The 68,222-nt window shown below is 50.9% G+C and overlaps 5 protein-coding genes and 1 pseudogene across 7 annotated transcripts; 2 read left to right on the top strand and 4 right to left on the bottom strand.

Moving 5' to 3' along the window:
• Positions 1–12,698: 12,698 nt before the first annotated feature.
• MAMSTR (MEF2 activating motif and SAP domain containing transcriptional regulator) lies at positions 12,699–17,362 on the bottom strand. The gene is made up of 9 exons (XM_045531246.1): positions 17,246–17,362; positions 16,059–16,097; positions 15,279–15,424; positions 14,941–15,128; positions 14,475–14,577; positions 14,043–14,237; positions 13,530–13,721; positions 13,384–13,438; positions 12,699–13,220 (listed from the first exon to the last, which is right to left on the bottom strand). Exons 1-9 carry the CDS (start codon positions 17,301–17,303, stop codon positions 12,937–12,939), a joined length of 1,260 nt encoding a protein of 419 aa, XP_045387202.1. The 5' UTR covers positions 17,304–17,362; the 3' UTR covers positions 12,699–12,936.
• A 1,398-nt stretch (positions 17,363–18,760) lies between these two features.
• RASIP1 (Ras interacting protein 1) lies at positions 18,761–30,677 on the bottom strand. Of its 2 annotated transcripts, none has more exons than XM_045531238.1 (12): positions 30,474–30,677; positions 30,107–30,247; positions 28,886–29,571; positions 26,935–27,290; positions 23,659–24,312; positions 23,303–23,340; positions 22,917–23,068; positions 22,695–22,810; positions 21,309–21,552; positions 20,995–21,167; positions 19,716–19,863; positions 18,761–19,174 (listed from the first exon to the last, which is right to left on the bottom strand). In XM_045531238.1, the coding sequence occupies exons 2-12, from the start codon at positions 30,241–30,243 to the stop codon at positions 18,975–18,977; spliced, it is 2,904 nt and encodes a 967-aa protein (XP_045387194.1). In that variant the 5' UTR covers positions 30,244–30,247; positions 30,474–30,677; the 3' UTR covers positions 18,761–18,974. The 2 variants fall into 2 exon arrangements, with proteins under 2 accessions (XP_045387194.1, XP_045387195.1); XM_045531239.1 differs by having other exon boundaries at positions 22,695–22,798.
• A 187-nt stretch (positions 30,678–30,864) lies between these two features.
• IZUMO1 (izumo sperm-egg fusion 1) lies at positions 30,865–34,709 on the bottom strand. The gene is made up of 9 exons (XM_045531237.1): positions 34,388–34,709; positions 33,865–33,939; positions 33,056–33,142; positions 32,775–32,795; positions 32,347–32,427; positions 32,068–32,168; positions 31,657–31,810; positions 31,225–31,387; positions 30,865–30,985 (listed from the first exon to the last, which is right to left on the bottom strand). Exons 1-9 carry the CDS (start codon positions 34,620–34,622, stop codon positions 30,865–30,867), a joined length of 1,038 nt encoding a protein of 345 aa, XP_045387193.1. The 5' UTR covers positions 34,623–34,709.
• A 2,633-nt stretch (positions 34,710–37,342) lies between these two features.
• FUT1 (fucosyltransferase 1 (H blood group)) lies at positions 37,343–40,067 on the bottom strand. Of its 2 annotated transcripts, none has more exons than XM_045531234.1 (2): positions 39,700–40,067; positions 37,343–39,362 (listed from the first exon to the last, which is right to left on the bottom strand). In XM_045531234.1, the coding sequence occupies exon 2, from the start codon at positions 39,358–39,360 to the stop codon at positions 38,260–38,262; it is 1,101 nt and encodes a 366-aa protein (XP_045387190.1). In that variant the 5' UTR covers positions 39,361–39,362; positions 39,700–40,067; the 3' UTR covers positions 37,343–38,259. The 2 variants fall into 2 exon arrangements, with proteins under 2 accessions (XP_045387190.1, XP_045387189.1); XM_045531233.1 differs by having other exon boundaries at positions 39,917–40,067.
• Positions 40,068–40,151: 84 nt separating this feature from the next.
• On the top strand, positions 40,152–43,437 carry FGF21 (fibroblast growth factor 21). The gene is made up of 3 exons (XM_045531235.1): positions 40,152–42,234; positions 42,352–42,455; positions 43,038–43,437. The coding sequence occupies exons 1-3, from the start codon at positions 41,994–41,996 to the stop codon at positions 43,326–43,328; spliced, it is 636 nt and encodes a 211-aa protein (XP_045387191.1). The 5' UTR covers positions 40,152–41,993; the 3' UTR covers positions 43,329–43,437.
• Positions 43,438–50,609: 7,172 nt separating this feature from the next.
• LOC123624211 lies at positions 50,610–51,270 on the top strand (annotated as a pseudogene).
• Positions 51,271–68,222: the final 16,952 nt, after the last annotated feature.

Raw genomic sequence — 68,222 nt, 5'->3', positions numbered from 1 at the left:
CATACCTCCTTGCAGGCTTCTGCAGTCTGTCTCCGTGGTTCTCTTGGGTCCCCATTATTTTGGCTTTGTACCCACGGAATGTGGTACCACTGTACTTCCTAGACTAACAGGTCTCTCTGCCTACATAACCCAATGCAAGGAATCCTCTTTCAAATTTCCAGTCTTATTTTATACAGCTTGAATTGGTAGTGGTGGATGAACCAGGTTTGGCTGTTAAAAAAAAATCTGACATTAATTTGTTTATTGTTATAATTTAGCATTCTGTGTCTTTTTAAGTGTACATTTTAAAATGCACTGGTCATGGTGGCTCATGCCTGTAGAGGGCCATGGTGGCTTCTCCTCTGTCCCCCTCCTCACCTGCCTTCTTTCTCCTTCCCCTTCGTCTTTCTAGGGAGCTGGTGGTTACACATTTACCAGCTCAATTCTTGGCATTTCAAAAATATTGTTAAAAGACAATGGAACTGACAGGATGGAGGACAGGACCCCCTTCTGAGTCTGGTCTCCCCACAGCAGCCCTAGATCCTGTTAAAACCTAGTGTCAGCCAGGTGGGGTCTTACGTGCCTGTGGTCCCAGCTAGTCACGAGGCCAAGGCAGGAGGATCGCTTGAGCCCAGGGCTTCAAAGCTGTAGTGCGCTGCGATTGCACCTGTGAACACTACACAGGCAGTAAAGCAACAAATCAGCGTGAAGGCCAGGTGTGGTGTGTTGTTCCCTGATCCCACCTGTGATTCTAGCACTCTGGGAGGCTGAGGTGGGAGGATCGCTTGAGCTTAGGAGTTTGAGGCTGCTGTGAGCTATGATGATGCCACTGCACTCTACCCAGGGTGACAGAGTAAGATTCCGTCTCAAAAAAAAAAAAAGCACAAGGACCTCAGCAGGACAGAAGGTAGGATGCTGTGACCTCTGCACTTGATCTTAGCCAAAAGACAGAGAAGCGATGATACTGTCACCTCTGAGAGGGGGGACAGTGTGATCAGGGAAAACACAAGGGCCATCAAGAGTTATGATTACAGGGATGTTTACTTTAGAATTATTTGTTAAATAGTCATGTATGCCTTATGCATTTCCCTCTAAATATATTCTATTTCACAATTTTTTAAAGGAAGGAGAAAGACCCTTTGGGACTGTAGTGTCGGAAGTCCGGCCGGGCAGCTAGGCCTCCCCGTGGGCCCAGCGGAGCTTCTAGTGAGGGTGGAGAGGCGCCCACCTGTGCTGTCCAAGGCTGGGGGCCACTGGCCACGTGTGGCTACTGAATACCTGAAGGGTGCCAAGAATGACTGAGGAACAGAATTGTTTGTTTTCTGTCATCTGATTGTATTTAAATTTAAGAGCTGCACGTGTCTAGTGGCTACCATCTTGGACAGACGTTTTAAAGAACGGGTCAACGAAATGATAGTAAATTCACAGGCTCTGAGCTGAAATAGCAGTTAAGGTGTGTGTGAATCACCACTATTGTTCCAAGGCTCTGTTAGTCGACATAATGCTAAAAAAAAACAGTGGAACCCCTTCTCCCATCAGACGCCCACCAGCACCCTCTCCGCTCCCACCAGAAGCCCCCAAAGTCCTCCCTCCAGTGTGCTCTAAGGGAGCAGGCTGCATTGCTTCCAGCCGATCTCAGCCAAGCTAAGCCAAAGGCCTTGTGAAAATGCAAGTGGTTCTTCCACATTCCCCGACCTCGAGAAAATGAGGCCAATTTGGCATTTCTTCCTAGCGAGTCCACAGCTGACTGCTGGTTCTTTCCTGCAAGCTCACAAGATATCAGGTGGATAATCTGGCCTAGAATTTTATTTGGCGTTCAACAAATGCAGTGGTCTCATCTGCTGCCTTCTGTTCTGCATCTTGTGTCTTCGGCAACATCTACACCATTCCTATTCTCCAGAATTTTCTTTTCCTTTCTCTTTTTCTTCTGATATCTTCAGTATAAACAAATTTTTCTTAATTAATTTCAGAGAAAAGAGAAAATCTTATCCAGATATTTATGATCTTAAACACACATTGTTATATACTATGAGATAACCCAGCAGAGACCTGAGCTAGGAGGGCGGTGATATTCCATGTAGCTTTTGAGCCTGGCTCGTCTGCATAGAATGCTGCCTGCTAGGGATTGGATGGTGGTGACCCTCTAAAAAGATGTGTTGAAATCCTAACTCCCAGCACTTGTGAATGTGACCTTATGTGAAAATAGAGGTCTTTACAGATGTAGTCAAGTTAAAATGAGGTCATTAAGGTGGGCCCTGATGCAGCAGGGCTGCTGTCCTTATAAAAAGGGGAAATTTGGAGACACACACACACACACACACACACACACACACACACACACACACGGGAGAAGGCCATGTGAAGACGCAGGCAGGATCCTGGGGCTGCATCTACAAGCCAAGGGACGCCAAAGCTCACCAGCAATGGCCAGGAACTGGGGAAAGGCCTGGAACAGATTCTCCCTTGGCCAGCAGAAGATGGTAACAAACCCACAAGCAGGGTTCCCTGGGGCTCACCACACAGAAAGCCAATTACTGAGACAACAGGGTTGTCAAGGAAGAAAGGATTTATTGCGGAGGAGGTGGGAGGAATGGATTGCCTCAAATCCGCCTGCCTGATCAGCGGGGTCAGGGGTTTCCCTGGAGGTGAGATGAATAATGCACGAGGGGCGTGAGCATCGTTACACGTCCGGGTGGAGGGCAGGGCACGCACGCACAGTGAGAGTCCTGTTATTTACACACATCCCATGACCAAAAAATGGTGGATAAATGCCTCCCAGGGCAAGGATTTTAGTAGTATAAGGAGCTGGGGGTTAACACTGGTCATTTTTTTCAGCCTTGTGGGCAGGTGGGATTCGGGAAGTAGGCTGCTCACTGGGTCCTTAGGCACGATCTGTGGTGGGGTGTTGCTTATCCTGTCTTCTCTGGGCAAACAGGTGGTGTAAGGCTTTGGAGTTACCTTGTGGCTGCAAGGAGGCTCTGCTGTTTCTGGGAAAGAAACTCAAAAGGGAATGCATGGGTGCAGCAGCACTGGTCAGCAAATCTCACTGGCCTGGGAACGTGAAACATAAGAGAACTCCCAAAAGAAAAAAAAAAACTATAAAGAAAGTTTTCTTGCTTATGGAGCCTGTTGATTACAAAGGGACCAGCCCTGCCACACCTTGATCTCAGACTTTCAGTCTCCAGCATGGTGAGACAATACAGCCCTAGCAGCAAACTAACACGGTTTCCAAGGAAGTCGGGGGAGCAAGAGGGAGGGGTTGTTTTAGGTGCTTTCATGGCGTTTCTTCAGTTACCCAGGCTTTAGTAGAATGTTCATTGTTGCCCTGTCTGTTCATTTGCATTTAATTCAATCAAGTTCACGTTCAAGGGTGGTTCCTTGCTCTGCCTGCCTTCCAGGTACTGTTGTTCTCTAGAATTCTCTCCATGGCCCCTTCCTCTCCCTTAGTGATGTCACCTTTTCACATACCATACAGAGAGGACTCACACTTTTATTTAGAGGTGAGAAATTTCTTTTCTTTTTTTTTTAAAGAGATGGGGGTGGCTCACTCTTGCTCAGGCTGGTCTCGAACTCATGAGCTCAAGTGATCCTCCCTAGGCCGGGTGAGGTGGTTCATGCCTGTAATCCTAGCACTCTGGGAGGCCGAGGCGGGCGGATCGTTTGAGCTTGGGAGTTCGAGACCAGCCTGAGCAAGAGCAAGACCCCCATCTCTACTAAAAATAGAAAGAAATTATCTGGACAACTAAAAATATATAGAAAAAATTAGCGGGGCATGGTGGCACATGCCTGTAGTCCCAGCTACTCGGGAGGCTGAGGCAGGGGGATCGCTTGAGCCCAGGAGCTCGAGGCTGCTGTGAGCTATAATGACACCACTGCACACTAGCCAGGGCAACAGAGTAAGACTCTGTCTCAAAATCAATCAATCAATAAATAATTTTTTAAAAACTATGAAGCAGTAAAGAGACATTTTTATAGTCAAGGACAAAAATGGGCAGCACATGTGAAGAGATAGTTTCCAGGAAACGGCTCCCAAACAACTCAGATGTTCAGACTTTACTTATGAAAGTCGACAATTTAACATTTTCCTCTGCCAAAGGGCGAACACGAAGACCTTTGAGAACACGGATGGCAAAGACGTAGAGAAGAGAAGTTCTGGCTTAGTGTTAGTTTGGCCGAATCTATCCCTTGTCCCATCCGATTCTCCTAAAAATGTATCGTCCTATAGATATTCTATTTAACACATGTGGTAGTTTAGGTATATATGTGCAAGGTTATTCATGGCAGTGTGGGTTGTAATCGCTCAGAATTGGAAAAACCTGTCCGTCAACAGGAAGCAGATAAGGTTTCACAGCACAGTGCACAGAAACATTGAGTGGACAAAATCAAGCTGCAGAACAGCGTCTATTACGTGTGGTGGGCTAGCAATTGGGGGCAGCCGTACACTACATGCATTTGCTTGTATGTGCGTAGATACTTCCGGAAGCATACACAGGAAACAGATTAAAATAGCAACTTTCTGGGTAGTGGGAAACAGAGTGGCTGAGGGACAGGATTATGTCCACTTTTGAATGCTGTACCATATGCCAGTCTTATATAACAACAAAACGAACATATCAGATACATTATAGCATAATGCACACTACAGCTTTTTATTTTTTTGAGACAGGGTCTCACTCTGTCACCCAGGCTGCATTGTAGTGCTGTGATCATAGCCCACTGCAGCCTCAAACTCCTGGGCTCGGGTAATCCTCTTGCCTTAGCCTGCCAAGTAGCACACCAGCACACCCAGCTAATTTTTCTATTTTATTTTATTTTATTTATTTATTTATTTTGTGGAGATGGGGTCTCACTGTTGCTCAGGCTGGTCTCAAACTTCTGGCCTCAAGAAATCCTCCCACTTCAGCCTCTAAAAGTGCTGGGATTCCAGGCAGGAACCACCACGCCTGGCCAACACACAACAAATTTAAATACAGTCTGTATCAAGTACACCCTGCCTTCCTCCCCTCCAGCCACTAATGTGTGGTGTTAGGATATATAGGCTGGTTTTGTCTGCGGTTCCAGCTCATAACTCCCAGGGTCCTTGTTATAGCACTGGGTGCTCCAGGCCCCAGGAGACAGAGTCTCTCTCTGAACTTCTCTTGCCCTCCTTTCAGGGAAGGGCTCTAATCTGATTGAGGGTCAATAGGCCTAGTTCAGAGAGGGTCCTGCCCATGCCCTGGAGGAAGGAACGCTGCACAGGGAGGCCAGGAAGAATCTGAGCAGACAGGCCTTGCTGGGTTTAGATCCTGAGCTTTTTGTCCAATCTCATTTCTATGCAGTTGTCAATCACACCTGTGTAATGAGGCCTCCGTGAAAACCCAAGAGGACAGGGTTCGGGGAGCTTCCGGATAGCCAGACACATGGAGTTTCCTGGAGGGTGGCGCCCAGGGAAGGCATGGAAACTCCGTGCCCCTTCCCCCATGCCTCACCCTACGCATCTCTTTATTTGTATCCTTTGTCATATCTGTCATAATAACTCGGTAAATGTAAGTAAGCGTTTCCCTGAGTTCTGTGAGCCGCTCCAGCAAATTAATTGAATCAAAAGAGGGAGGGGGTTGAAGTCAGTTGGTCAGAAACTCCAGAGGCCCAGACTTGCAACTGTCGGGGGCAGGGGTTACATCTTGGGGACTGAGCCCTCATCCTGTGGGATCTGGCACTGTCTCAGGTAGACCGTGTCAGAACTGAATCAGAGCACACAGCTGGTGTCCGCTGCATGGTGTGTGTGGAAAAAAATCCACATCTGGCCACAGAAGTCCTCCTCTGTGTTGATTGTTGTGGAGTTTGGGGGAGTGTTTTTCCCAAAGCAGGATGTAACCTTGTTAATCCTTTGGTGCATACCCTTATAATTTTACACACACACACACAGCATTTGGTTTGGATTTTTACAATAATGGAACACACAAACTTTGGTGACTTGTTTTATTATGATTATTATTTAATCTGCCATGTAGCGGACACTTCCAAATGACCACACACAGATCTGTTTCATCCTTTTGGTGCTTGCAAAAGATTCCATTGTGTTGATCAGCGCTGGAACATCCACACTCCAGCCGGAGGCTCTAAGCTGTCTGCCGTCTCCGTTACTGCAAATAACGCTGAGATTATCCTTGTCATTTTCCACTTTGGGCTGTAGTGTGGGAGATCTCCATGCACGCGTACTAATATTACTTTTTTAAAGGATATGTTACTAGAAGTAAGCTTGCTCGGTCATGGAATATGCGTTTAAAATCAATAGTGCTATAGGACTTGTGAAAAACTTATATTCTGTCCAACCATGTATAAATGCCCATTTCCCCGTGGTCTTGCCAGTGTTGGATATCACCACCCTTTTAAATTTATCCAACTTAGTGGGAGAAAAACGACATCTTGTTTCCAATTGCATTTCTCCTTTAGTGAGGATGAGTATGTTGTGATTGCTTTTCCTGAGCTTTGGGGTCAGTCTGCTAAGCGGAAGACACGGCCGTTGGGTTCCTCAAACTCAACAGGGCTAAGTGAACCCAGTATTTCTTTGTTTTACTCCCCTTGAATCTATTTTTTTTTTTTTGCATGTTTTCTCGCCTGCTGCACTAGTGTTTTCTGGGTCAGCCCAACCCAGAAACTTATTTTTGATTCTTCCACTTTATTTGCCACCTTCAGTTAATCATGAAGTCTTTTTTTTTTTAAATATTGCAACATCATATATATATGAAGCATTCACAAAATGCATACAATTTAAAGAATAACAGGGCAGTAAACCTCTTCAGTTCCCATCCAGGTTAAGACCTGGTGTGTCGGGAGTCCTGGAGATCACTTTCAGGTTCAATGATTTGCTATTAAAACTCATGGAACTCAGAAAAGCTGTTATGCTCATGATTGTGATTTACTGCAGTGAAGGGATACAGATTAAATTAACAAAGGCAAAAAGATACATAGCGCAGAGCCCAGGAAAGACCAAGCACAAATTTCCAGCTGTCTTCTCCCAGTGCTGTTGCATGGACAGCACTTAATTCTCCCAACAAAGACATGTGACAACACTAGGGAGTATTGTCAATCAAGGAAGCCCACCCAAGCCTTGGTATTCAGGGTATTCCACTGACATGGAACACCCACGTGACTGACTTTCGTAATTCAGTCTCTAGTCCCTCCAGAGCTCGAACTGATACAGTGTGGCCCAAGGCCCCCAAAATAAATCACATTTTTAGCATAGACTATCTGGCACTGCCCAGGAGTCCAGGTAAACCAAGACATTCTTATAAGGCAGGACATTCCAAGTACTTAGAGGTTACCTCCTGGGAGCCGGTCAAGGGCCAGATCTTTCTTTGGAATGTGCAGGGTTTGGACAACACGGGCCTGCTCAGTCAACCCCTCACACCTGGGACGCTGACAGGAACCAGAAATGCTCAGTGAGCCTCTCTCTCTCTGCACTGGAGTTGATGGTGACTTACTTTTGTTGGCATATTCCTGCCTTTCTTTCTCTGGATGTGTCTCTAAACAAAATAGCTTAGTTCTGCCTGGTATTTATTCCCCAGAGTTATTGAGCTATAATTTATACACAATCAAATTTGCCCACTTGTTTACAGCAGCATTGTGCATAGTAGCCAAAAAAATAGAAACAACCTAAATGTTCATCAACTGAGGATAAGTAAAATGTGGTCTGTCCACACAGTGGAGTATTATTAAGCCATTATAAGAAGTAGAGGTCTGATCCCTGCGACAAGGTGGAGGAACACTGAAAACATTACGTTGAGTGAAAGACGCCAGACACAAAGGCCACATATTGTGTGATTCCATTTATATGAAATCTCCAGAATAGGCAAGTCTAGAGATACAGGAAGTAGATCAGTGGCTGCCTAGGGCTGGGAGGGATTAGGAGTGACAGCTAAAGGGAATGGAGATTCTTTTTGGGGTAATGAAAATGTTCTAAAATAGATTATGGAGGCTGAGCACAGTGGCTCACATCTGTAATCCTATCACTTTGGGAGGCCAAGGCGGGAGGATCGTTTGAGGTCAGCAGTTTGAGACCAGCCTGAGCAAGAGCGAGACCCCATCTCTACTAAAAATAGAAAGAAATTGATTAATTTCTTTCTGGACAACTAAAAGTATATAGAAAACATTAGCTGAGCATGGTGGCTGATGCCTGTAGTCCCAGCTACTTGGGAGGCTGAGGCAGGAGGATCACTTGAGCCCAGGAGTTCAGGGCTGCCTCGAGCGAGCTGTGATCATGCCACTACACTCCAGCCTGAGTGACACAGTGAGACCTCGTCTCAAAAAAAAAAAAAGAAAGAAAGAAAGAAAGGAAGGAAGGAAGGAAGAAAGAAACCACTTAGTGTCACGAGTCTGAGAGTCACCCATGCTCATGCATGTATCAGTCATTTGCTCCCTTTCCATTGCTGAGTAGTATTCCACAATGTGGATGCACCGCACCATGTTTAATACATTCGGCATTTGATGGATATTTGTGATATCTCCAGTTTGGGGCTATAATGAATAATGCTATTAGCAACATTTGCATGCAAGTCTTCCTGTAGACATATGTTTTCATTTCTCTTGGAAATAATACCTAGGAGTAAGGTCTGCTATGATATCCAAGAGGGGAAGTGATTGGTCTGGAGTCCCCAGTGAGGAAGGGCTCGAGGTCTGAATGCAAGTCTGGCATGGAAGATGGTTTTCTGGCCCAAAAGGAGGAGACAGGCTTGCCATCTAGAGAACGAAGGTTCAAGATTCCCATTCCCCCTCTTTTCCTCCCAGGAGTTCAGCCACCTGTCCCCTCCCTGCCCTGGCTCTTGGGTCCTCATGGCCAGGCTGCCCAGTGTCTGGGAGTCCCCATTATCCACCAGGAGGGAGAAATGAGATTTGGGGAACAGCATAGGTAACAGCCCAACAGGCTGAGAAGAAGAAAGCTGCACAGCCCCAAGGGCGATGGGACCCTGGTGTGCTGATGGAGGGCACATGGGTGGGCACAGCCACTTGGCAAAGTAGTTGACGCCAAATCAATAGGGTCTGACCTCCAGGTGGTCTAGCCCTGGTTTTCCCAAGGGCAGGAAGGAGGGATGAAATCTTTGGAGAGGGGTTGGGCAATGGTGGGTAATGCGGGACGCACACCCTTCCCTGGGGCTCGGGGCTCCCGCGCGCACAGCCCCGGAGCCTGCAGCAGTCACACCGCGCCCTCCCCACCCTGACTCCCTGGGCCCCGGGTGCGCCCGCGGCTCAAGGCCGCCCTCTGCTGGGCGCCGGAGATGGGGGTGGAGGGCTGGCGCTGGGAGGTGCCGGCGGAGACTGGAGGGGCCGAGGGAGTGGGGAGGGAGCCAGCGGGGAGAGACCAGCCAGGGGCAAGTCGAAGAGAGACTAGGAAGAGATATGGACGGAATAAATGGAGGCAGAGTCAGATGGAAATGGGGACAGGGAGTGGTCTGAGTCAGGCAGAGATGGGGACAACCTCGCCACACCCTTCGTGATCTTTCCAGGGCTGGCTGTCCCCCGCCCCACCAGTTTTCAGCCCAACCCGGCAGCAGCCCCCGACCCCCGCCAGCCTGCGCGACCTTCCCAACTTCAGATCTTTGCAGGTTCTCTTCCCTCTGCAAGGACGCTGTCTTCCAGGAGGTCCCTGCAACCACCTCCTCCTCCTCCTTTAAGCTTCTGCAAAAATGCTTTCTCTGACCACCCTTCCCCATTCCTTCCGGCTTCTGGCCCTTTTCTGGAGTCAGTGGACCCACAATCCTTTGCACCACTGCCATTAAAATACTTATGACACTGCACTGGGACTCTCTCTTTGCAAATCTCTGAGCTTCGCCAGAGCAGAGAGTGAGGCTTTTGGTTTTCTCTTCTCTGAGGGCACAGGCCGGGGACTCTACTAAATCTGACTTCAATCCCCACTTATGACAACCCCGTACTGTGTGATGCTGGGCATATATATCACTCCCTTTCTCTAATCTCCAGTCATCTCATCTGGAAAGTGAAGGTGACACATCCCACCTGATTGGTTTGGAAGACACCAAAGATTGCCTTTGCCTCCTGGTAATAACATTCATTCCCTTCCCTTTTTGGTTGAGGATGTCTAAGGGCCACTAGAGTTCACACACATTGAGGCACTAGAATTGTTGATCAGCAGCTGATAATGGTGACTGACGTTTATCTGCACATCCCACGTGCCAGGGCCAGTTCATGGACAGTCTCAGTGAGCACTCTCACCCGCACTGGGCTGAGGTACAGATGAGGAAACTGAGGAGAAGTCACTGGCTCTAGCTCATATCCCACATGCATGCATTATCTGCTGTTCTTTTCCACCTACAGTGGACACTGTTGCACTGTTGGTGGCCCTCCCAGGTCCCCTCAGATTCCTCTTGCCAATTCTATGCAGCCAGGCCCCAATGCTTTCTCTGTGCTCGGTGTATTAATCTTGCCTTTTTATTTTTTGAATTTCTGCTGCTTTGACATCTCAGGGCCTTGCTGACACTGCAGGGACCGCCCTCCCCCCCACCCCAGGGCTAGCCAACTGCAAGAGAACTCACTGTGAGCACGCCTTTTGTGTGCAACCCAACCAATCCAGAGCCCACACCCTGTTAACTTAAAAATTATAAGATTTATAAATTTGGGGAGGAGAGTTTTATTTTTTATAAAGGGTGACAGCCTGAAAAATCAGTCTCGTGTCTAATTAAAGCTGTAGTTATGGCTTGTGGAAGAGGGGGTGGGGGTCAGTGTCTGGTAGTGAGCTGTGAATTATTCTAATATTGCTCATTTTGAGGCCAGTGTTTGTTTAGCTGTTAGAGAAAAAGGAAAACCTTGTAGCAGTTAGAACATAGTTTATTTTTTAAGTGTAGGGATGCATGATTTAGCCCTTGCCTGGCATGGCCTTAGGTCTTCTTTCGTTTGGTATCTTATTGCCACAGTCCATTCTGCTAGTCTTATGATCTCTATTTTAACATTAATGCTGTTCAATTGTTGGGTCTAAACTCCAAAAAGGAGGGGGTGTAATGAGGAATGCCTGACTTATCGCCACAGTCCATTCTGCTAGTCTTATGATCTCTATTTTAACATTAATGCTGTTCAATAGTTGGGTCTAAACTCCAAAAAGGAGGGGGTGTAATGAGGAATGCCTGACCTCCCATCCTGTCATGGCTGGGAACTCAGTTTTTCAGGTTTTCTGGGGTCCTCATGGCCAAGAGGGGGTTCCATTTAATGGTTGGGGGGCTTAGGATTTTATGTTTAGTTTATAACCCCAAACACCTCCTTTATTAGCTCTTACACTCTGAGCCACTATCCACCTGTGCTAATTACCCCAGGACAGGTACCAGAGTACTCAGGACAGCCTCTATGCCCAGGCATGCTGAAATTATTTAAACTAGCCAGTTCTAAACCTGCTTACCTTGCCTCATCTTTTCCTTCCCCAAGAAACTACAACAAAGTCTTTCACCCATGGGCCCCTCCTCTCCCTGTCTCTTGACCAACCAGTACTTCCCAGTGTGGCCCTGGATGACATAGAGTGTCCCCTACCTTTGGGATCTGTCAGTTTAACAAACTCTCTTTTCAGTGGAGACCATCTCCTGATCTGATGGCCTCACCTCACCTGAACAACAATAATAAAACCTACATTTTAGTACCCTATGACTTTCCCAGGGCTGCCCTGGGGCTGGAGGTACCTGGGAGTTTATGTCCTCCCTCCCAGCCTCCCTCCATGATCCGTGGCCCATGACTGACTAGAGGTGGGGTAGTGGGAAGTCTCCACATATGGCCCCTAGTGACCATATCCTTGATATTCACACAACCCTCCCACATTCAGCCTGGGCTGGCTTGACTTGCATTAACTAATAGGATGTAGTTAGTGGAAGTGAAATTGTGCCAGTTCCAAGCCTAGTCTTTAAGAAACAGGTAGCTTCTGCTTTCTCCTCTTGGAATGCTTGCTCTTGGGAGCCCTGAGCTGCCATGTAAGAAGTCTTCCATTGGAGAGATCACACAGATAGGGACAATGCTGCTGCTGCCTGAAGAATGAGACAGGTCCAGATGTCTCTGCTACCCAGCTGGGTCCAGCCTTCTAGCCATCCCCACCAAGTTGTCTGACACATCTGAGTGCACCATCTTGGATGTCCCTGCCCAGCTGGGCCCTGAGTTGACTGCAGCCCTAGCCAACATCATGTGGAGCTGAAGAACTGTCCTGCTGAGCTCAGTCAACCCATGCAATTGCGAGTGATCATAGATAGTTATTGTTTTATGACTGTAAGTTTTGGGGTAGTTTGTTGTTCAGCAATCATAAGCCCAAACAGGGAGACACAAAGGCCCAGTTCCATGTGCCTCATGGTGGGAAATACTCTGCAACTTAATTTATGCTCCAGAGCTCTCCACATGATCAGGCTGAGTTTGAGACTTCACCTGAAGTTGCTTCTTGCTCTTCTTCTTCCCCTTTGATGTCCCATTTCCCCAACTCCCTTAATGGTTTCTCCTAGGAGCACTTCTTTAATGAATCCCTAGCACATGAATCTCATCTCAGGTTCTGCTTCCAAGAGAAGCTAACCTCTGACACCAGGCTTCTGATTTTCTCACCTCCAACTAGAACGCAGGGGTCTGGCTCGCCTATCCTCCCTCCCCAGCCTTCCCTGCTCCTCTCCTGCATCTAAAAAGCATCACCACCTTCCAGAGTCCCCAGACAACAGGCAGCTATCTACTGGGTGGCAGGGCTGGGGGAGGCGGGGTTAAAAACATCCATGAAGTCTCTGAAAGAAGCAGCGAGCAGCTTGTTTGCCCTGGCCATACAACCATAAACAGGGATCATATGGTCAGGCAGGCAAAGTTCAGGCAGTTCAGGGGCCAGGTGGGAATGGGGCTTTTCTCTGATCCTCTGTCTGCAGGAGGGGCTCTGCTGGATGATCCATCCCCACCCTCAGGGAGTCTCTCTCTGTGACCTGTCTACCCCCGCCACTTCTTAGTCTCTGGAAGCCCTAGAATCCATCACCATGGATCCTCCAGCAGGTCCCAAAGCCGGGTGCTACTGGAGTCAGATAAGTCAGCAGAGAAGATGCTGGGGGCTGGGGGGCCAGAGCCCAGTGGGGGACCCCCACTCAGGGCCTCCAGCCAGTCCAAGGAGTCCGTGGGGCCTCTGGGAGAGGGAGATGAGGAATTCGAAGGGGACGGGAGCAAAGAGGAGAAGACAGATGAGAGGCCTTCAGAGTCCGGGGAGGGGGACAGCACGTTGAAGGAGCAGGGGAAGTCCAGGGGGATGGGGGGCAGCTTGTCTGCAGGGAAAGGAATGGGATGTGAGCGTAGGAAGTCAGGGATCCAGGCGCCAGCGTTCTATTCCTCATTTCCAGGAGTCCAGTTCCCCAGCCCACTCCTCCCTCGGAAGCAGGATCCCAAAACCGCTTCCTCCTCCCCTAGATCTAGGAGTTCGGCTCTTACCATCAGGCTCCACTTGATCCTCCAGGATGTCATCTATGCCCCGGTTCGGAAGCAACTGCGGACGGGCAAACTCGGCGTGAACCCGGGACTCCAGCTTGGAATCTGCCCCGAGACTCCTAGCCCGGCTTCGACCCGCACCCCCTCACCTGAGCCCTTCGGATCGCCTCCTGCAGCTCCTCCTCCAGAGTCAGGGCCGCTGAGGCCGGTGCTGAGGAAGGTGTCAGGGCTGGAGCAGCAGCTGGAGCCGGAGCCGGAGCCGGAGCCGGAGCTGGAGCAGTCACAAGGGTGTCCGCGGCACTTGGAAGAGGTGGCTTGAGAGAGGCTGGATTTGACTTGACCTAGAACCGCCAGGGATAGTATCTATAAGCCACCCCCACCGGACGCGACCCCACCTACTCGCAATCTTTGGCTCCACCCCCTGGTCCTGTTCCGGCCCTTTGCTTGAGGACCCCTCTTTTGGTCCCGCCCCCTGTTCTGTCATTGGCTTCCTCTCCCTAAAGATCCTCCCCTCCGTTGCTCTGAGCCACGCCCCTCGCGTTCACAGTTTCTTTCCGCTGGGCCACGCCCCCAGACTTCATTGGCTATTCTTTTCCGACTCTCCGCCCTGTCCCACTTTGCCTTCTCCCCATTGGTCCACACGCGCACAGCCCCGCCCTCACCAAGGCCTGCCGCCGGGCGGCTCCCAGAGTTTTAGGCCTGAGGCGCGGCCAGGGAGCCCCCGCGGGGCTGTCCTCTCTCCGGGGTTTCATCCGTTCGCGGGGCGGGGCGCCGCCGCGCATGCGCTCTAGGAGCATAGACTTGGTCCCAGACACCGGGAGGCCCCGCAGGCGCAGCTGCTGCCGGAGCTCTGAGACCTGGGGAGGGGGTAGGGAGAGGCGGTACTGGGCGGGCTCCGTGGAGCAGGCGGAGCTGGAGCAGGACATTTGGAAACCGAGAACAGAGGGACTGGGGATCTGCACTCCTGGGACCCCAAAAAGGATGGGACTGGGGATCCGATCTCCTGGATTTCCATGGGGCAGAGGCCAGGGGGTTAGACTTCTGGGCCCCACTGAAAGAAAGCACCAGCCCGGGAAGTTACACCCCAAACTCACCGTCAGCTCCTCCAGTTTAAGGGTCTGAAGTTCCAATTTGTGTGGAGGAGGCGAGGGGCTGGGGACTCCTGACGGGGAGGGAGTGAGGGGAGTGGGCTTCATCCTGGCGATAGTCGTGAGGAGGGAACAAAGGTTAGATGGGACAGGGGGAGAAAAGGCATTCTGGGGTCCTCAAAGACAGGGGCTGGAGAAGATGCAGGAAGGTGAGGGCCCAGAATTCTGGGTCTCCGAAGGAGCAAACAGACGGGGCTAGATTTCTGTGCCTGGGGTGGAGAGCGCGGGGAGGAAATGGGAGCTCAGACTCTTGGGTCTGCAGGGAGAGGGGCTGGGAGACTGGACTCTTGAGTCCCAGGGAGGGCAGGGGGTTTCAGGCCAGACTCTTCTGGTCTCGGACTCTGGGTTTGAGGGAGGAGAATGCTAGGACCTGAATTTCTGGGTCCTGGGAGAAGAGAAACAGGAGTCATACCTAGGATGTGGCTGCTGCGATTTTGTCCCTTCCCACAGAGGTGGCTTGGGAGGACCCAGGGCTGACCCCTCTTCGGCTTGGGGGTCTAACCTGGATCCTTGTCTCGGCTCTGGGGGCATGTACTGGTGGTTCGTCAAATTCCCCCTGGGCTTGGACTCCCTCCAACGCTGGGAGACCTTGAGAGACTCCTGAAAAAGCAGGTATGAGGTGCTGTGCCTCAGAGCTACAGGCAAGGTGTGGGGTCAGCTTGGCATCACCCAAGAGGAGCAAAAGGGGCAGCAGCAAGAAGGACCAAAGCTAGACTCTCAGAGGGACTTCTCACTCCAGTGGAAACTCACCTTCTTTGGAGACCTCCAAGGACAATATTCTGGCTCAGGGAGCAGGACCCCAGGGCTGAAGAGGAACGGGGCAGGGCCCGAGGCCGAGGCCGAGACTGGGGCAGGAGCCAGGCCTGAGGCTGTGATCCACGGGTCTGGATCTGAGACTGGAGAGGCGGTGAAGGACCCTGAGCGGCCTGCAGGCAGCAAGCCAGGCAGGGAGGAGCAAGGCTGTGCGGAAAGGAGGCCCCCGCGTGCAGGAGCGGGGCCCAGGGGGCAAAACCCGAGTGGTGGGAGCTGGTTGCTGGGACTCCTGTATCTGAGGGCGGAGGTGCCGGGGGCCTAGATTTTTACATTCTCAAGAAAAGCAGAAATGATGTTGTGGGTCACCAAGGGGGGTGTGGTAGCTGAGGATCGCAGATATCTGGGGTTTTGCTGGGACAGGGTGGGGCCTGCGCTCCTGGTTCCTGGGAGAGGGAAAAGCTGAAAGCCACATCCTGAGCTTCTTATCTGTGCCAAGAGTGGAGTCTGGGCGCCTGTCTTCCCCAAAGAAACAGGATCTAAATTCCGGCATCTCCTTGGGGTGGGAAAGCTTGAGGAGCAGGAAGCAGAGCTCCTAGGGGTGGGATGGCCGGGGACCTGGACTTTTGGGTCCTTGCGAAAGGACAGGATGGGATTTCAGCCTATCCTGGGCAAAGGGGCTGAGATGCAGGAACCAGTGAGGGAGATGTGGCAGCTGTACTGCAGGGTGTCCCGGGGGAGTGGGGCCACCATCCCCTCCCTTTCAGGGCCCACACTTACTCGGGTCCTGATTCCGTCTGTGGATCCGAAGCTGGAGGACTGTGGAGAGAGGAGGGAGGTGGAAGGAGGAAGGCGGGAAGGGAGTGTCCAGGAGCCTGGCCTGGAGCCTCAGTTGTTGGCGGGACACTAGTGCCCAGCCCCCTTACACACCCCGAGCAGGAGCAGGCGGGTGGGCGGGCAGCCTGCTCCCTTTCCTGGGCCTCCTGCCTGCTCCCTGACAGCGCCTCGGGCCTGAGCCATTCTGGGGCTAGGAGCCAGCGTGCAGGCAGGAGGCAGTCCTGCCCCTGGCTCCACCTGCCCCCTTCACAAGCATGTGCCCACCCCACCTCTGGCACAGTTGTCTTCTTGGCAGCCTGGCCCATTTGCACCTTGCCTCCTTTCCTCTGTGTACCCCGCTTTGCACCTGCCTGCTCCTTTCTGTGCTACCTCTCGGTCTTCCCACAGTTCCCCTTTCTGCACACCCATTCTTTCAGCACTCATCTCTCTGGGCTCCAGTTTTGCACACCTGCCACTTTTGTGCACTTGTGCATTTTTACACACACTCCATCCTTGGCTCATTCTGCCTCCGCACCCACCCAGCCATGTCAACACTTTTACTTGCACACTCAGGATCTGGCCCCCAGTTTGGAGCAAGGGTCTCCCTCTGCACACTTCTCTGCACATGTGTACCTTTTTGCACACCTCTTGCTCTTTGGTTACTGGTGACTTTGTACCCACCCCGTAAGCACACTCATTTGCACACTCAAGTACCCTTTACCTACTCAGGGATTCACCCCCAGTTCTATCCACTTACACACTTTCTGCTTGCCCTGGGACCTTAAACAGGACTTTTGACACTTTCAAGGCTTGATAGCTCCTTGTCCTCTCACCTGCACTCCCACCTGGTCCTCCAAAGTCCCCACTCTGCCCACTCCTCCACTTTGCACGTGTGTTCAGCTTAAGCCCTTGTTCCTTTGCAGTGCCAGATCCTCTTCACGCCCAGCTCTAGCCACCCACTCCCTGTTGCTCCTCTGAGCATTGTACTAGCCATTTACACACTCATTGATCCTCTGAGGCGTCCTTTATGCAAAGTGACCTTTTGCACAGAAAGCACATGCCTCCTGGGTCCCCTCCCTCCCCCACCCTAGACTAGAGCATTCTCAAGGATAGAACGCCCTTCCCCCCACACACAGAGAGAAGCCTCTCACCAGATCGGAACTTGGAGCGAATGATTTGGGAGCGCTGGGAGGAAGCCGCCAGGGTCATTGTCAAGGCTGGGATGGGACGTGGACTGGGGAGAGGGCACGGTCAGAGTGGAGGTCAAGAGGCTGCCCCTGCATGTGAACTCAGCAGGGAAAGAGCCAGGAGTTAGGGATAGGAGCAGCCTTGGGCCATAACTTCTGGATTCCAGGGGGGAACTGGATTCTTGGTCTGAGAAAGAAGGGCTGAGGGCCTCAACTCCGGGATCCTAGGAGAGGAGGGACCTGGGGTCCACGGCTCCTGGGTCCTGAGGAGGAGGCACTGGGGGTCTGGACTCTTGGGTCTATGAGAGGGAGAAAGGGGCGGCGCCTGGACTCCTGAATCTTGCAGGAGAAGGAGGTTAAGGGCGAACTCGGTACTCTGAGGAGACTAGATCCTGGATCGAGAAGGGAAAGGGGGCCTGACAGGTCTCTGGGGAATAGAAGGGTCCCTGCGACCTGCATCTGAGAAGGAAATTAGTGGGGTGTCAGCCACCAGGGTCTGTAGGAAAGGGGCTGGGACCAGAGAAGTGACAGAAGAGTTACGGAGGGTCCCCCCTCCACCCCAGGGGCTTCTCACCAGGTGGGCTCGGCGCAGCTGTGCTCTGGGACCGGTCGAGTCCCGTGGTCTAGGCTGGACGCTGCAGGCTCCGCCCCACCAGCGTGGGACCGCCTCGAACCCCCCTTCCCAGGGCGTGCCATGCCGGGAGCCCGTGGAGCGGGGTGGGGGAGACAGGAGCCCCGCCTGGGATCCTAAGAAGGGGCGGGAGCACGCGCCGGGGAGCGGGGGACTTGGGACGGGGCAGATGTCGGGGTTCCTGGCTCGCTCCTCGTGCGAGTCCTGGGACTGTGGGGTGGGGTGGGGAGGGGTGGAGCAGCGGACTGACAGAAGCAGGTGCCAGGAGAGGGGCGTCGGGTGAGCAGCAGCAGCAGGTGGTCGTGTCCCGGCCTTGCCGGCAGGTGCCACCTGTCGCCTACTTTTTCCCTGACGCAGCAACAGGAGTCAGGTTCAGTGGAGTGAAACGTTCAAATCGGGGGCCTGATCTCCTGGGTTTGAAAAAAAAGGCAGGGGCCAGGACTCCTGAGTCTGAGGGAAGAGGGGACTGGGAACAGGGACAGAGGTGTTCGGATTCAGCGGTGTGCCCGACAGGCAGACAGGTCCACAGGGGACCGGGGACTCAGACTCCTGGGTCTGAGGGAGAAGGGGCTGGAGTATGGACTTTTGGGGTGTAAGGGAGATGCTGGTTCCCACGAGCAGGACTGAGGGCCTGAAATTCGGCAGAGCAAGGTTAGGGCTGTGTTCTGAGGCGTATGGGAGGCTCCAGCGCTCCTGGGTTGGATTACATGCAAGAGGGCAAGCTGAGACCGTGGCTATAAATACCTCCTTGGACTCGGCATGGACCCAACGCTCCAGGCAAGGGCCCCGGTACCTTATTGCACAGAAAACCATCATCACTAGCGCACCGGAGTCTTAACAATGGAGGCGTTGCCAATACCACAGATATCTTTATTGCTCCTTGGCACTCACATTCCAAGCCTGTCTTCCCACCTTCCCTCCACTACACGAAAACTCAAACTCCCAGCATTGCATGCAGGGGGAAGAACTACAAATCCCAGAAAGCTCTGCGCTCAGGCGGGCTCCAGTGAGTAGGCGTCCCCATGAATTTTCAAGGTTCGCGCGCTCGTTTGCTATTGGTTCTCAAGGAGGCGTGACCACGGGAGGTCCGTGGCGGTGATTGGCCGGTAGCTCCTGCTGCTCAAGATCCCAGAGGAGGCGGCGGAGCCTGCGCAGTTCACGGTGCAGGGCGTCGTCTGTCACCGGACCCGTGAGGCGCAGGCGAGAACTGCCCAAGGGCAGGATGAGGGGAGGGTGCGATGAGAAGCTTTCGAAGATGTCCCCTGAGGCCAAAGAAGATGGGGTTAGATTCTGAAAGTGGGCGTGAGGTGGCTGTGTCGGGGAGAGCCGAGGCTGCATCATGCCCAAAGGAAGAAAAAACTGCAACCCCCAGCAATGCCTGGAGCAGGGTCCCCAGGCATGATGGGAGTAGTAGTTCAGACTCTGAAAAGCCACCGTTGCCTTGGAAACGGGCGACATAGTTGGGTCCCTAGGTCTGGGAGGAAGGGCTGGGAACTTAGTCTAAGGATTCCTGAAGGTGGAGGCTCCGGCGGAGCCCCGACTCCTAGGACAGGTGGGTGGGTGGTTGTGGAGGGAAGAGGCTGGGGGCGCGACCCCTGAGAAAAAAGAGGGAGCTGGAGACTTGAACTCCTGTATCTTGGGGGACAAGGGGGCTGAATCCAGCACTTAGGTCTAGGGGAGGGGAGGGCTAGGAGTCCAAAATCCCGGACCAGAAGGAAGAGGAGGGTGGAAATAGGGACTCCCGGGTACGGAGGAAAGAAGAAAGCTGGCAGCCCCAATGCTTGTCTCCCCACTTCTCCTCACCTGTGTCCACCGCATCTCGCTCTGCAGGGGGAGGGTCCCAGGCGGGTGGTGGCCCACGGCCGGGCCCCAGCTGGTAGTGGCTGAGCAGATGGTGGAGCTGAGCGGGGGTCAGTGTGGGGTGGTCAGTTCGTAGGCTGCTCCATGAGGCCTGGTGGGAGGAGCAGGCGAGAAGTGTATGGTCATGATGGGGCGGCTGAGAATCATGACTGAATGGACATCCATGAAGGCAGTGGACGTGGTGGGCACATACTGGGGTCTGTGCAGTGTCTTCTGGGCACTGTGAAGCCTGTTTGTCACCGAAGTGACGGTGGGGAAGGGTGTGTTCTCAGCAATTTTTAAAAATGTGGTTTGCCTCAGAATAAATGAAGCTATAGGAAGCAGGTGGGGGTGGAGAAGAAACAAGAGGGGCCAATAATTTATATTATTGACGCTGGTGGTGTGTACATGGGTATGTATTATTTTATGGCAGCCACCTTTTATATCTGTTTGACAATCCCTACAACTGACCTAGAGGGCATCAGAATCATCAGCAGAGACTCCATCCAGATTGCCTGGGCCCAAAAATCCCAGCTTGTCTACTTATTACCTTCGGGCAAGTCACTGTGCCTCAGTTTCCTCATCTGTAAATTGGGAAAATAGGAACTACCTAATAGGGCTGTTATGAGGATGCAATTATGGTAAGACTGTAAAGTGCTTGGACCACTGAGACTTATTAAATACACTGTAAATGTTTGATAAATAAAAATAAATAAGTGTAAGCACTTCCAGTTGGAAAAGAGATATCTGCCTGAGATCCAGAGGTAAAAGACAAAAAGAAAAAATAGATTGAAAAGAGAGGAAAAAAAGAAAACAAACAAAAAAATAAAGTAAAAATAAATAAATGAAATCAAGTGAATTATCCTACCTGATTCTCAGTTTCCTCATCTGAAAAACTGTCAATTAATAACCTACTAGAAGTGCTAAACACAGTGCTTGGCATATAATTTATGTTCAGTGAATGTTTTACCATCATGCTACTTGGTCTCACACCAGACTTCCTGACTCAGCATGTCTGAGGGAGGGACCCTGGAAACTTTTTAATAAGTTCCACTGGGATTCAGACATAGCCAAGTTTGGTCGTCGTTGGTGCTGGCTTCTTTCTAGCTGCCAATGCATCGCCCACAGTGTCTGAGCTGGGGCAGGGATGACATGGGGTCCAAGTGTGAGCTGAATACAAAGGGTGGCTGAGTGGCATTGAGGAGCCAGCAGTCAGGATTTGGTACAGCTGACTGAGGGTCACCTTGAGCAGGGAGGTGCGGGGCACACAGAGCAGGTTCACAGCCATGGAGAGTTTCCGGAAGAACTCAGTGGCAATGTCGCCCAGCCCAGCTCCCTGTAGCCAGTCCAAGACAAGGTCCAGGTTGGTTCGGATTTGGACAGCTCGGGACCATTGATAGAAAGGTCGACCTTGACCTGTGATAGAAGGATATTAAGGCTATGAGAGGCAATGGGTGCATGGACTCTGTCCTATCTCCCAGACCATTCCTATCCTTCAGCTTGGGCTCCTGTCTTGGCCTCCCTGACAGGCTCCCAGCCCCCCAGCCCAACCCTCACCTCGTTCCATCAGTGAGTTGAGAAGGGAGGCATTGGAGAAGAAGAACAAGTAGCCAAAAGTCTGAGACACAAGGTCTGGGTGCAGTTCACACTGGCTGGTCAGTTCCAGGGCTGCTTGGAACACGCCCAGGGTAGGTCTCAATCCCGGAGGCATGGCGCCCAGCTCTGCACCGGGCCCCGGCAGCTCTGCCCCAGCTGTGAAAGGGTTACTATCCAGGAGAGCCGGCAGTGTTGAATACAGAGTCTGAAGAGATACAGAGGTACAAACAAGTGTTTAGACAACTCCCTGAAACCCTCAGGGTGGTAGAGTGTGAAGATAATGGGGAGCTTCCCAAAGGCTTCTGGGAGTTGTAGTCCAACTACATTCAACATCCTAAGGTTCTCCATGAAGAAATCCCTACTTTGTACATGGATTTCTAGCATTTATTAGGCCTGGACCAAAAGCCTTTCTGTTAAGTTTCTTGGGTCTTTTAAGACCACCTCTCGTGCATTATTGGACTTGTAGTTCTCAGCAGAGACAGCTCAAGGAAGACAAAGGATACTGAACAAAGAGCCCCCTTCAGTCAAAGAATTATTATCCAGAGTTCCCAAAGGAAAGACAAAGAATGGAGAGTCAGGAAGTGAGAGTAGGGTGGCAGTTGGCCAGTGGAAAGTGAGATCAGGCCAAGGACAGGAAATGAGGTCAGAGACAGAGAAGACATAAAAGCACACTTGGCAGGGACGTAAAGGAAGTGAAGTCTTGGAGGACAGAGCTTCACAATCACAGCTGCTTGAGGAACTTAGGGACTATCTGTCCCCAAAGATCCCCTCTCATTTCACAGATAGGGCATCAGGCCCATCACAAGCCAGAAACTCTGAAATTCCAAGAATATTAAGGTCAAGGGTGGTGGCGGGGAAACTGGGGCAGAAAGCAGTCCCTGCAGGAAGGGCACTCAGGGAGCTCTGTGGCTCAGAAAAGGGAGAAAATTCAGAGCTCTAAGAAGTGAGCTCAACAAAAACAGGAAGTGAGGCCTGCAATTGACTGTTCCTGGCACTATCAGATGTATCTATATCTTTCTATCTATCCATAAAATGTATCAGCGACTAAAGAGTGGACTTAGAAAATGGGAGATTGAGAAAATGGTAACTGTGATATAACCTGATAACGAAGTCAGCCTATCAAGTGACGATGATTGCAAAGACAGGAGGTGAAGCCAGAATGACAGGAAGCAATGTAAGCTCAAACAGGAAGTGATGTCATAACAGCAAAGTGCTGGGGTGAGATGGGATGTCATGTCAGAGAAGCAAAAAAGTCTTGAGTCCAATAGGAAGTGATATCAGAGCCACACAATGTAGTTTAAACAGGAAGTGATACTATATCGAACAGAAGCAAAGGGCAAGGCCGACCTTGGTGAGGTAGTAGACAGACTGCTGGAAGGTACACATGATGACCTCATCCAGGAGGGCCATGGCCTCATCACATAATTCCAGGTCATTGCAGAGCTGTGGGTCTGAGGACAGGCCTAGGGGTGAGAGGGAGAACCGGAGGCTGGCAGCCAGAAGCCCAGGTCCCCAGGTTCAGAGAGTGACAGAGGGCTTGGGCAGGCCTGAGCCTGGGTCAGAGCTCACCCTCCTGGTCGGCCTCCTTCTCCATTTCCATGACCTTCTCCTGCACAAAGCTCAGCAGCTCCGTGGTGTTGGCCATCCACAGCATGAGTGGCCGCAGCTCAACAGACACAGCCTCAGGCGTCAGGGGTACCTCGGGGACCCCCTCAGGGTGGCTGAGGAAAGAGAAAGGAACTTGTGTTCCCTGCCCAACTCTCATCTAAGTGTCCAAACCCCATGATCTAAGTCTCAGTTGGGGACCAAGACCAACCCCCACTTCATAGCTGGAAAGGGTGAGTCCCAAGGAGGAGCAGAAACTCGCACTGAGACATGCATGGGGTGACCCGGAAATGGATGCACGTCCCAACCCCTGCATCCAGCCCGCCCTTTCTGAGCAGCATTTCTCTTACTTTTCTGGCTGACGGTCTCCAATCTCCTTAATCTTTTCCTGTGGAACAGTAAGATTAGAGTCAAGGGGAGAGGGATTCATTGAAAGACTTAGGAGTTAATACCCTGGTTTTTCTAGAAGCATCTTTTTGACAGAGCCTCTCCCCACTTTTCAGATGGACTCTGATCTCAAGCTTCAGAATAGTCTCTCCCTCGTCTTACCCTTTAAAACACACACCCCTGTGATCGCCACTAGTGTAGATCCTGGGAAAGGTAGTTTCATCCCACCCAGCTATGAAAGAGGGTTGAGGGTGGGGAGGGGAGGCTGGAGAAAGGACTTGGGGCGCAGGTGGGGCTGGAGGCAGTCGGGGGCGCTCACCCAGACGGCCTCCTTGATGAGCCGGGCCAGGCGGCCCAGCAGGCGCGGCAGGTGGCCCAACTCCAGCTCCCGCGCCGAATGCTGCACGCACAGCGCCAGCAGCGTAGCGGGTCCGAGCGGTGGCAGGTCTCCCGCGCCGGCGGCCGCGGCGCGCACGATCTCGCCCAGTAGAGCCTCCTCCTCGCGCGGCCGGAAGCGCAGGACCGGCTCGCGGCCGTCTAGATAGGCGGCCAGCGCCTCGCCGCGCTCCTGCAGGCCTCGGCCACACAGGCGACAGGAGAAGGCCCAGCCAGGGCCCGGTGGCGTGGCCCCAGGGCGCGCGGGAAGCCACGGTGGCCGCGCCGGCCCTGAGCCCCCAGTGCGGGGGTCCTTGTACATGAACAAGAAGTGCTCGCCCATCCCCAGGAGGTCGCCCGGGTGCAGCTCGGCCTCTCGAAGCAGGAGGCACCCGTTGTGCGTGACCGGAGCGCCCCGCGATGGGCGCACCATGGCGGGGGGCTCAGGACCCGCGCGCACTGTGCAGTGACGGGGCAGGATGTCTGGGGCGTTGAGGAAGGTGTCCACATACGGGGCCGGGGACCCGCCGCGGCCGGATGAGTTCCCGCCCCGGCCGAACACGTGCTGCTCCCTCGTCATCACATACACCACGAAGTCCTGGAGAGAAAGTGAAGGTGCACTAAGGATACCACTCCACCAGGAACGGACGCTTCCACATAGATCCCTTTCCTACAATCCACTCACGCGTGCCCTACCTCCTTTGAATGAACACCTCCAAGGAGACCTCCTGGGATCCCACAGGACTCTCTAAGTACCCCCATCTCCCATGAGTGGACTTTCTGTGGACTCTTCCAAGGCACTTTCTATGGTAGAATGTCCCATAACACCCATCCCGAAGTCTAGGTACTTACAGGGAGACCCCTTTCTTGACATGGACTCTACCATTTTATTCCCTCAAAGAATAGATGCTTCCAAGGGGATCTTTCTCCAATGGACTCTCCCATCTTCTCACCGCTTCTGATGGACTCTTCAAGGCAACCCCTTCCTACAGGGGACTCTCCCATAACACCTAGCCAAGGAATGGGTGCTCCCAAGGACATCCCCATTTCCAAAATAGACCGTCCAATTACCCTCGCCCTCAAAGAATGGACCTTTCCAAGAAAACTGTCTTTATCCAAGAAACTGCATCATTTCCCCACCCCTGGCCCACCCACTTGTCAGTTATTCTACCCCCCATGATGGAAGCTTCCAAATACATTTCCCTTTCCAATAATAGTTTTTCTCAATATTCCCAAAGCAGAGAATGGATGCCTTTAAAGAGATCTCCCTCTGAACAAAAGTTTCCTTCAATTTCTCTGTCTGTTTCCTATCAATTTCTCTCCCATGAATGTACACTTCCAAGAATACCCCCTTTCTACAATGGACTTGCTCGTGATTTCCCAGCCCATGATGAACTCATTTCCAAGGAGACATATGCCTACAGTAGACCCACCTATAACCTCCGCTCCCCTGATGGAGGATTCCAGAGACTCCCTTTCCATCAGTGGATGCTGTCAATATTCTCATCCTAAAAAAAGGCATCTCCAAAGAGATATCTACATAGTGGGCTCTTCTAGTAACTTTGCTTATAAATAGACACTTTCAAGGAGACCCTCTTATAATGGAGTGTCCCATTTCATCCACCAAATAAACACATGAATTCCAGAAGACCTCTTTTTAAAAATAGACTCCCTCATCTCCATTCTATAAAAAATGTAAGCATTCAGTCTGACCCCCGTCCTAAAATAAACCCTTCCGTTCTCCATCCATGTCTCTGAGAATAGACATCCTGATCTGTGTAAACTCCTTTTCTACACTGAACTTTCCCATTACCCCACCCCATGAATTGATGTTCCCAAAGAGACCCCTTCCTACAACAAATTCACTTATCTGCCCCTCTAGAAAAATGGGCCTTTCCAGTCTGACCATCTTCTAAAGGTAGAATCTTCTGTGTGTCATGCCTGTCTGAGGGAATGATATGATCCAAAATACATGAGCCTCTTTCAACAATGGGCTGTCCTGTCCCTTAACCCGGGAAGGGATGCTTCCACAGCACCTGCCATGAACTCTCACATTACAGCCTCTCCATGAATAGACAAATCCAAATAAATTCCTACAATAGATTCACCTATTATTTCTGTCCACAAGGAATCTACAATTCCAATGAAGCTTCTTTCTTACAAAGGAATTTCTCATGATCCCCACCAGAGGTATAGATGTTTCTAATGTTTCCCCCTCTTCTCACAAGAGACTTAACCTCTTACATGGTAGAATAGCTCCTTCCAATTTGACCACCTTCCCAAAAGAGAGCCTCTTGTTCTCCAACCTTGTCCAGAGGAATGGGCTGTTATGAAATATGCAAGCCCCTTGCTACAATGAGTTCTCCCCTGTCCCCTTGACCCCGCTAGCAGGAGTGAATTCTTCCATGTGAGCTGTTCTCTGAATAGTCTAAACCTCTCACCCATATCTACAGCCAAGATGCCTAACCCTATTGAATCTCTCTCTGACAGTAAAAATGGAACTGTCCAATAAGCTCCGCCACCTTCTAGAGTGGGGTTTGCCCGTGGTCCCCGTACTTGCTGAGCTTGTCTGCACCACTGTCACCCAAAGATGGGCAACACCATAAGGATGAATGCCCCAATCACCACAAATAAATGAATTTTACTTTCTAATAAAATATTACATTTCTATTAATGCAATAATTTTCCACAGATCCCACCACCAATCCTTTCTTCCTCTCTGCTATCTAACAAAGAAATTCCGGCATCACCCAAATATGTAAAGTAGATAGAAGTATCAGTACCACCTGCCTCCATCAATAATGGTCAAATCGTTCCAATGTAAACCATTATCTTTTAACAATGGATCAGTCCACTCCCCCTACCAAGAAAACATAGGTTTATCCAGAGCAAGATCCCAGGCACCAAATGATTTCCCTGCTCCACCTGATGGACTCTCCCATCACGCCCCCTCAAGAAATGGACGTTTCCAAGGGGGTCTTCTTTCTACAGTGAACTCTCCCTTGAGGAAGACAGTGCTTTCCTCCAACTATGAATGAAGTGAACCATTCCCTACGTGCCCCTCCAGGGCCTTCTCTGGTCTCCGACCTTATTGGCTACTCAGGAACCTTGCTGGACCACGCCTCCCAGAGTGCCCTGGGAATTCTGGGAGTTGTAGTTTTGCTGCCCTCCAACCGACGGGTGGGGTAGAGGGCTCTCTGGCAGGGGAGGTGGCGCTTACCTGGGCGTCCTGGTAGCCCTGGAGCAGCAGGAAGTAGGGGTGGTTGCTGGGGGCCTGGATGAGGCACTGAGTCAACTGATCGAAGTCCCCGGGGTCTGCAGATCCGATTTGGGCGTCGGCTGCCCCTGGGGCCATGCTAAGTGCCTGCTGCCTGCGTTCCTGCTGCCGCCGCCGCCGCCCCTGCAGGCTGAGCTCCGACACGCTACGCCTCAGGGACAAATTTTCCGAGCGTTCCTTGCCTCCGGTCCCAGCCGGGGGCCCTGATCCTGACCCCGGACCAGGACTGGCCAGCGCCGCTCCTCCCGACGCTGCCCGGGAGCGGTTCTTTTGTGGCCGCCACGAGGGGGCGCCAGTGCCTGCGGAGAGAGAAGGGGGACGTGAGGCTGAGCCTGGAAAGACAGAGATTTTAAGGACACAAAGAATTGGCTTCAGAGAGGTGAGGCTGTTTCCCACGTTTAGGCTTTTGCATATGCTGTTATCTGTGTCTGGAACACTTTTCCCAGATGACTCCTACCATCTGGCAGTTTTCAGCCTAGAAATTCCGTTTATTCTTTTAACAAGTATTTATTAAGCACCTACTGTGTGCCTGGGACTGGGTAACACAGAAGATTCTGCTCTGCCCTCGGGGAGATAGAAACCACCTCCTGAACACCCTTCCCTGACAGTCCACATTGATGCAGGTAACTGCACCACCGGGCCCTGGCACATAGTAGGTGCCTAGTGGAAATGAGCTGAATGAATGAACCAATTTTTACCACTAGACTTGTGATCTGAGAGAGTGAGACCCTCACCTGTCAATGTCCCCATTGTATTCCTCAGGGCCCTAAAAAACATGTGGCTCACAGTAGGTGTTCAATGAATGCTTTTTGTTTGTTTGTTTGTTTGTTTGTTAGGGGAAAAGACGATGATTATAATTGCCATTCTTTTTTTAGACAGTCTTGCTTTTTTGCCCCGGGTAGAGTGCCATGGCGTCAGCCTAGCTCACAGCAACCTCTAACTCCTGGGCTGCAGCGATCCTCCTGTCTCAGCTTCCCAAGTAGCTGGGACTACAGGCATGCAGCACCATGCCCGGCTAATTTTTCTGTATTTTGTAGAGACGGGGTTTCGCTGTTGTTCAGGCTGGTCTCCAACTCCTGGCCTCAAGCAATCCTCCCACGTTGGCGCCATTCTTTATTAAGCACCTATGGGCCATGCCCTGTGCTAGGTCATATATATATCTCTCCCATTGACTCTTCACCTAGGATTTTGCTGAGATTCACTGGCAGAGAACATATTGGAATCCAAGCCTGAGTTCCAAACCAGTCCGTTTAACTGCTAACAACACTCTATTTCCCAAATGGAGACTCAAACAGAAAAGCGGTTAGAGAGCTTTCCTGAGCAGCCTCTGGCCCTCAGTGCGCCAGGCCCCACCCCTGCCAGGCTCGTCGGACACTTGCCATTTCATCATTGACACCACCTCCTGTTCTAGGCCTGGTCTTTTTAGAGACCAGGCCCCCTTGTGGCATAACCTTCCTTGGCCTGTACAAATACTTCTTCCCCTAGCCCCTTCCTTTCCCATGTGCCCACACTTGGCAGGCAACCCAGCCTAAGGCCACCTGATCTAAGGCTGGCCCCCGTAAGGTTCCGCCCACTCTAGGCCCTCCAGACCCGACCTACGAGCCTATTCCCCCAGTCCCTCCCCTTTCTAGGCTCCACCCACATAGCCCCGCCCCTGTAAAGATCCCACTCTACCAACAAACAGGCCCCGCTCTACTCTCGGGCCCATCCAGGTGGCTGAGCCGGCCCCGCTCCAGCTCAGCGCTCCAATGACTGGGTCCTGCAGGTAAGGCCCCGCCCCTAGCCCGCCCCCAGCTGCAGAACCCCGCCCCAGTGCCCGCCCCCAAGTACCCGTCCCGCTGGCCCCACCTCCCTCGCCCCGCGGCCCCGCCCCCAGAGCAGCCCGCCACCTCACCTTCGCCGTCCGCGGCCCCGAAGGCCTCCTGCTCCAGGCGGCGCGCCTCCTCGCGGCCGCGCAGCTCGAAGCGCCGCGCCCAGCCGGGCCGCGCCCTCCACAGCTCCTGCACCAGCAGCGGGCGCTCGGAGTCGCCCAGCACACGCAGGTGCTCCGCCCGCCACTCGCCGTTGCCCGCGCCGGCCGCTGCCGGCCGTCCCAGCGCGTCGCACAGCGCGAAGGCGTCCACGCAGCTGCTGTCGCCGGGGCCGCTGCCCGGGCTGCCCGCCAGACCGTAGCGCTCCAGCGCCTCGGCCACGAGCTCGCGCGCCGTGGAGCGCGCCGTGGCCAGCACGCTCTTGTAGTTGGCGCCCGACGCCAGTCCGGCGCCGAAGATCTTGAGGACCCCGGGGGGCGCCGTGGCGCGGGCGGCCAGTGGGGGCTCAGGGGCCACACCCGCCGCCAGCTCAGGCAACTTCTTCTCACTGGCCCAGCGCTGCGCGGCCCCCGGAGTCCCAGGGCCTCCCGTGCTGCCGGACCCGGTAGTCCCGGTCCCCGAGCCCCGAAAGAGCTGAGAGATGCGCTTGGCGCGGCTACCGGAGGCTCCCCCGGCCGCCTTGACCGCGCCCACTCGCCGCAGCTCCACGTGCGGTGGAGGCGGGAGCAGTGGCTCACTGCTGCGGCTCCCCGTGTCCGAAGACGAAGACCTGGGAGCCCGCCGGGGAACACAGTCGCGGGAGAGACACAGAAGGACACCGACACGGGAGACAGATTAGGAGAAAGGTGGTCAGAGACCCAGGCAGAGAAGGGAGGAGAGACCAGGATGGATGGAGATGGGGGATGGGCAGCGACCGAAGGCAAAGAGGGAGAAATAAAATAAATAAATAAATGAATAAATAAAGGCAAGTCTCACAGAAGGAAATTCCAAGAGGTGAGCGGGGAGGGGAGGAAGGAAGGTGAATCAAAGCCCTGCGCCTCCCGTATTCCCATCCCCGTGCCCATCCGGCCTAACTCCATCTCCTGGGCCAGCTTGCCACCACCCCTCCCCCTCCGCCGTGCCCTGCTATCACTGTGTCCCACCATCTCCCCCTGCCCACCATCTCACTTGCCCATTGAGGACAAGAACCAGAGCCGACCCTTTCAGGGTCCCTGGCATGCCCCGGTGCAGGGCCCGGGCCATAAGCAGGGGCAGATGCGAGGCTCGAGGGCAGGGACGGGAGTCCTGTGGAGATGGGCACTCACTTGACAGAGGCAGCACTGGGCCAGCGTCGCCCCAGCTTGGCCAGCTGCTTCCTGGGGGAATTGATCCACAGGCCCACAGGGAGATGGAGCTTCCCAAAGCGGGGGCTTCCGCCCTCCTTCCGTTCACCAGACAGCATGGCCCTGAGGATGGGAAAAGTCCCAACTCCTAAGGCACCGAGTGTGACAATGGGGTGGAAGGGACCTGGAGCCCCAAGTGGGGGGGGGGCTTAGGGCTCAGACTCTTGAGTGCAGATGGAGGAGAGGGATGGGACCCTGGACTCCTGGGTCCTGGGATGGGACATGGCCAGGGACTGACTCTGGGGTCGGAGGGAGTAGGAGTCTGGACTCCTGGGCCCCTGGCTCTTACCCTGCTTCGGGTCCGGCAGCACCCGGAGGCCCTGGCTCCCTGGCCTGGGTAGTTCTACTGCTCCCGTTCAGCCTTTGCCTCTGCCCCAGCTCCCAGCGCTGGGTGGGGGACAGGAAAAGGCAAGAGGAAACCCGGCAGGAAGAGCGGGGAGGGGGCGTCCTGTGAGGAGACCAGGCCTGGGGGAGGAGATGTGTGTAGGGCAGGCCCTGCCCGATTCCTCGATCCTGGAATTACATGGCAGTTGGCCGGTCCCTCCAGGACCCAGGGGTCCCGGTTTCCGGCTCCTCTTCCCTCAGGCAGGAGCCCATCCCCAGACCTCTCGTTTTGGGAAACCAAAAATTAGGATCAAGCCGAAGGAGTGAGTCAGATGCTTAGACAACAAGATAAATCTTTATTGGCTCCTTCGGTTTTTGGCCTTTTCCTTTGGAACCCGGGGGTGTTCAGCAGCTCCACTGCCGAGGCTGACCACTGACGACTTTTTGAAACCTACCAGCTTCTTTCGACACAATATGCTAGGGGAGAATCCAGGTTAGGTACCAATCGAGTGAGGAACACCCCTCCCAGCCGCCCTCCATCTGAAATATTTTGCAATAATCTAACCCTCGCCCTCAGAGTCCCCCTCCTAAGCCCGCTCCACCCCGAGTGGAAGTCTGGCTCTCTGTCCCCAGCAGCTTCCAGACCTGCTTCTGCGCTGGGACCTGGGAATCCCCGCCCCACACTTCAAGTCCGCCTCCGCCAGTGGGGTGCTCACGCGAGGAGGACGCTGACTAAGAGTACTAGCGAGGCCCAGAACAGCAGCCCTACAAGGCGCCCTTTCAGCACGTTGTCGGGCTTTTGAGACGACTCTGAGTTCCCCTTGCCCTGGGTTACAGTGTTTGATGACGGTTTCTCCTCCTCGCCCCGTTTGGGCAACACTGATGGAGAAGGGACAAAGAGGTGAGCAGTCCTGGAAGGGCAAAGGCAAGCTCGCCGGGCACCCAGCTCTGCAGGAGATCTCATCTCCAATTGCGCGAAGCCCGGACACACCCAAGGGAACCCTGCGCGTGGGGCCAGAGACCACGCCCCAGGCAGGAAACCACACCCACCGGGAAGCCACGCCCCCATAGCTAAGGCCACGCCCCGGGAGCTGGCCCCAGACTCCTGGACCCAAATCCCACTCTTCTCTCAACCCCACAGCACTGACCTGTGACATTAAAATAGATGATGGTGGCTGGGCTGGAATTCACAGAGCCCAGCTCGCAGCGGTAACGGCCTGCATCCTCTGGACCCACCATGGGCTTGGTCAGGGTGGGCGCTGTCCTCATAGACACCATGGTCTCAGTATTGTTTCCCCAAACCTAGACCCAAGTTCAAGGGATCACAGAGGCCTGGGGAATTCAGGGGTAGGGGAGTACAGGGGTGAGAAGATCACGGGGCCCTGGTGCAGGAGATGGGAGTCCACAGTGTCACTGGTCAGGGCATGGGGTCCCCAGGGGCCAGTAGAGACCATGGGTCATGAGGGTGTGGGTGCAGGCCAGTGGATCTAGGGGCCAAGGAGCTCACAGAGACATGATAGACTAGGGAGTTCAAAGGTTGCAGGAGTCGAGGACCCCACCCTGTAAAATTTGTAATAGGAGAGGCCTTCTGAGGTGCGATGCCAGTTCAATTCACAGTCCAGGATCATGTCTTCCGTTTGATGGACCTCCACTGTGCGCTCTGGGGATGAGGGAAGACTGTGGGACACTCCATCGTGGTTCTCTGCCCTCCCTTAACTCCCTTACATTTGGTTGGAACCCCACCTTCTCTGATCTGCTATCTTCATGTCAGCTTTCTCAGTCTCTCATCTCATCCCACCCCTCTTGCACCACCCCCTCCTACTGGGTCCAGCTCTCACCCCCGCAATCGGGAGACTTCCGACAAGCATGAATCTCCTTTTGGCAGGTGCTGCACCAGATCAGAGTCTGAAACATCGTACCTGAAGGGGAAGGGTCAAGGCTGTATTTGCCCGAGAAGGGGCGGGGTTAAAAGGAGAGGGCAGGGCCTCGGGCTGGGGGCGGGTCACGTGACAAATCCTCAGGAGGGACAGGGCCAGAACGTACCTGGGTAGGAAGCAGGTTCAAACAAGGCTCAGTAAAGAGTGTAAGTAGAAGACGACCCACTCCCCCAGAAACCGAAGGTGGAAAAAGAGTATTGGAGGCCTGGGAACATCTCAGACGTGGAGAACGAAAAAAACACCAGGATCCAAAGAAGGGAAGGGGAAGATTGTGCATTCGTGGGGCAGCGATGAGGGGTAGAGAGCCAGCTTCCACGATCTGTACTCACCACATTTGTTGGGACAATAAGCTGCCTCCGAAGGGAAAAAGAGAGAGAGAGAGAGAGAGATGACAGTCAGATTTCCAAATTAAAGACGACGGAGGAGAGGGTTGGGGGAAGAGCTGGGATTTGGACTCTTGGATTTGAGGGGGAAGGACTTGGGTCTGAGGGAGGAGAAGTCTGGGGCAGCAGAGGAACTGAGCTCAGAGAAGTAAATAAGAGGCTGGGGATAGGGACTGTTGGGTTGTGGAAGGAGGGGGCTGGGGTCCCAGACTCCCACCTTCTCTCACCCTCTTTTTGGAATTGAGCAGCATAGGTGGCAAAGGTTTCCTTTTGCAGGCGCAACATCCAGAATAGTTCCTTCATAAAGAGCTCACCTGGGAAGAAACAGAATGGTGCAGTGGTCCTCCCACCCCCAATCCCAGATATAAGGTGCCAGAAGTTTGCCTCTGTCTGCAGAGACAGGCATTCTCAGGGAAGGGCACCAAAACTGACCACTTAACATAATGCCAGCCACTAGGCAAAGCAATACACATTTAATCTTCACAGCAACTGAGGAACCAAGGCACTGTATGCCTTCCATTTTAGAGTATCTTATTTTATTTATTTATTTTTTTTTTTAAGATAGAGTCTCGCTCTGTTGCCCAGGCTAGAGTGCCGCGGCATCTGCCTAGCTCACAGCAACCTCAAACTCCTGGGCTCAAGCGATCCTTCTGCCTCAGGCTCCCAAATAGCTGGGACTATAGGAATGCGCCACCATGCCTGGCTAAGTTTTTCTATATATTTTTAGTTGTCCAGCTAATTTCTTTCTATTTTTAGTAGAGACAGGGTCTCGCACTTGCTCAGGCTGGTCGTGAACTCCTGAGCTCAAATGATCCTCCCACCTCTGCCTCCCAGAGTGCTAGGATTACAGGTGTGAGCCACCGCGCCTGGCCCATCTTAGAGCTGAGGAAGCTTCAAAGTCCCTTGCTCAAGGCCACACAGCTAGGAAGTGGCAGAGCTGCAATTTGAAGCTAACAGTCCGACCAAGAGACCACACATCACCAGCAGTGGCTTTCCTAAGAGATTGTGGGGCCCCCTGCCCCCTGGGTCTATTTACCTTTTACATCACTGTCAGTGATGCGTTTTAGATCCTTTATCAAACTCCAGGATGCCTTGTTCAGTGTGGTCTCATCTGTGGGGGGAGAACCCCAGATTCCAGCATTACTGTCTTATTGGCCCACCTAGCCTTAGAAATATGCATGAGTCCACGGGGCAAGGGTAGGCCTGGTTAAGGATTAGCCTTCTGGGAGTTGTACAGAAAATTGTCAGATAAGGGGTAAGGTAATTATTACAGCCGGACGCGATGGCTCACTGTAATCCTAGCACTCTGGGAGGCCCAGGCGGGAGGATCGCTTGAGCTCAGGAGTCTGAGACTAATCTGAGCAAGAGTGAGACCTTGTCTCTGAAAATAAATAAATAAATGTATGGAAAACAGTATTTACTGGCCCTAGGGAACCCCAGAATCTCAGCCTCCTCCATTGGTGCACCCAAAAGACCTGCTTCCAGCCCCTTCCTCCCCCTGGCCCCAGCCCTCTCCATTCCCAGAACCCTGGAGTCTGCTCTCTGCCCTACCCTCTCACCAATGGCCCCCATAAAGGAATCCTCCTCAAGTGGCAAGTTCTTGAAATCGTGCATGGCCTGTTCCACCCTTTCCATCACATTTTTGTGATGCTGGACATCCAGGTGGTCAGGCAGGTAATCTTCTTTCAAGGATCTTAGTGCCGTCCTGACCAAGGGGCTACACATGACACAGCCCCTTGCAGGAAGCAGGTAGCTGGCCAGAGCTGCCAACAGGAGGGCAAAACTTGGCTTCATTGCAGTCAAGAGCCGCAGTCCTTGAAGACCGTCAAGAAGGGTCCTCTCACTCTAAACCAAGAGCAGGTGAACGCTAAGCAAAGAGAAGCCAAAGGTCATCTCAGAGAGCCGCACTAGACCCCCATCCACCAGGTCCCCAAACTACGAAACGAGGATCTTTAGGAAATCTCCAAATGAAGAGGACTGATATCCTTCATCAGATACCTCCAAAATGTGAAATTGAATCCAGGGGCCCCCAATTTAGAGTCCTCACTGCACTCCAACTGAGAGCTCAGCAAACTATTAAAGAGGAGGGACTCACCAGTCCCCAAATTCAGGACATAGAATTCCCCGCTCGGTTTACCCCTTCCCAAACTACAGGATTCTCAATTTCCCAAATTGATGTGATCCTAAACTCCAAACCTTAAGTGTATCAACACTGAGGCACTACCACTCAGACCTTGCACCTCAAGCTGAAAATTCAATGCCCAAACCAAATAAACCATTTAATACAGAACCAACGAGGATATCGTCAAACTCAGAACTCTCTCAAAATCAAAACACACTCCGAGTCCCTAAACTGGGGACGCTACACACTTAAGCAAGACTTCATGCCGCCCTCCATACTGGCCTTGTTCACCCTTTCCCAAGACTAACGGACCCCCAATTTGCAGGGCACACCCCTCTTAGGAAACAGACGAGACCTGATACACCCTGAACAGCGATGCATCCTCAACAGCCGCTCCCCGACCTTGATCCCTGACTTATGCGGTGCCTTCAAACACTAGGGTTCGCTAAGGAGCCCAGTCCAGGTTCTGAGGGCTTGTAAAGAGGAAGCCGGGGTCACGATCTTCTACTCTCATATTTTCCCATGGCTAAAATTAAGGATTTTGTTTGGGGCGAGAGTGAATCGGTCTCGTGGAATGGAGTTTTCCACTGGGGTCTGGGTCACGGAAGGTCTCCTGTCTACGAGAAACTTGCGGCCTTCCTCTTTGAGTTTTCCGCGTGGGGTCTCTAGTTTCCTGAGATAGTCCCTGGGGTTTCCCTTGGCCCCGCCCAGAAGCCCAACTCTGAGTCGGATTGGACTGCAACAAAGGGAGGCCCCGCCCATCGCTCCACGACGTCACAGTGGCTGCCACCTTTTCAGACTAGAATTTACTTCCCAATATCTACCGAAAGGGAAGTTAGCTGCGTGCTCCGGTTTCCAGAGCCAGGCACCGGGCTTCTGGCGTTTAGCTTCCACCCTCCCCATGGCCCCAGGACCCAGGCTTCCGGCTAACTGCCCCCGGCCCTTTGGAAACTGGCGTGGAGCCAGAGATGCGGGAAGCAGATATTTTAACCTTAGGACTACGACTCCCAGAAGGCCGTTGGGTCTCTTTCTTCATAGCAGATTAGCGCCGTTAATCCCTTAGCTTTATGGGAAATGTAGTTCAATGATTATACTCTTTGGTCACCCCCTTCTCCACCTTCTCAAATCCTCAGGCTATGGGGCTGAACACGGAGATCCCCCTGGGAAAAGAGGTCTGGGGGCTAATACTGACGGTCCCAGATCGTTGGGTCCTGGAAGGTCTCTCTGTCCTTACTTTTCTGTGTGATTGAAACGCGGAACCAGAAAAACAGGGACCACAGCTCACACAAGTCCAGCCACAAGGGATTTAAGTAGGGACAACACCCCAAGACATCACGAGTAATGAAAGCCCTTGGAAGCTGCCCAGCTTCCCCTCTTACAACACACACACGGCTCCAAAAATGCTGCAGAGACAGGGGTTGGTGATATGAACTTTTAATTCACACCTCCCACTCTGCTACCGGTGGCAGCTGAGTTGGGAATGGTGCCCTGAAATCCCTGAGAAGACTAGAAGCTTGGGGTTGATGTGTGGATGGGGGATGTGATCAGAGTTGACTGTACTAAAGGTATTTTCCTTCACCCTCCAAAAAGCAGCAAAGGGCTCCTGAAATCTGAGTCAAGTATCTTGTTCTCCTTGGCCAGATCCTGTGCTCCTGCCTGAGTTTGAGGCTGGATCCTTTTATCCCAGACCTGCCCAAAGCCAGATCTAGTGGTTCTGGGACTTCAGGACCTTGCCAGTGGTTGGCAAGGAGCACAATGCCTCCCAGCTTTGTGCAAGCCCATGAGGGCATGTTTATTGATGCCTGCTGGCTTCCAAGAGACAGATTTCAGACTCCCAGCAGCCCACCTGCACAGGAGGGTCAGCTTCCTTAATCCGGAGAGGCAATCTGAACTTGGATTCAACATACACAGTTCCTGTCTTTGGCAGTTTTTGAGCTTTTAAAAAAAAAGGCCGGGCACAGTGGCTCACACCTATAACCCTAGCACGTTGGGAGGCTGAGGCAGGAGGATCACTTGAGCCCAGGAGTTCAAGACCAGTCTGGTCAACATAGTGAGACCCTTCTCTAAAAAGCAAGATGATAAAATAAAATTGCCAATCCATCCACAATTCCTGTTACCCTTTCCTGCTGCATTTTGGCCGGGCGCGGTGGCTCACGCCTGTAATCCTAGCACTCTGGGAGGCCGAGGCGGGTGGATCGCTCCAGGTCAGGAGTTCGAGACCAGCCTGAGCGAGATTCTGTCTCTACTAAAAATAGAAAGAAATTAACCGGCCAACGAAAAATGTATATAGAAAAAAATTAGCCGGGCATGGTGGCGCATGCCTGTAGTCCCAGCTACTCGGGAGGCTGAGGCAGGAGGATCGCTTGAGCCCAGGAGTTTGAGGTTGCTGTGAGCTAGGCTGACGCCACGGCACTCACTCTAGCCAAGGCAACAAAGTGACACTCTGTCTCAAAAAAAAAAAGTGTCTCTTTATCTCTGGAGAGTTCTGTTCCAGAAGCTGCAGTACTTCAGCAGCTATCACTCTCCCCACTTCCACATCCTTGCCTGTCTACTACCCTGGAACCCCCACCAAAAAAAAATCTTTGACACTTTCTGGGCTGAAGCGTTGAAGAGAGTTCCACTCTGCTCACCATGCACCCAGCTTTTCCAGAGCCTGGAAGCAGAGCAGGATGTTGGCTGCAATAGTTTGTCTTCTCCCCTAATCTTTCTGGCAACCGTGGGGTGTTGAGCTTCTGGTTATACATTCATTATATTTTTTACCTAAGTTTTCTGGAATTCCAGAACCCCATTCCCTCTGGAAGGGTCCTTCAGGGTTCTTCACAAGCATTAGACCTGGCCTCTCTAAAACAAATCCTCCCCAGGAGCACTCCAGAGACACAGGGAGGAGCTGGCAGGGCTTGCTCTAGACCCACCATGAGCTCTTTCAGGCTTCTGAGGACCCAGGGGAGAACTAACATCTCTTCTAGAAAACACCTGGATGATCAACACTAGAGGAAGTGTTCCTTGTTCCTGGGCACTGCATCTAGAAGTACTTAGATATGGGCTGGAAAGAGCAGGTGGCCACTGCAGCTTCTAGAGCTGCCAAGAGCCTCTTCACACATTACCAAGGTATTCTGCTGCTTCTACAATGTTCAAGCAGTTCCAGAAAGCTTCCCCTTCTCTCCAAGTCTGCCCAACAAGAATGGCTCTGGAAATGGGTGCCCACCTGCTCCAGGACCACCATAAACTTCTCCTGAAGGTGCTAGGTCTCTGGAGACATGTACCACTGGTTCTGGAATGATCAGGCTATTCTATAAAGTTTCCCAGCTCTCAAGGTCCAAAAGCTGTCCTGAGTGGAGATAAGTCAGCATTAATGCCCACCCACTCAGGCAGGAAGGCGGCCTCTGGCTTAAAAATCTTCAGGAACTCAGAGTCTGGCAGGGTGAAGTTGGCCAGGTAGACAGTATCGCCACCAGCCAGGTAGGCAGCCCAGAAGCCGAAGGTCCCAATGGTCATGATGGTGTGGTTGCACTGCGTGAGCAGTGCAAAGTCTTTCCCGGGTGCACCCTCCTGCCCATTGCCAGCAAAGATCACATCACCCTGAGAGGTGTCAATGTTTTTCCGGCACCACTCCATGCCATTGCTAGTGACCACAAAAATAGGGGCTTCATGCCGTGCCCTGAACCAGTCCATGGCCTGCTGAAGGTAGGCTTGGTCACCCACCACACCCTTCCAGCGATGTGGCATAACCTCCAGATAGTCCCCACGGCGCACATGGACGCCCACGAAGGTCCGCGGGCGGTCCCCAGTGCTGCCCAAGCGGAGCTGACTCAGTAAACTCTGGGCCTCTTCTCGAAGGTGGTCGTGCAGGGTGAATTCACTGCGGATCTGTTCTCGGAGATGGTGGAAGAAAGTCCAAGAGCAGGGGAAGCCAGAGAGCTTGAGCAAAGGATCCTTCAAGTGGGCATACTCCTCTGACATCCAGTCATGTAGGTGCAGATTCTGCCAAGGCGTGTGACTGTCCACTTCGGGCGACAGCACAGGCAGGGTGATTCGGAACACGGGGGCCAGCGCGGCATGCATGGCTGGCAGAATGAAGGCCTGGCGGCCGTTTAGCTGCGCCAGGGCAAGCAGGGTGGCATACTGCCCCATCTGGTTACCAAACCGGCCGTCGGGGTAGATAGTCCAGGTTCCTGAGAGGGAGGCAGGGAGCTGGGGACAGGAAGAGGAGGTGTTGGGGTCCAGCGGTGTACCGGACAGGCAGAAAATGGCCACTGGAGGTGTCTCCAGGTGGCGGTTTGGACACAGAACAGACAGGTCTAGGCCGTGTCGAAAGATGTCTTGGTGGATATGGAAGAAGAAGGAGATAGCTGAGAGGACACAGACTAGCAGGAAGGCCAGACAGAGCCGCCGATGGCTGGATGTCCACATGGCTGCAGGGTGGAGGAAAGGCGCGTTAGCAGATACTCAGAGCCCGAGGAGGAAGGTCAGGGAGGAGAGGCCTGGGGTCCAGGACTACTCAGTTCCGGGGAATGAGGAAGCTACAGGTTTAGGCCCCTGGGGCTGAGGTCTGGGAGGCTGGGAGCCCGAATCCCAGCTTTGAGGGACAAAAGGCTTGGAATCTCGGGGGATGGGGACGGAAGAGGTGAACCCTAGTGGTTTCCAAAATAGCCGGCCTCCAGGTTCCAGCACCTTCCCCCCACCTCTGGGAATCTCGCCTCTCCCCATGCGTCAGGTGCACTGAAATTGGACTCTATTTATTCCACCAACCCGTTTCTCAGCAGGACCCGCTGTGAGGGGCAGAGCCCACCACCGAGGGGGTGGGAAGCGCCAGTCCGCTTGGAACATGAGAGGATGGAGGACGGGGCCGGATGTGGGATGACGGTGCCGGAGCAGCGAGAGCTGGGAGGTGGCAGAGGCTCCTGGGCCTTAGTGTGAAGAGGTCAGGGTGCACCCCCGGGTCTCAGCCATCCGCAGTTCCACTCACCTGAGGTCCTTGCGGATGGCAGACCCACAGGCGGCTTCGCGTGGCCGGAGCGCGCCGTCCTCAAAGGCAGCCCACATCCGGCCGTCTCCGGAACCCCGTACGCCGTTCCCCGGCCCCCCAGCCCTCCCCTGCGCGCCGCCTGCCCAGACTGGCTGCGAGGGCGCGGGGAGGGGCGGAGGTGGGCGGCCCCCGCCCTCCCGGGCCCGGCAGGTAGCAGCCCGGCGGAGCCCCGCCCCGTACCTGGCGCCAAGCCGCGCGCCCCGGGCTAGGGCGGTGGCCCCTGTCCCCTCCGCTGCCCGGCTGTCGTGGGGATCGCGCCCCCGCGCCCTCCTCGCCGCCGTCGGCTTCCCCCGGGGCAGCCTACCTAGCCTCCCAGCGGCGGCCGCATCCTCGCGTGGATCCGGACCCCGGGCGCCAGCTGCGGTGCTGAAGCCGTGAGTCCCGCTCCCCTCCATGCCGGGGCTGAGCGGACGCCACCCGTCCCTGGATGCCCTGACCCGGCCACGCCCCAGCCGCTGGGCCGGCCGCGACTCCGGGGCCCGCGGGGAGGGGACATCCTCCGCCCCCCGCCGCGTCCTCCGGGAGGAGGGTGAACCTGTTTGCCGGCTGCTCGGGAGCGGATGGGAAGCCTCCTCCACCTCCCGGGCAGCGGCGCGAAAACCCCAGCCTGCGGGTCCCGTGCGCCCACCGCGCCCCGATCTCCCATGCCCGGGCCGTCCACACTCGAATTCCGGGGTTCTGGCCCCCACGCCATGCCTTGTGGGAATTCTAGGGTCCCGCGCCCAACTGCTGCTTCCTAGACCACCCGGGCAACCTTAGCCGAGAACATGAACGCTGAAAACACTAGTGGAAGAGGGTTTGTCCCCGCTGCCTCCTGCAGAGACCGCGGCAGTTGGCGCCAGGAACAACAGCCTCTGCTCCGCCGCCGACCCGAAGCCTTTTCCCCAGTCGGGGGCCCAGCGCTGCGCCAACCCACCCCGCCCGGGCAGCCAGGCGGTTGCATTCAAGATAAGTCCTGGCGAAGACCCAGGAATTTCACTGGATTCACCGGAGATTTGACCATCGTTTCTCCAGACTCAGAACTCCTGGCGCCCAGCCCCTCCTCCCCCGGACCCAGGGGTCCAGGCCCTGCACCCTTAGGGGCTCGAACAAATTAACCAACCCCTCTTCCTTCTGGATCTAACTCCCCCCTCCAGAGCCTGGCTCCGCTGCCAACTCCAGTGAGAGAATCTCACCCGCCCCTCCCCCAGGCTATTTTGGGAGCACCTGTTTGGGCCTGAGCTAGCTTCTCTGGTGAAAGAAACACCAGGATTGCATCAGGGAGGAGGAGGCTGGGATGTCTGGGGTCTGAGCATCTGAACAGCGGTTGATGAGGTTGAGATTGGCCCATTGCCAGGTGGGAGGCTTCCAAGACAGGACACTTGTGTCCCTGCTGAGGACGCTTCGTTCACATGACAGTTGCTGTTTTCCTGAAAATCAATGAATCCAGTGTCAGACCACTGCCCTCCCCACCCCCACCCCTAAAAATTCAGACAGGTCACAGAAATTCCACTTCTGTCAAACAATCTGCATTAGTGAGCCAAAGAGATGATTTTTCAGGCTCCCAGCCCCCTCCTCCCTCAGACCCCACATCCTCTTCCCTGAGACCCAGGGGTCCCCACCCCAGCCCCTTCCACCTGGGTCCCAGTTAATCAGGTCCTCATCTCCCTCATCCCCTAGACCCAGGAGTCCAGGCCCCCAACTCAAAGGACCCCCCAGATTGCGTCATCCGTCCTGGCCGCCCTGGCCACGGTGGAATCCTATCTCCCGCCAAGCAGGTCAAATATCATGAGTCAGGCGTGGGGAGGGTGACAGGGCGGACCTGTCTGGGTATAAATTCTGGAGCTTCTGCATCTCTCCCAAGAGCCTGGGGTGTCCTGTCAGCTAGGGATCACGAGCAAGAGGACCCAGGTATTCAGGCCACCTGAGCAGCGGTCTGTGCGTCTGCCGTCCTGGACAAGCAGATCTGGAACTGATTCTAGACCCTTCAGCGTCTCCAGCCTCCCACCCCTGCGCCCGCCTGAGGACTGAGCCATTGATGGGCTGGGACGAGGTCGGGGCCGGGTTCGAGCACCCAGGACTGCGGTTTCCCATGCTGGCTGTCCTCCTGCTGGGAGCCTGCCAGGCGTACCCCATCCCTGACTCCAGCCCCCTCCTCCAATTTGGAGGCCAAGTCCGGCAGCGGTACCTCTACACAGACGATGCTCAGGAGACAGAAGCCCACTTGGAGATCCGGGGGGATGGCACAGTGGTGGGGGCCGCCCAACAGAGCCCTGAAAGTGAGTGTCGGGGTGAGGCCTGGTCCTGAGCAGGGAGGGCTGGGGGCCAGCGTGCCTGGGTCTGGGACAGAGGGGCGGGGGAGGCCCTCTGAGGCCCTTACCTCCTTCTCCCCTTAGGTCTCTTGGAGCTGAAAGCCTTAAAGCCAGGGGTTATTCAAATCTTGGGAGTCAAGACGTCCCGGTTCCTGTGCCAGAGGCCAGATGGGACCCTGTATGGATCGGTGAGTTTCTCGACCCTCCTAGCCCACCGCTGTCCTGGTGTCATCTTCACAGCCTGGGGCACTCTGTCTTGCACGTTCACCTGAGCCAGACATGGCTCTGTACTCTCTGCACACCCCAAGCTCGCTGCACCTCTGGAGGTTGGGGCTGTTGTTATTGATGCTTGTGAGATGAGGAAACTGAGGCCCAGGCAGAGACACCATTGGCCTCCAGTCAGAGACGTGTGGATGGCTCAGTGGCCTGAGAGGCCTAGTCTCGTGACTCTTTAACCTCTGCTCCTGGCCACATGCTGGTCACAGGGACGCTCACTGAATCCATAGCCAGTAAAGTTGACCAGGACCTTGGGTAGTAGCCAGACCCCCTGCCTGCCCTAAGAGCGCACTAACTGGTCCCTAGGCTGGAATGTTCTCTGTAAAGTCAGGACAGGGAGGTGGGCACTTCAGGACTACCCTGGGGTGAAGGGTGAAACCTGCTTTTAAGTATTTTGTTTCATGCAGGAGGGGCTGGGGGCCTGGACCCCTGGGTCTGAGGGAGGATAGCACAGAGGGATCCTGGGTCTCTGATCCCTGTCCTTTGTCCCCTAGCTCCACTTTGACCCCGAGGCCTGCAGCTTCCGGGAGCTGCTTCTTGAGGATGGATACAACATTTACCGATCTGAGACCTATGGCCTCCCGCTGCACCTGCCTCCCCCTAATTCACCATACCCGGACCCGGTGCCCCGGGGACCAGTCCGCTTCCTGCCGCTGCCAGGCCTGCCCCCAGCACCGCCGGACCCACCAGGGATTCTGGCCCCAGAGCCCCCGGATGTGGGCTCCTCGGACCCTCTGAGCATGGTGGGGCCTTCACAGGGCCGAAGCCCCAGCTATGCTTCCTGAAGCCACCGGCTGTTTGTTACTGGGTCTCCTCTTTATTTATTGAGTTATTTATCTTATTTATTTTTTTATTTTTCTTACTTGAGATAATAAAGCGTCTGAGAGAGGAGGATCAGAGCGATCACGTGTGAGTGTTTGAGAGAGGAAATGGGATCTGCTTCCTCTTCTGCCCTTGACCCTGAAAACCCCCATCCACCTCCCCTGGCACTGCCCTAAGGCTCCAGCTTCCCTCTGGGTCTCAGTGTTCTGCACTGCCAAGGTGTCCCAGGGGCTCCAGGACTATGCCTGCTCTTTCACAGGCGGGACTTACTAGCCACCCCCTGTCCCCAACCTCCCATTAGCATTGTGGAACTATTTTGCAGAGGAGCCTCAATAACAGGGGACTTTTTAAAAAATGACACTGCAGACCCACAGCCTCATGGGAGATGTAGTTTCCTCAGTCATCTAGCAGTAGGCATGGGGAGATGTCTAGGTTCTCAGAGCTGGGGCAAGGACTCCCGGGTCCTCTGGGGGCAGGGGTTCGTACTAGGATAGCACTCCAGTCCTGGGGAGTCAGAGGGCTGGACATCAGGACACCTGAGTCCCAGGAGAAAAGGGGAATAAAGTCCTAGACACCCTGGTCTGAGAGAGGTTAGGCTGGAGGCTGCGAGCCCTGGGTCACAGAGCAGCCCTAGGATCAGAACTCTTCCATCCGGGCACTTATAGGTTTTGGCGAGTAATAACTATCATGGAATTCAATCCCAGCAAAAGAGTTGCCTGGTCCTCCTCCCCTCCCACATCCAGATTTCTGTGTTGTTCTTGAAGTCATTTCCTGGTGGGAAGAAAGTGAGGAAAGGCCGAGGCTCATGCCTGTAATCCTAGCACTCTGGTAGGCCGAGGCAGGAGGATCGCTTGAGGTCAGGAGTTCGAGACCAGCCTGAGCAAGAGTGAGACCTCGTCTCTACTAAAAATAGAAAAAATTAGCCAGACAACTAAAAATATGCAGAAAAAATTAGCCAGGCATAGTGGCGCATGCCTGTAGTCCCAGCTACTCGGGAGGCTGAGTCAGAAGGATTGGTTGAGTCCAGGAGTTTGAGGTTGCTGTTAGCTAGGCTGATGCCACAGCACTCTAGCCTGGGCAAGAGAGTGAGACTCTGTCTCAAAAAAAAAAAAAAAGAAAGAAAAGAAAAAAAGAAAGTGAGGAAAAGAGTTAGACTACACCTCCCGGGGATCGTTGGTCAGCTGCAACTACGGCAGCTTCCTGGGAGTTGTGATCTCAAATCCTTCACTTTAATTCCAAGGTTCAAGTCAGAGGAATATCGCAGTCCAGAGCTTTCCCCATCTGAGCAGGCTGGGAGCCTTCCCTGAGGTGCTGCCCTGCGGGGAGTGTGGACGCTCCCAAGGGCGCAAACGACACCTCTCGCTGCTGCTACACCTGTGTCCAGACTCAGCTCCCAGCCAGCTCCACAGGACAAGATGCAAGGTGTGGTCCGTGACGGGTGCAATATGCACCAAAAGAATCGCAAGACACTGCCCACTGATATTGACCCAAACTGGGGGGTCAGTCTGGGGAGGGTTCCAGCAGCCAGCTGTGGGGAGAGGGGAGGGACCAGACTGGAAGGGATTTAATGTTGAACTGGGCTGAATTTATTGGTAGCGATTCCTGGCTCCAGTGATAGCTGCAGGGGCCGAGGGTGGCTCTAGTTTGCTCTTTGATTGCCTGAAACCTGGAACCCATCTGGTCTATAGAGGTTGAGTGAAGTTGAGATGCTAAGTTGCCTTGTTGTGCTGTAGGGTGATGGTTCTCAAAGTGTGGGCTTGAACTAGCAAGGTCAGCATCACCTGGGAATGTGTTTGAAAAGCATGTTCTGGACCCCAGGCCTATTGCATTAAATATTCTGAGGAGTTGGTAAATTCAAAGGGACAGAAATCTGATACGCGGTTGCCATTGCCTGGTGGGAGAGTGGGACAGGGAGTGATGGTTTCCTCGGGCTGCCATAACAAAGTACCACAAATGGAGGGGCTTAAGGCAGCAGAAACTTGTTCTCCCACAATTCTGGAGGCTGGAAGTCCAAAATCACGGTGTCATGGAGCCATGCTTTCCCTGAAGGCTTTGGAGGAGGAGCCTCTGGTGTTTGCACTCAATCCTGGGTGCTTCTTGGCTAGATATGCGCCACTGCAACCTTTGCTTTCACCTTCCCGCCACCTTCTCTCTGCATGTCAGCATGTGTGTGCAAATTTCCCTCTCGTAAGGACACCAGTCATGGGACTAAGGCTCACCTTCAGCCCACGTGACCTCATTTGAAATTGATTACATCTGCAAAGACCCTATTTCCAAATAAAGTCACATTCACAGGTACCTAGGGTTGGGACATGAACATACCTTTAGGGGAACACAATTCAATCCGGCACAGGGAACGGTGGCTTAATGGTTACGGGGTTTCCTTTTGGGACGATGATAATGTTCTGGACCTAGAGGCAAGGGTTGCACGACATTGTGAATGTACTAAATGCCACTGAATTGTGCACTATAAAGTGGTTCAGATGGTAAATTCTATATTATGAGTATTTTTCCACAATTAAAAAAACCACCTTATTTGTTTATTTATTTATTTGAAAATTCCAAACCTCTGGGGAGATGGGCTCAACCACCCACCATTTAACAAGCCCTCCAGGTGATTCCGACACATTCCCCAGTCTGAGATCCTCCACTGGAGAAGACATCCATTGTCCTAATGAGATCAGAATACTGAAATGGGCCAGGCGCAGTGGCTCATGCCTGTAATCCTAGCACTCTGGGAGGCCGAGGTGGGACGATCATTTGAGCTCAGGAGTTCGAGACCAGCCTGAGCAAGAGCGAGACCCCATCTCTACTAAAAATAGAAAATAAATTAGCTGGACAACTAAAAATATGCAGAAAAAATTAGCCAGGCATGGTGGCACATTGCTGTAGTCCTAGCTATTCAGGAGGCTGAGGCAGGAGGATTGCTTGAGCCCAGGAGTTTGAGGTTGCTGTGGGCTAGACTGACGCCACGGCACTCACTCTAGCCCAGGCAACAGAGCGAGACTCTGTCTCAAAAAAAAAAAAAAGAATACTGGAATGGATTTAACATGCAAGTCCCAGCATGATTAGATCTTCTCAGCCTCAGGCTCTGTCCGTCTATCTCAGCCGCAGGCTGTCGGCACCAGGTTCAATGCACCTGTCCATCCTTCTGTCTGTCTGCCCGTCCTCAGCCTCTCCCTCCTACCTTCTTTCCCTCTTGCAGCCCTTATCTCTAAGGACATGAAACCGTGCAGCCTCCCCATGGAAAACTCTGCTAGGCAGGACTGTCCTTCCCCAGAGAGCGTGTTCATAATCCCTGCCATTTTCAGGTGAGTATCAGACAGTCTCCTAATGATTTGATCCGCTCCCACACGCCACTCAGGTCCAATTGTGTAAAGTTACTGTCCTCCCTCTGTCTAATGGCCCCCGGGTCAGAGCAGCAAACTTCTTAGCAGGGAGCAGCCGGGGCTTGTGTGACAAGAGTGGGCAGGGAGGGTCTGACCAGTTCTCTTTGAGTCCATCGTGGAGGTGGGAGAAGCGCCCAAGAAACAAGGTAGGATAAAGACAGCGACCTGGGCTGCAGAAACCCCGAGGAGCACCACGCACCCGCTTAGGAACTGGCCTTTAAAACAACAAGAACATCGACAACGACAGTATGTGCCACTTGCTGGGTGTTGATCACATGGCAGGATTCAGTGCACTTTCAGCATGTTCGGTCTTTTAGCTCCATAACAGCCCTCTGAAGCAGGTTCTAAGTGGATACCCATTTTACAGATGGGGAGCCTGACCCATGGGGAGGTTACGTGATTTCCCTAAGATCAAACAGATGATTGCAGGTAAGACTGCTGGGTGCGTGCGGGTCTACAAGCACATTCCAGCGTTTTCACACTTAGAGCAAAAGATTGCTTACGTGGAGAAAGGAATGAAAACTTCAGCTTGATGTGCTGAAGTCTGAACTAAGAACAAAACAAACTTATTCCAACTTGGCTTCCTTCGTGCATAGTGCATGTAGAATGCCGCATTGTAAACGGGGACCGATAAATATAGGAAATTCAAAAAATTTAAAGAAAATTTAAAATATAATAAAAGCATTTTTTAAAATTTTTTAAGACAAAAATAGATATCGAAGGAATGAGGATCGTGCGGCTGCTTCTCCTGGAGATGACTCGAATCGAATCCCAGAAGCAGAAAGAGAAATTCCATCTTGGACAAGATCAGGTGGCAGCTCACATCCTACTATGATGGAGGGGAGGCTGATTCAGGAGAGTTTGAAGAGAGGTGCAGGGAAATGCCCAGCAAAGACAGCTCATTAGTCCACGCAGACTGCTGAAACAGAATACCATAGACTGGTGGCTTATAAACAACAGAAATTTATTTCTCACGATTCCAAAGACTGGGAAGTCCAAGAGCAAGCACCAGGAGGTGCGGTGTGTGTTGAAGGCACACCCCCTATTCATATATACCTGTCTGCTCACTGTGCCCTCACATGGCAGAAGAGACTTGGGAGCCCTGTGGGGTCTAGTAAGGGTACGAATTCCATTCCTGGGGACTCTACCCTCATGGACTAATCACCTCCCAAAGGCCCCGCCTCCAAGGGCCATCACAGCGGGGGTTAGGTTTCAATATGTGCATTTATTTTTATTTTTTAAATAATTTATTTTTTAAAAATTATTTTAAATAGAGACAGGGTCTGGCTCTTGTTCAGGCTGGTCTCGAACTCCTGAGCTCAAGGGATCCTCTCACCTCGGCCTCCCAGAGTGTTAGGATTACAGGCGTGAGCCACCACGCCCGGCCTCAATATGTGAATTTAGAGGGAACACAAACATTCAGTCCATAGCAGACAGCAAAACACACCCTGTTGGGCAAACCCAATTATTCCTGTTTGACGTATGTTTATAGATGGCATGAGCTTCCCTGGACCTGGTATGTCTCCAAAAAGACATGGAAAAAAGGCACGGCTAAATGACACATCCACAAGTCCTATGCATAGAAAGAGATCTATGGTTGAGGCAAAGGAAGATTGAAATTCTGTATTGTGAGCAACATGGGAAATGCTAATCTCTACTGTCAGGAGAGAAGGAAAAGCTAAAACATGTCACTCACGCACAACCCTGGGTCATGCAGGACCCAGAATTGGCCTCTTCAAAGACTCCTGCAGGCTGGGTGGGGTGGCTCACGCCTGTAATCCCAGCCCTCTGGGAGGCCAAGGAGGGAGGATTGCTTGAGCTCAAGAGTTCAAGACCAGCCTGAGCAAGAGCGAGACCCCGCCTCTACTATAAATAGAAAGAAATTAGTCAAACAACTAAAAATAGAAAAAATTAGCTGGGCATGGTGGCGCGTGCCTGTAGTCCCAGCTACCCAGGAGGCTGAGGCAGTAGGATCCCTTGAGCCCAGGAGTTTGAGGTTGCTGTGAGCTAGGCTGATGGCCACGGCACTCTAGCCCGGGCAACAGAGCGAGACTGTCTTAAAAAAAAAAAAAGAAAGAAAGAAAAGAAAAAAAACAAAGACTCCTGCAAAGAGCAGTTCCAGGAAGAACTCATTTCACTGAAATATAATTGTTAATACAAAAAAATAGCTGGGCGCGGTGGCTCACACCTGTAATCCTAGCACTCTGGGAGGCTGAGGTGGGCGGATCCTTTGAGCTCAGGAGTTTGAGACCAGCCTGAGCAAGAGCGAGACCCCATCTCTACTAAAAAAATAGAAAGAAATTATATGGACAACTAAAAAAATATATACAAAAATTAGCCGGGCATGGTGGCACATGCCTGTAGTCCCAGCTACTCGGGAGGCTGAGCCAGGAGGATCGCTTGAGCCCAGGAGTTTGAGGTTGCTGTGAGGTAGGCTGACGCCACAGCACTCTAGCCTGGGCAACAGAGTGAGACTCTGTCTCAAAAAATAAAATAAAATACTATCCCCCTGCAAGGCAGGGAGCTTGTTTTATTTTTCCTGTGCTCTCTCGAGTCTCTTATTGTTAATAGTTGTACTGTATGTACACTGTCAGAGCATATAAGGATGACATACTGTCCTGTCACCCTTATCCCCACCATTTGGACTTAGTTTTACATATAAATATAGTAAATATTCCCACAAGCCTTAGTAGATTTTCTCCAATCCTTTGCTTGTTGCCTGAAGCTTGTTCTCCAGTAAGTTACTCTTTAATATAGTAACTATTTTAATATTGTCTCCATTTTTTGCAAATTTTAAGCTTTTTTTAAGTGTAGTTTATTATATCTCAAACAAGAGGCAGTATAATTAATCAAAGTATGTGCCTAAACTATCCACACAGTTTGCGATCTGTTTTATTTGTTTGTTTTTGAGACAGAGTCTCACTCTGTCGCCCTGGGGAGAGTGCAGTGGCATCATCATAGCTCACTGCAGTCTCCAACTCCTGGGCTCAAGCCACTCTTTGTTGTCTCCACACAGTACTGTTTTAAAAATACAACCTGTCAGCACAGCCGCCTCTCCCACCATTGCTGGAAAATTCTCTCTCCTTTGGCCCCGAGTTCCTGCCAAGATCAGTCTGGGTTCTGCTTCTGTTAGTTTTCACCAGCGTGGAGCTTTGTCCTTCCAGAATGGGGTGGCAGCGTGGGCACTTCTAAGATCCCTGGCGACCCAGAGCCCCTCAGAATCTTCCAGCCTGTCCACGGCCCCCCAGGTTACCTACTGATGGGGGCCCCCCAAGACTTGACTGCTGTTCTTAAGTCCTCTCCTCTCTGGGCTTGGGGGGAAGTTCCCATTTCACATTGTTCTTTCGCTCGTGACCTTTCCTTCCCACGTGGCTTCTCTTCCTTGGCTGTCAGTGACGTGAAACTACCCACTCATATTCCTGAGCTCGTGGGGACACTTTGTCAGCTGGTTTGGGGGAAGATATTGCTGTACCTGGTGGGTTTGTGGGGGGAGTGTTTAGTGGGGTGGGGCGGAGAACAGGATTTTGGAAGATTAAGAAAACCAAGATGCCCGACCAGAATCTGATTACGAGGAAACATCAAACAAACTCCAACTGAGGGGCCTTCTGCAAAACAACTGGACTCTTCAAACATGTCAAGGTCAAGAAGGATGGAGGAACAACTGTTCCGATTAACGGAGACCAAAGAGACAGGACAACTAAATGCAGTTGTTTTAGCAACCCAGCCCTGTCTGGGCTCTGTAGTGTATGGAAGAAAAGTGATGCTCCATTGAATACTGTGTCGCCACCACACCAGCCTTCTGTGGGATCGGGCTTTGAAACCGAACTGGGGCTCTTTGCCGTATTTACTGGGAAAATGAAGACCGTTCTTGGCAGTCAGATGTTGACATTCCAGAAAATGTCGACATCACTCTTAAGGGACACACAGTTATTGTAAAGGGTCCCAGAGGAACCCTGCAGAGGGACTTCAATCACCTCCATGTAGAACTCAGTCTCCTTGGGAACAAAAACAAGAGGCTCCGGGTTGACAAATGGTGGGGAAACAGAAAGGAACTGGCCGCGGTTTGCACTATCTGTAGTCATGCACAGAACAGGATCCAGGGTGTCACGCTGGGCTTCCGTTACAAGTTGAGGTCTGTGTGTGCAAACTTCCCCACCAACGTCCTTATCTAGGACAATGGGTCTTTTGTCGAAATACGAAATTTCTTAGGTGAAAAATACACCCACGGGTTCTGATGAGGCCAAGTGCTGCTCGTTCAGTATCTCAAGCCCAGAAAGATGAATCGATCCCTGAAAGAGATGACCTTGAGCTTGTGGCAAATGCAGCTGCTCTGATTCAGCAAGCCACAACGGTTAACAACGAGGATATCAGAAAATCTTTGGATGGCCTCTATATTTTGGAAAAAAGAACTGTCCAGCAGGGTGATCTAAGACCCGTCCAGTCACATCAAGATGCCAGATGGTTCCTGAGACTGATTTTTAATTTTGATGATGCAATAGAAGACCTATTGATTTGAGGGAGGGAAAAACCTGGGCAGGGATGAGGTGGCCCCTAGGGCTTCTGGTTGAAGCAAAGAGGCTCTGCTCACCTCAAGTCTTGCAGAAGTTCTTGAATGAGCTTATAGTCCAATGTCATTAACTACAAAGTACGGGGAAACAAGTCACATGACACATGGCAGCAAGCACGCTGAGCAACTGGGCTAGAAAGCCCCACCCCAACCCATCCCCAAATGGCTTTAGTTTGTAGAATTGTCAGAGAGAAATGATTATGATGAGGTCTTTTATTTATTTATTTATTTATTTATTTATTTATTTATTTATTTATTTTTTGAGACAGTCTTGCTCTGTCACCCAGGCTAGAGTGCTATGGGGTCAGCCTAGCTCACAGCAACCTCAAACTCCCAGGCTCAAGCGATCCTCCTGCCTCAGCCTTGCAGATAGCTGGAGTGTACAGCTCATTAGCATTAAATATATTCACATGGTTTTGAAACCAATCTCCAGAACTTTTTCATCTTACAAAACTGAAACTCTGTCCCCATGAAACCACAACTCCCCACTGCCCTCCCCTCCGCCGCTGGCCAGTTTTCCCAGCCCCATTTCTGGCAAAGATTGTGGTGCGTTTTTTTAACGTCTGACGAGCTCTTGCACATGGACAGGAAAATCCACAACTATTTGTTTTTTTGTTAATGATCAGTGAATGTTTAAATAATTAACTTTCCCCTAAACATTCACCGCCCACTTCCACTGCTAAATATAGCAAGCCACGAATTTCATAATTTTCGATTTACCCAAAACATTTGAACATTGATTGCAAATTTAGTCCATGAACCCTTCGCAACAAGTCTGGCATCCCAGGTTCCCTCAAATGCCTTGACTAGAAGAAAAACAGTCATGAAATCGCAATCCTAATTTTCGCAAGCCTGATATGCCAGATTCTCACAAATTGTTTTTTTTTTTTTTTTTTTTTTGAGACAGAGTCTCACTCTGTTGCCCGGGCTAGAGTGAGTGCCGTGGCGTCAGCCTAGCTCACAGCAACCTCAAACTCTTGGGCTTACGTGATCCTCCTGCCTCAGCCTCCCGAGTAGCTGGGACTACAGGCATGCGCCACCATGCCCGGCTAATTTTTTCTATATATATTTTTAGTTGTCCAGATAATTTTTTATTTCTATTTTTAGTAGAGACGGGGTCTCGCTCAGGCTGGTCTTGAACTCCTGACCTGGAGCGATCCACCCGCCTCGGCCTCCCAGAGTGCTAGGATTACAGGCGTGAGCCACCGCGCCTGGCCATCACAAATTCTTTAAATATCTGTGAGGACGGACAGTTGGGAGCACTGTGATTATTGGCTTGATCGGTTTCCTTCCAATAAATTGGTGACAAAAGTGCCAGCTTCATGGATAAATATGTGTTTCTCCAATACCTCTATTTTGGTCAAGAGTTTGATTCGATGACCCTTCCCTTCTCCGGGAGACATGTGGGGGATTTCCTGTTCGTTACACACCGAGGATGATCCTGGTTTTCCCCTCTGCTTGTTCTGGTGGAGGCTGCTCTGTCATATCTTTGGTATACAGCTGACCTTCCAGCTCTATGACCCCCCTGGACAGCTGGCACAGCAGCAGGGAGGCCCTGGCCGGGGACAGGCGGGCAGGAAGAGGTGAAGGGGCTCCTTATCAGCCTCCAGCTCTAGCTTGCACCTTGCAACGGCCCCGACTTCCGTTACTCTCAGCGTTTCCAAGAACAGCCACCTGCACAGCCTCTACAGGGAGGTCTCCAGGCCCCAGAGACAGAGGTTCCAGCTCCCAGTAGGTCCTGCGCTCCTGGAAATCAGAGCTGCCCTCTGCCTGGAGCCCCCTCCCTACAGGACTGCTTAGTTTGTATATGCTGCCATTTCTCCACCATAAAACTTAAAAAAAAAAAAAAGTGGTCAATAAAAGCCCGTAAAACAGGTGGCAGATGATCAGAATTAAAATGCTCTGAAATTTTTCATCGCCCAGGAATATGATAGGAGAGTAATTATCTTTACATGTGTTACCTTAACGATGCATGTTAAAATCTGAAGGGTGGCCCCTAAGAGAATTAACTCTGAAGATATAATTTCCAAACTAGTAGGGGAAAAGAAATGGAATAAAAAATACAAAATCAATCAAATAGAAGGAAGGAAAGGAGGAAAAATAGCATAAATTAAACAGGACAAATGGAAGTCACAAAATAAAATGGCAGAAGCACATCTGTGTATTTTAGATATATCACAAGCAATAATAAATAAATACTATTTATTAGCTAGCGAATGACTATATTAGGCCTTTTTCAAGTGGTGTCTCATTAAATTTTCACAAAGTCTTCCAGAGACAAAGCACCCTTTTACCCCCACTTTACAGATTAATTGACTGAGGTACATGTAGTCTATGCCTGAAATGCTATAATTATTTTTTTTAATGTTTTTTTTTTTGAGACGGAATCTCACCCTGTTGCCCAGGCTAGAGTGCTGTGGTGTCAGCCTAGCTCACAGCAACCTCAAACTCCTGGGCTCAAGCAATCCTACTGCCTCAGCCTCCCGAGTAGCTGGGACTACAGGCATCCGCCACCAGGCCCAGCTAATTTTATATATATATTTTTAGTTGTCCAGATAATTTCTTTCTATTTTTAGTAGCGACAGGGTCTTGCTCTTGCTCAGGCTGGTCTCGAACTCCTGACCTCGAGTGATCCTCCCACCTCGGCCTCCCAGAGTGCCAGGATTACAGGCATGAGCCACCGCACCGGCCCTGAAATGCTACAATTAAAGGACATAATTCAATAAAGTTTTCAACAAATACAAGAGGAGGCCCCAGATGGAAGGGCTACACCAGGAGGGGAGATTGATATGAACAGCCAACATCAAGCTGCATCCTGTTCAGGTCAATGGACTTTGTTATGTTTTCTTTCTAAATGGTCTGCTATTTATTAGTACTTTGATCAGAGAATCCAAAGTCTACCATATTGGAGGTGTTCTGGAATTCCAGGCTGTCTCTTAGACTGGAGGCTTCAAAGCCTTGGCTTGTCATGTGGGACCAGGTTTGCTCAGGAGACAGACCGGCAGCGGGAACAGTGGAGGTGCTTGCTGACAGAGGGACCCCGTCCTCCTATCTAGGACCTTGTGGGTGACAGTGACCGATAAAGACAGTGGCAGGAAGAGATGGATATGTCATCCCCAAGAGCCAAACTCTATAGTCTTGTGATCCAGCCTATGTCACAAGCATCAGAGTACAGAGCAGGGACAGAAGCCACCAGCCTCTCCAACTGAGGACCCTGCGTTTAGAAATCACTTTCGGGACTCTCCTTTGACGGTGGAAGGGAGCTGTAGAAATCTGAAGCCACAGGGGAAAAAAAAAAAAAAGAGTAAGGATTGGTGGCTATTCTGGGAGAAGTGGGCATAGTCTTCTTGGCTGGAAGAATCTGGATTGGTCGCATTGATGATTGCTGTCTCTTTGAATCACCTGTCCTCAATCAAACCTTCACTGTTGACTCCGGTAGGTTGAATTTCAAAGTCAGTTCCTTCCGGAGATTTTTATCTGGGAACGTGGTCTGGCAGCACAGCTCCTCCAACTCTTCATACTGTCTATGGGTGGATGAGGTACGTTCCTGCTGCCTCCTCAGTATCGTGGGACTAGCTGCATCCTGTGGGAACATCAAGTTCGTGCTGGAATCATTCACACTGATGAAAGGGTCTGGCTGGGGAATCTCTGGGGCCATTCTTGTCATCAGGGTTTGTGAAATCTGTCATGAATCCCCTTAGAATGCACATGGTCAATCCTGCTTGCTGTGTCTCTCTGCAAATGCAGTTTGTTTAGTGTCTCAAGGGACTTTAGATATAAACAAAGTCTCCTCTTGGCATCCAGGGGAAACGTTTAAGTCTTTTACCAAGAGAAACTCAAACCAGTGTCGCCTGAGATTTTCCACATTAAGGGCTATTGCAAGAAGGCAGTGGAGTAATATTTGTCATGGCCACCAAGAAATAAAGCACGATCCTAAAATTTCATACCCATCCTGCAAACAATAGAATGAAAGTAAACAATATATTTGAGCATCACAGAATGCAGTGCTCCAATGATGACAGGCATGAGCCACCACGCCCGACCACATATCTTTCCATAGATTGACAGGACACTTGAATTTTCTGCTCAGGGAACTATATTAACTTTGGATTGTTGGTCTTTCTCATAATGATTTCTATAGTTCTTTATAAATTAAAATTATCCCTTTGAATATGAATCGTAAATATATTTGTCATTTACCTTTTGAAATTGTTTAAGGTGTTTCGTTTGCCATGTAAAAAAGTATTTTCTTTAAAAATAATAATAATTTTTCTTAATTTTGAAACAGTCAGAGACATTTTAAAATTGGAAAATATAGTACAAGCAACTTGTGTTTTCCAGAACCATTTGACAATAAGGTGGCCACTGAATACCCACCAGCACACTAACACACACTTGAGTACTTCCTACGAACATGGACATTCTCCCACCAAACCACAGCACAACCACCAAAATCAGGAAAGTAGCCTTGACCCGTGACGACCCTGCAGGCGTCAGACCTCACTCACATTTTCCCAACTGTCCCAGTGATGCTCTTTCTTGCAAAATGATGTAGTTCAGAATCATGCATCGCTTCAGTTGTCAGGTCTCTTAGAAAGTCAGGAAAGAAAAAAACAAGAATAAAAGTAATAAAAATTACTCACACCTGTAATCCTAACACTCTGGGAGGCTGAGGCGGGAGGATCGCTCGAGGTCCGGAGTTCGAGATCAGCCTGAGCAAGCGCGAGACCCCGTTTCTACTAAAAATAGAAAGAAATTATCTGGACAACTAAAAATACACAGAAAAAATTAGCCAGGCATGGTGGCACATGCCTGTAGTCCCAGCTACTCGGGAGGCTGAGGCAGGAGGATCGCTTGAGCCCAGGAGTTTGAGGTTGCTGTGAGCTAGGCTGACACCATGGCACTCTAGCCCAGGCAAAAGAGCGAGACTCTGTCTCCAAAAAATAAAATAATAATAATAATAATAATTAAAAAAAAAAAAAGAAAGTCAGGAAAGGACAGTTCCTCAATCTTTCCTGACTTTCATGACCTTGACACTTTGAAGGTTGATGGGCCAGTTATCGAGTACTCTGTCCCTCAGTGTGTATTTGTCTGCTGTTTCCTCGTGATCAGATTCTTTGGCAGCAAAATGACTGACGTAATATTGTGTTTTTCTCATCGTAAGTCAGGGCAATCGTGATGTCCACTTCTCTGATAAAGTTTTCAAAAAATAGAATTTCCAGATTGAAGGGCTACTGATATTTGCTTGGTCACATGATGCCGGTGGCATTGGCCTATCTTCGCCATTGCCAAGTTACCCTCTCGCAATCGTTAAGTAATAACCTTGTGGGGAGAGACTTTGAAATTATAATATGTTGGCGGGGTGAGCTGGCTCATGCCTGTAATCCTAGCACTCTGGGAGGATGAGGTGGGAGGATCACTTGAGGTCAGGAGTTCGAGACCAGCAAGAGTGAGACCCCATCTCTACTAAAAAGTAAAAAGAAATTAGCGGGGTGTGGTGGTGCAGGCCTGTAGTCCCAGCTCCCTGGGAGGCTGAGGCAGGAGGATTGCTTGAGCCCAGGAGTTTGAGGTTGTTGTGAGCTAGGCTGACGTCTCGGCACTCTAGCCCAGGTGACAGAGCAAGACTCTGTCTCAAAAAAAAAAAAAAAAAAAAGAAGAAAAGAAACTATATTAATATCCTACTCATCAAACCTTCAAGTTACTATTTTTTTAATTAATTAATTTTCTTAGAGATGGGATCTCACTAAGTTGCCCAGGCTGACCTCAAACCCCTGGGCTCAAGCAGTCCTCCCACCTCAGCCTCCCGAGTAGCTGGGACTACACACGCACCACCATGCCAGGCCCTTCAAGTTACTGATGGATTTATTTACATCTGTGTGGACTCATGGCTTCCTATTTTATTCTGTGAGTTATAATCAGTTATATCATTGTATATTTTTGGTGCTCAAACTTATTTAGTTCAGTGGTTTTTTTTTAATTTACTTTTAGGGGGTGCTCTATACTGAGTCCCCTGTTTTCCGAATGGGAACCTCTTCACGCTAGTGGCTGTGTCCTTTTGACATGTCTGCATTATTCACACTGAAGTCACTCCTTGATTTTTGGTACAGCAAAATGTTCTAAGCTCATTTTTTGTTTTCTCTGACCCAGCTCTAGAATCATCCATTTCTCCAAGGAGCCCTGATTCCTTTTTCTTTTTCTTTTTTTTTGAGACAGAGTCTCACTCTGTTGCCCAGGCTAGAGTGCCATGGTGTCAGCCTAGCTCACAGCAACCTCAAACTCCTGGGCTCAAGCAATCCTACTGCCTCAGCCTCCCGAGTAGCTAGAACTACAGGCATGTGCCACCATGCCCAGCTAATTTTCTACATATTTTCAGTTGTCCAGCTAATTTCTTTCTTTTTTTTTTTTTTAGTAGAGATGGGGTCTCACTCTTGCTCAGGCTGGTCTCCAACTCCTAACCTCAGGTGATCTTCCTGCCTCTGCCTCCCAGAGTGCTACGATTACAGGCGGGAGCCACCGTGACCAGCCAGCCCCGATCCCTTTTAATAGAGAATGCGAAGCCCAGATCTGAACACAAACGGTGCTCATCGCTTTTGCTCTTGAATTTTTGCTGCTCACAGGTCCTTCCAGTGGGCAGATTCTCGTGAGTGCGTGTAGTATACTGTATATTAATTGTTCTGATAATTTTTATTTCATTTTTCCTCTAAGCCTTAGTTTTTCTATAACACATTGTATATTATATATATCACATTTTATACTATGTATATCACACTGCATATTATATATTACATTGTATACTATATGCCATATACATGTGTATATATGTTTTATATACACATACATCTATTAGATATTATGTGCTATTATGTATATATATACATCATACATTAGGTTCATATTCATATACACATATATTAGGTATGTATACATTTATGTACTTCCATATCCATTTATGCATATTGAGGACCATGAATTCACAATGATACATCAACACCTCTAGTTTTTTCCCTTCCCATATTTATTTATTTATTTATTTATTTATTTATTTATTTATTTATTTTTTGAGATCGAGTGTCACTTTGTTGCCCGGGCTAGAGTGAGTGCCGTGGTGTCAGCCTAGCTCACAGCAACCTCAAACTCCTGGGCTTAAGCGATCCTCCTGCCTCAGCCTTCCGAGTAGCTGGGACTACAGGCATGCGCCACCATGCCCGGCTAATTTTTTTCTATATATATTTTAGTTGGCCAGATAATTTCTTTCTATTTTTTTTTTTTTTTTAGTAGAGATGGGGTCTCGCTCTTGCTCAGGCTGGTCTCGAACTCCTGACCTCGAGCGATCCACCCGCCTCGGCCTCCCAGAGTGCTGGGATTACAGGCGTGAGCCACCGCGCCCAGCCCCTTCCCATATTTATACTCCCTCTTCCCTGAAAGTGAGAAATACGACTTCCATTTTCCCTGATTTCCTTATTTGATCAATCCCCCTGTATGTTCCCCATCTCCCAACTCCCCACCTCCCCGGTGCCCTCTGCACCTGGGCTCCGACTCCCTGCACCTGCAGCCCCTTGCCAGGCCTGGATATCTTGTGTGTCCCACTGCGGTGCCCCCCACTGACCTGAGCTGATCCCATGAGTGAATGCCCTCCTCATGCCACTAAGGTCCTGGGCCACTATCCCCCCGACACACCCCAAGCTGGCCTTGCCTGCCCCACCCCAGGGCCTTAGCACAACATTGTTCAGGATGAAGAGGGGCCAGGTGCCATGGCTCACGCCTATAATCCTAGCACTCTGGGAAGCCAAGGTCGGAGGATTGCTTGAACTCAGAAGTTCAAGACCAGCCTGAGCAAAAGCAAGATCCCGTCTCTACTAAAAGTAGAAAAATTAGCCAGGCCCGCTGGCATGCTCCTATAGTCCCAGTTACTCGGAAGGCTGAGGCAGGAGGATTGCCCAAGCCCAGGAGTTTGAGGGTTTGAGGTTGCAGTGAGCTGTGCTCATGCCACTGCACTCTACTGGAGCGACAGAGTGAGACTCTGTCTCAAAAAAAAAAAAAACAAAAAATAAAAAAAACCAACAAAACCACCAACATAAAGTTCAAAAGCTCGGCAAAAAGGACCAAGAGGCTAGGGAAGGGGAAGAATGCTTGCTACTGATAATATGTTTTAACGTATCAATGTTTTCTTTTAAGGACTCCGGATTTTGATTCATTGTCACACTCAGGTTACAAAGGAATTCTCTAATGTTTACTTCTCAGTCTTTTATGATTTCCTATTTTACATTACAATCTTTGATCTATTTGGAGTTTACTCAGTGTGTTATTTTTCCATTCCTTCCTTCCCCTGAGTTTTCTTTAATTCCCCCTTTTTCATGTTTATTTTTTTTATCAAAGTTATATATGCACACAGTGAAGTCACAACGTGCTACCTGTTCTTCTACATGCTATCCCATTGGCAATTGATCCCTGGATTAGCTGTAGCAGTATCAGCCACTGGGATGGATAAACTCTAAAATATTAGTGGTTTGTACAATTGACTTTTACTCCTCATTCATGTAAAGTCCTATTAGGAGGGCCGGTCGCGGTGGCTCACACCTGTAATCCTAGCGCTCTGGGAGGCCAAGGCGGGAGGATCACTCAAGGTCAAGAGTTCGAGACCAGCCTGAGCAAGAGCGAGACCCCATCTCTACTAAAAAATAGAAAGAAATGATTTGGACAGCTAAAAATATATACAGAAAAAATTAGCCGGGCATGGTGGCACATGCCTGTAGTCCCAGCTACTTGGGAGGCTGAGGCAGTAGGATTGCTTGAGCCCAGGAGTTTGAGGTTGCTGTGAGCTAGGCTGATGCCATGACACTCTAACCCGGGCAACAGAGCGAGACTCAGTCTCAAAAAAAAAAAAGTCCTATCAGGGTAGAGGCAGAGGGGCAGGGACCAAGGCTGGTTGCAGCTCTGCTGTCTTAACACGTGGCTCCTGAGGTCTCCCTGAGTGTGGTCACCAGGCTCCAAGATGGACCCCAAAGATTCCCACCACTTCCCAGTATCCACACTCTGTCCAGTCCTCTCCCACCTTGTCCTGGTGTTGGTTGGCCTGTGTGACCAATAAATTGGGTAGCACTGGTGAGACACCACTTCTGAGGCTAAGTTATAGAGACTGTGGCTTCCATCTTGGTCTCTCTCATACTTCATCGCTTACTCTGGGAGAAGCTAGCTGCCAAGCCAGGAGGACGCCCAAGCAGCCTAAGGGGACACCAACAACCAGCAAGGAACCGAGGCCTCCAGCCGACGACCATGTGTGTGAGCTTGGAAGCAGATTCTCCAGCCCGTGTTGCGCCTCCAGATGGTGGCAGCCCTGGCCAACAGCTTGACTGAAAACTCATGAGAAACCCTGAGCTAGAACCCAGCTAAGCCACTCCGGATTCCTGACTCTCAGAAATGGTGTGAGATAGTACATGTTTATTTCTTAAGCTGTCAGAAATGTGAGAGTGATTGTTACACAGCAATAGATAACTGATACCTGGTCACTGGTACCCACAGGCTGTGGGCAGGTGGAGAAGGGAGAGAGAGCATATTGGGAGACTTTCTGGGCCAGATCTGAATGTGGAGCCGGGCTCTTCTGCCTGTGCTCCCATTGGTCAAAACCAGTCACGTGATACCAACTATTGCAAGGGGTGCTGGGAGATGAAGTCCCTCCACTGGCACTGTGGGTTCTGCCCCAAGTTCTTGGCACAGAGCTCCTAAAACCCTTATAATTTCCTGAGTGATAGGGGTGCTAGGTGCATCTTTCATTCTAATATTTGTCCTTTGAGCCCAGTTCCTGACACACAGCTCTTAAGTCCCTTGGGCTCCTGGATGGAGCTGATCTCCAGAGAGACCAAGCCAGGATTAGAAGCGTGGACTCTCAGCCCCAACCTACTCCTCATCCTCCAGGGAGGGGAGAGGAGCTGGAGTTACTAATCAATCTTGCTTAAGTAATGAAGCCTCCAAAACAATGCCTAAAGCATGGAGTTGGGAGAGCCTCCAGACTGGGTGGACACATCCTCGTGCTGGGAAGATGGTGTGCCCCAACTCCACAGGGACAAAGGCTCCCATGCTTGGGACCCTTCCATACCTTACTGGATGTTCCTCTGTATCTTTTATCATAACCTTTATCACATGATAAACAGGTAAATGTGTTTCCTTGAGTTCTGTGAGCCATTCTAACAAATTTCCAAGCCCAAGGAGAGAGTCATGGGAGCCCTTGATTGGTAGCCAATCAGCCAAAGCACAGGTGACAACCTGGACTTCAACTGGCATCTGAAGTGGGACTCAGCCCTTCGCCTGTGGGGTCTGACACTACCTCCAGGTAAATAGTGTCAGAACTGGACTGAATCGTGGGACACCCAGCAGGGCTTGGAGAACCAATCAGCGTGGGGAACCCCCGTCCCCTGCCATCTGATCACAGAATTGTGAGCTGAGCGTGAGGATAGAGACATATGGTTTTTCCTAGATAGGCACTATGGGAGGGAACACAGATTCCTGGTGGTGAACTGGCCTTCGCTTAACACGGCCACTTCCGCTGCCCGGGGAATTCTGACCTCTTCATCATGGCCACAGCTCAAATGCCACATGTTTGAAGAGACCGTTCTCAACCCATCAGCCCAGCTCAGCCCTCAAAGCCAACTCTCTCCCCACTAGATTCTCACCAAAGTGTGCAGGATTAGGGTTCAGGTTGGGTTTACTGCTAAATGCATCTGATTCACCATCTGCCTACATCCTGCCGCCAACCCTTCTTCCTGGGTTATTAAAAGTGTTTCAGTATTGTCTCTCCCAAGCAGCTGGTCCCCACTCTGCAGGCTTTGAAGCTGGTACTTTTACTGACCACACATGCGTGGGCCATGAAAGATGATAAGCTCTCGTGCAATGATAAGACTCCATGGATTGTAAGGTCCACCTCAACTGCATGTCCCTTAAATAGATGGCACAGGTCATATCACATAGTCTGCCTGTTTGCAGTTCATTTTGCCTTTTCATGGCATTCAAGCTAGCAAGAGACTGATTTAATTATGCAAGCCAGGGCTGCAATTTGGAGCCTCGATACTCTGAAATATTCAAGGTGGAAAAAAAAAATTCAGCTGGGTTTGAAATCTACTTGCCTCATCTCAAGAACTTTCAACGTTGGTTTTGTCAATGAAAGAAAAAAGAAAAGCGTTAGATTAATTTCCAGCCTGCTTCCTCTGAAACAGAACATAAATACATAATATATACACACATAAATACACCATAAATGCATGGTACATGAGTTTCCTAGAGTGACTGCAATACGTTACCATAAATTTGGTGGCTTAAAACAACAGAAATTTATTTTCTCACAGTTCTGGAGGCCAGAAGTCCAAGATCAGTATCACTGAGTCAATACTGAGGTGTCACCAGGGCTGTGCTCACTCTGGGTGCTCTAGGGGCAAATCTGTTCCTTGCGTCTCCCAGCCTTTGGTGGCTGCCAGCATTCCTTAACTTGAGGCCACATCACCCCAATCTTCAAAGCCAGCATCTCCAAATCTCTCTCTGGTCCATCTCTCTTCTGTGCATGTCAAATCTCCCTCTGCCTTTAGCTCATAAGGATACGTGTGGCTGCATTTAGGATAATCTCCCATCTCAACAGCCCTAATTTAATCACATCTGTAAAGATTCTTTTTTGCCATATAAGGTAACATTCACTGATTCCAGGGATTAAGACGTGGCTTTCATTTGGGGGGCACTCTTTAGCCTACCACATACAATTTTTTTTTTTTTTTTTGAGACAGAGTCTAGCTTTGTTGCCCAGGCTGGAGTGAGCGCTGTGGTGTCAGCCTAGCTCACAGCAACCTCAAACTCCTGGGCTGAAACGAGCCTCCTGCCTCAGCCTCCCAAATAGCTGGGACTACAGCATGAGCCACCATGCCCAGCTAGTTCTTCTTTCTTTTCCTTTTCTTTCTTTCTTTTTTTTTTTTTTTTAGAGATTGGGTCTTGCTATGTTGCCCAGACCGGTCTCAAATTCCTGGCCTCCAGCTATCCTCCCACAGCAGCCTCTAAAAGTGCTGGAGCCACCACATCCAGCACCATAATCTGATAACTTTTTAAAGTTATATCACAGAAATAAGCTCAGGCTTCTCATTAATTTTTGAAAAACATGGTATTTTCCATTAAATTTTGAAAAACATGTCATTGCATATTTTATACATATCTAATATTTAATGTCTTCTCTAAGGCTGTGTGCTCTATTTTTCTTATTATAATTAAAGAAGATGTTATTAAAAATTTTACCGAGCCCTTCATAGATGTCCCTAAATCCCCTCCATTTAACCTGTGGGCCAGGACCTTCCTGAGGTTTGATGATTCCTTAGGACTCACAGAACTCAGAAAAGTGTTAAGCTCATGGTTATAGTTTTATTACAGCAAATAGATATAGATTAAAATCAGTCAAGGGACACTGTTGGTGGGAATGTAGATTAGCACAGCCTCTGTGAAGATAGGAATAGAGATTTCTCAAAGAACTAGAAGTAGATCTACCATTCCATCCTGCAATCCCACTACTGGGGAGGTACCCAAAGAAAAAGAAATCATTATATTAAAAAGAGACCTGCAGTTCATGTTTATAGCACACAGCACAAATCACAATGGAAAGATATGAAATCAACCTAAGTGCCCATCAACCAATGAATGAAGAAAATGTGGTATAGACACACACACACACACACACACACACACACACACACCATAGAGTACTACTCAGCCATAAGAAAGAATGAAATAACATCTTTTGCAGCAACTTGGATAAAACTGGAGGCCATTATCCTAAGTGAAGTAACTCAGAAGCAGAAAAATAAATGCCACATGTTCCCACTTATAACTGGGCACTAAACAGTGTCTACGCAAGGACACAGAAAGTGGTATAACGGACATTTAAGACTCAAAAGGGGAGCGTGGGAGGGACTGAGGAATGAAAAATTACCTGTGGAGTACAATGCACACTATTTGGGTGATGGGTAAACTAAAAGCCCATGCTTCACCACTATGCAATATACACATGTAACAGAATTCAACTTGTACCCCCTAAATCTATTTTTTAAAAATCAGCCAAGGGTAAAGGTGCATGGAACAGAGTCCAGGAGAGACTGGACTTCCGGTTGTCCTCTACCAGTGCAGTCATACAGACAGTGCTTAATTGTCCCAGCAATGCTGTATGACAGCATCCAGAGTGTTGCCAACCAGGGAATCTCACCCAAGCTATCACGGTCCAGAGTTTTTAATAGGGGTTGGTCATGTAGGCATGGCAGCTACTCCAGCTGCCCTCTCCAGAGGTTAAATTGAAACAGTGTAGCCTAAGACTCCCATCATAAATCATACTGTTAACATAGACTATCTGGCATGGCCCAAGGCTCCAGGTAAATCAGGACACCCTTATCAGGCAGGACATTAGAGGTCATCTCCCAGGAGCTAGTCAAGAGCCAATCCTTTCTTTGAAATATGCAGGGTTTGGACAACCCAGGCCTGCTGAGTTAACCCTGTACTGCACAAATGTCTCCCCTAATAACTTTGTGGTTCACATTTCTTACCATAAAGAGGATGTAAGTAATTTTTTTGTTAACCAAGCCCTCCATAGTTGTCCCCAAATCCCCTCCATTTACCCAGTAGGTAATACAAATGTTGTCATTTGCTTTGCGAACATGAAAAGGTTGCTGGGTGCAGCCGTAGACTATTTCTTTCCCCCAGGCCCTAAGTGTAGACTTTACTGCCTTGCTCCTGCACTCCAGGGTGGGTCACAGGTAGGGATGGGGGAGGGAGGGTTGGTCCCTATTTGGCCTGAAAGTCAACCACTCCCGCTGCATTGCCGTCAGTTCCTATACACACCAGAAGAAAAAAAAAAAAAGACTTTTGCCCTAAAGTGTGTTTCAGGCAGCTGAAAACCTACAGCTACATAAAATTTCTGTCTTTGACACATGACTTCCTCAAGTAGGCTGAGTTCCAAAGGCAGAATTTCTTCTTCCTTCGAGGAACCTTGGTCTTGCTCCTAAAGCCTCTTAACTGATTGGATAATCTCATTTATTTAAAGTTAACTGTTTGTAGAGGTTAATCATATCTCAAAGATGTCTTTGCAGCAGCTCCTAGGTTAATGTTTGACTGAATAACTGGGGACTGTAGCCCAGCCCAGCTGACACATAAACTGAGCATGAACATTAGCCAGGTGTGGTGGCACCTGTGTGTAGTCCCAGCTACTGGCAAGGCTGAGGCAGGAGGGTCGCTTGAGCCCAGGAGTTGGAGGCTGCAGTGAGCTATGATGACGCCACGCCACTCTAACTTGGGCAACAGAGTGAGACTCTGTCTCAAAATAATAATAATAATATTGTCTTGATGTTAATATCTTAGTTTTGACAAATGCACCAGGATATGTAGGATGTTTACACTAGGGAAGCTGCTGAAAGGGCATAGGAACAGTCTGCACTATCTTTGCAATGTTTTTGTGAACCTAAAATTAATCCCAGTTTAGACCAGGCATGGTGTCTCACAACTGCAATCCCAGCACTTTGGGAGACCGAGAGGTGGGAGGATCCCTTGAGGCCAGGAGTTCAAGACCAGCCATGGGCAGCATGGCAAGACCCGTCTCTACAAAAAAATTAAAAAAGATTCCAAATTTAAGTTTATTTTTTAAAAGTCAGCACACCACCAAAATGGAAAAACAACACACACACAAAACTAAAGTAAATTAAAATAAAAACCTAACTGAAAATGCCAAGCGTCAGCCAACAACCAAAACCTTCAGACATGCCTGGCGGGGCGTGACTTAATTAGTACAACTGTTGATCAGGACATGCTAATCCTGGACGTATTCATAAACCCGCAAATTCATCCACAGTGGAATGGGTAATGAATGGAGGTATCTGCAATGAACAAACTGTAACTACACAAACAGCATGAAAAAAATCTTACAGAATGGCTTGAGGCTTGAGTGAAAGGTCATATTTTATTCCTCTTTCTTCTGTCAAACATGGCTGGTAGGGGTGTCAATTAATACAACCAGTCTATCAGCAAATCCTGTTCCTGTGACCTTTGAATGCACCCAGAATCCGACCACTCCTTGCCACCCCCACACTCGGCCAGGCCACCATCACTCCCACTGGGACCATTCAGTGTCCACCCGGGAAGCACACTGCCCACCCTGGGCGCAGCTGTCGTCTTTAACCCTCCCAGCAAGCATCTTTGGGAGGCCCTATTATTATCCCCATTTTATAGATGGGGAAACTGAGGCACGGAGAGGTGTCGTTTTTCCCAAATTCACAGAGCTAGAAAATGGAGGAGCTGGATTTAAACCCAGACAGTCTAGCTTCAAAGTTCACGTGTTTTGTTTTCTTTTTCTGAGACAGAGTCTCACTCTGTTGCCCAGGCTAGAGTGCCCTGGCGCCAGCCTAGCTCACAGCAACCTCAAACTCCTGGGCTCAAGCAATCCTACTGCCTCAGCCTCCAGAGTAGCTGGGACTACAGGCATGCGCCACCATGCCTGGCTAATTTTTTCTATATATTTTTAGTTGTCCATATAATTTCTTTCTATTTTTAGTAGAGATGGGGTCTCACTCTTGCTCAGGCTGGTCTCAAACTCTTGAGCTCAAACAATCCTCCCGCCTCGGCCTCCCAGTGTGCTGGGATTACAGGCGTGAGCCACCGCGCCCGGCCTTTTTTTTTTTTTTTTTTTTTTTTAATAAATTGAGACAGAATCTCACTCTGTCGCCCAGGCCAGAGTGCTGTGGTATCACCCTAGCTCACAGCAACCTCAAACTCCTGAGAAAATGCCATCCTACTGCCTGAGCCTCCCGAGTAGCCCAACTACACGTGTGGGCCACCATGCCCGGCTAATTTTTTCTAATTTTGGCAGAGATGGGGGGGGGGTCTCCCTGTTGCTCAGGCTGGTCTTGAACTCCTGACCTAAGTGATGCTCCTGCCTCAGCCTCCCGAAATGCTGGGATTACAGGCGTGAGCCACCGCCGGCCCCAAGCCAGTGTTTGTTAAGCATCACATAAAGGCAGTCTTCCCGAACACTTATCCCTTGAGATGTTTGTCAGTCTTTATAGCGGCATACAGATGTCTTTAACCACTCACACCTTGTGTGTGTATTGCATGTTGTATGCTTGCCCTGCAAACCGCCTCTTTCCGCCTTTGAGACTTTATGCCCACCACTGACCGCCAGGTGGCGCCGCAGGCACCTCGTCCCAGCGCCTGAGCCAGAACTCGCTGTGCGCTGTGGTTAGTTGAGATTTATTTACCCATATTTCAAACCTTTAGTTTTCTTTCCCCAACTTTTTCCCCCTTTTTTTTTGGAGACAGAGTCTCGCTCTTTTGCCCTGGCTAGAGTGCCGTGGCGTCAGCCTAGCTCACAGCAACCTCAAACTCCTGGGCTTAAGCGATCCTCCTGGCTCAGCCTCCCAAGTAGCTGGGACTACAGGCATGTGCCGCTATGCCCAGTAATTTTTTCTACATATTTTTAGTTGTCCAGCTAATTTCTTTCTATTTTTGGTAGAGACAGGGTCTTGCTCTTGCTCAGGCTGGTCTTGAACTCCTGACCTTGAGCCATCCTCCCGCCTCGGCCTCCCAGAGTGCTAGGATTACAGGCATGAGCCACGGCGCCTGGCCTCTTTCCCTAACTTTTTAAAATACTTTTAAAGTTTTTAATTGTGGTAAAAACACATGATAAAATTTACCACCTTGACCATTTTTAAGTTTACAGTTCAGAGTTGACTATATTCACATCATCTTCCCCTACATTTAACCATATTCACTATTTTTTTCTTTTAACATAGAATATATGCATAGATACTTTTTTTCCTTTTTTGTAGAGATGGTGTTACCAAAAGTTCGGCACTTTCCCTGAGCCCACATCAGAAGAACGAGGACAAGTGGCTTGAGGAGAA

Source organism: Lemur catta, chromosome 19, assembly GCF_020740605.2.
Source record: "Lemur catta isolate mLemCat1 chromosome 19, mLemCat1.pri, whole genome shotgun sequence".
In the NCBI taxonomy this organism is placed as follows: domain Eukaryota; kingdom Metazoa; phylum Chordata; class Mammalia; order Primates; family Lemuridae; genus Lemur; species Lemur catta.
The sequence above is the reverse complement of the archived record's forward strand: the minus strand, read 5'-3'. Positions and strand labels throughout refer to the sequence as shown.

Bases quoted from the DNA above. Each gene is read 5' to 3' on its own strand.
- RASIP1 (XM_045531238.1), bottom strand. From the start codon at position 30,243: ATGCTGTCTGGTGAACGGAAGGAGGGCGGAAGCCCCCGCTTTGGGAAG. The intron at 27,291-28,885 runs GTGAGGTGGCGG...CTCTCTCCGCAG, and splicing joins CGGGGCCGCGGACGGCGAAG to GCACTGGCGCCCCCTCGTGG. The intron at 24,313-26,934 runs GTAAGCGCCACC...CTTTCTCTCCAG, and splicing joins AGGGCTACCAGGACGCCCAG to GACTTCGTGGTGTATGTGAT.
- MAMSTR (XM_045531246.1), bottom strand. From the start codon at position 17,303: ATGACCCTGGCGGCTTCCTCCCAGCGCTCCCAAATCATTCGCTCCAAG. The intron at 15,425-16,058 runs GTAAGTGTGGGC...CCGCCTCTCCAG, and splicing joins CAGACGGAATCAGGACCCGA to TCTCAGATCCAGACCCGTGG. The intron at 13,221-13,383 runs GTAAGAGCCGAA...CTTTCCCTGCAG, and splicing joins GGATCAAGTGGAGCCTGATG to ACAAGCTGCCCCCCATCCCC.
- FGF21 (XM_045531235.1), top strand. From the start codon at position 41,994: ATGGGCTGGGACGAGGTCGGGGCCGGGTTCGAGCACCCAGGACTGCGG. The intron at 42,235-42,351 runs GTGAGTGTCGGG...TTCTCCCCTTAG, and splicing joins CGCCCAACAGAGCCCTGAAA to GTCTCTTGGAGCTGAAAGCC. The intron at 42,456-43,037 runs GTGAGTTTCTCG...TTTGTCCCCTAG, and splicing joins ATGGGACCCTGTATGGATCG to CTCCACTTTGACCCCGAGGC.
- IZUMO1 (XM_045531237.1), bottom strand. From the start codon at position 34,622: ATGAAGCCAAGTTTTGCCCTCCTGTTGGCAGCTCTGGCCAGCTACCTG. The intron at 32,169-32,346 runs GTGAGAGCTGGA...CCTCATCCCCAG, and splicing joins GAAGTCTCCCGATTGCGGGG to AGCGCACAGTGGAGGTCCAT. The intron at 31,811-32,067 runs GTGGGGTCCTCG...ACTTGGGTCTAG, and splicing joins CCTATTACAAATTTTACAGG to GTTTGGGGAAACAATACTGA.
- FUT1 (XM_045531234.1), bottom strand. From the start codon at position 39,360: ATGTGGACATCCAGCCATCGGCGGCTCTGTCTGGCCTTCCTGCTAGTC.